Source organism: Arachis hypogaea, chromosome 13 (assembly GCF_003086295.3).
Source record: "Arachis hypogaea cultivar Tifrunner chromosome 13, arahy.Tifrunner.gnm2.J5K5, whole genome shotgun sequence".
Lineage (NCBI taxonomy): Eukaryota > Viridiplantae > Streptophyta > Magnoliopsida > Fabales > Fabaceae > Arachis > Arachis hypogaea.
In genome coordinates, this window is record NC_092048.1 from 1,286,218 (window position 1) to 1,358,306 (window position 72,089).

Sequence of the window (72,089 nt, forward strand, 5' to 3'; positions counted from 1 at the left end):
CTGTTTATGAACGTGAACTTCTCCTCCCCATCACCGACCCTAAATTTTTCCAAGTCCCCTTCTGGCTCGGGTTTGGGCTTGTCATCTATTCTGGCATCCAGGTCGGCAAGGAAAACCCCCGATGCTTCTTTGGACTTTTTTCTGAGAGAGAGGCTGGTGTGGTCGCAAGCGACTGCCGTTTCCAAGTCTCCTCTGATGGATCCTACGGATCCGTTATCAGTAACAAACTTCATTACGAGCATCTTCGTACTAATCGCTGCCCCAAGGTTGTTGATGGTTTTTCTCCCCAGGATGATGTTGTAAGCTATGGAATCTCGCAAGACTACAAAATCGGCCATTACTGTCTTTCGCCTCTGTCCTTGTCCCACGGAGGTCGGGAGGGAGATAATCCCATCCGGCTTAATGAAGTGGTCCCCCAACCCTACCACACCGTGCTGGTGGGTCGCTAGATCGGTATCACGCAGTCCCGAGGCATCAAAAACGTTGTGAAACATGATGTTCGAGTCTGCCCCTGTATCCACAAGGATCCGTTTGACGAGGCCGGTTCCGACTCTGGCCGTGGTGACCATGGGGGGACTTTCCAGTACCTCGTTGAACCATTGGTCCTCGGGGCCGAAGGAGATGGAGGGTAGTCCCCGGGAACTTCTAGCGGACGAGGAGGAGACCGCCAGGACTTTGGCGTCTTTCTTCTGTGCCGATCTCGACCTCGGGGCGGAATTCCTCACTGTTACCACGTTCACCACCGTGAGACCGTGGTCGTCCCCCTCTGGTTCTTGGCGTCGTCTTGTCGCCCGGGACCTGTCCTCGCCCTCGTGATCCCGATTCCGTCTCCTCGGCTCCTTTATAAGGTGGGAGAAATCGGCAAGCTTTCCGTCCCTGATTGCTTGCTCCAGGGCATCCTTTAGGTCGAAGTAGTCTTGGGTCTTGTGCCCGTATCCCTTGTGATATTCGCAGTAAAGGCTTTTTTTTTTCCCCGTCCTGTCCTTCAGAGGTCGGGGTCTCGATAGTATCCCCTTCTCGGCTATCTGTTGGTAAACTTCCGTGATCGGTGCCGTGAGGGGGGTGTAGTTGGTGAATTTTCCGACTCGGGAAAATGGCTTTGGCGCCTTATTCGGACCGCCGTTCCTGGCGTGTTCCTTTTGTCTTTCTCCACCCTCGTAGTGTCGGGTTTGGTTGTAGGGAGGTTGCCGTTTATTGGCAGCCACGACCCGGATGACTTCTTCGTCGTTAATATACTCCTTAGCCACGCATTGGATCTCCTGCATTGTCCATACTGGCTTTGTGGTAAGATGTTTTCTGAAGTCCTCATTCAGGAGCCAATTCGTCAAGCACAAGCTCGCCACCGAGTCCGTCAACCCGTCGATTTCCAAGCATTCGTCGTTGAAGCGATCTAAGTATTTCCTGGTCGGCTCCCCGGCTCTCTGGGTAACTCCCAGCAAATTGATCGGGTGCTTGGCTTTGGCAATCCTGGTCGTGAACTGAGCCAGGAAGGCATGGCTGATGTCGGAGAATCGGGTCACCGAGCCCTGCGGGAGGTTATTGAATTACCGTATTGCAGGTCCCGCCAGGGTGACCGGGAAAGCGCGGCACCTTACCTCGTCCCCTACTCCTTCTAGGTTCATCCTGGCCTCAAAGGCCGTTAGGTGTTCCAGCGGGTCTTGCGTTCCATCGTACCTCATGTCTGTTGGCTTGTCAAAGTGTTTTGGCAGTCGGACCTCGAGTATGGAATGGTGGAATGGGATCGCTCCCATTATTACGGGTCCCCGTGTTCCCGTCGTTCTTCCCTCATCATTCTCCCGACGAGTGTCTTCGTTGCCCCGATTCGTGGTACGCCGCCTCTCATGTCTGGCGTAAATGACAGGGTCATGACGTCTTCTGGTGCGCCCTCTCCCCCCGGTGCTTTCGGACTCAGCCTGGGGTCTAGAGCGAGAGCGGGAGTGACTCTGCTCTGAGGTGTGTTGGTCGCGTTCCCTATCTGCTAGCCGGCGTTCCAAGTCTTGTGTAAAACCCCAAATTTTCGAAAATTAATTTAATAAAATAAAATTTAATTTAGTTATTATTATTATTATTATTATTATTATTATTATTATTATTATTATTATTATTAAAAAAGTTTAAAAGAAAAAAAAAAGTTAAACGTAGATATTTATATGCCTGCATATATATAAGGACACATGCACCTTAGTCATCATATAATTCCACACATGCACCTTAGTCATCATATAATTCCATTTCCTTTTCTTTACTTTACCGAAAACCAAAAGAAAAAAAAAAAAAGAAAAAAAAAAAAAAGGAAACGTGGACTAGGTGCATGAATATATATATGTGTAACTTGACACCTAATGAATCTTTTATATCCACAAGTCACCATTAGCCTTAACTATCTTCATTTTCTTTCGCTCAACACCGAACATAAACCCAAAGAAAAGAAAAAGAAAGGCTGAGAGAGAATGTGATGCTTCCATGGAAACCGTGAGTTTTCGATTTTAATTTCTTGCGATCCGTAACTCCAATTAAAAATCTAATCCGGTAAAAGTGTTCGTATCTTCCTCCTTTACGTGTTGGCGTTATTTTTGTTCGGTGAAAGTCGACGGTGACGTAACTTTCTTACCCCTTGAGCTTGGCCAACTGGAGTTCTACGAGGCACAGAGAATTCCGGACGTTTTTCCTTTCAGCAGCTCGGTCAGAAAATTTCTCCAAAATTTTCGTTGATTTTGATTTCGTATGAAGGTAGGGGATTTATTTTTAAAGATAAACGTTTTTAATTTAGAATGCCCACAAAATTAATTGAATAATTGCAAATATATATATATATATATATATATATATATATATATAATAGTAATGTTATTGAGTATGGATTATTGCTGTGAATGTGACTGTTTTCTGATTATTAAGAATTTTGCTGATTTGAGAATTGTTGAGAAATAGGGAACTCGTAAGGGTGGTTTAGACCGAATTTTAGAGAAAATGCCGCCGAAATTTTATAAAAACTGAGGTTTTATTTGAAAAGTTATTTTAAAAGATTTGGTTTTGGAAAATTAAATTATTTAAAATATATTTAGTTAAGAAAAGATTTACTCTATTTTAAAGTTTGATTTATTAAGAAAAATATAATGTTTTAAATCCAATCTTTTAAGAAGAGATTTTGTTTTAAGTAAAGATTTAAGCTCGGTTTATTAAGAAAAGGAATCTCTACCACAGGAGAGCAGAGAACAAGGATTTAAAGAATATATTAATTAATGAAGTGTCTGCCATAGGAGAGCAGATGTGACATTGTTTGGGCCTTAGTGCCAAATGTAAAGTGGGGACGCCCACACACTAAGAACTATTTTCCAGATGTACGCTTATTGATTTGGAAAGTCACACTGATGCGGCCTAGCCGTACGACTTATAAGCACATTGATGCATCTGGAAAGCCATATCTAGGACTTGTGCCCGGGTAATGTCGGGAGCGGGTAGGCAACCGACACATGAGCTCATGGCCTGCGTTAGGGATAGACATGCATCATGTTGTTTGCACATTTGCATTTGATTGCGCTTGCTTGTCTTATTATTTTGTGATTGTATTGTTTGTCTTGTTGTGACTTGCTTGTACATTGAATTGAATCTCTTGCTTGCACTACTTGTTTGTGAGTGTATTAAAGTAATTACGAGTTGACATTTGACTGAGGATTAATATGTGGCTGAGAGATAGAAAATGTGACTAATTTATATTTAAGTTTTGTTTTGAGTTAAGAGTATTTTCAAAGGGTTTGATAAAAATATATTTTTTATTGAGTAAAGTTAATTATTTGCATTTTATTCCATTACTTTTACGGCATTCCCATTCCCTACTGAGAACGTGTGGTTTGTTCTCACCCCAAAATCTTCCACCCTTTCAGTGACAGGTTTGAAGATTCAGTAAGAAGCTGCAGACGATTAGTAGATTTACTTGTGATTCCTGTTGTTTTTATAGAGTTCCCTCGTTCTTGTTGCTTTAGCTTTTATTTTATCCAGAGGGATAGGTATTGTATTTGAGTTTTACACTGAATTTAATTGCATAGCATCTATTATTACTAATAATTATGTGATTATTATTTGAAGATCTTTTGTTATGTGATTTTAATTACTAAAATCTTTTTCTGAAATTTTCTTAAAAACTGAAACACGACATCGACGTAAAGGCTCAATAGTAAATTTATAATAAAGGAAATCAGGTCCGTAACGCCTTACTTTTGGTACGATCATGACGTGCTAAAAGTTAGGGTGTTACATCTTGCATTCTATGGCGTAGCTCTTGCATTATTCTGGCGTGGTTGTCGCCAGTTCCCCCAAAGGGGCGTCTCTCGTGTGACTGTGTCGCGTCCCTGGGGGGCGACCTCGGGTGTTGGCGGGTTTCCGTCGCGGCGGCGCCCCCTCCGGGCACGGCCTCGCAGCCTGTCTCGGTTTGGACTAGCACGAAGTCCATGGACGAAGTCCCCACAGACGGCGCCAATGTTCGGTAGGTCATGTACCGGACGGGTCGGGTTGAGATCCTGATGAGTGGTGGGGTCACGTCTGATCCTGGACTGCCGGGCAGGTGTACACGAGGCCCCGAGTACTTCGTGTGGAAAAAAGGGGGGTGTCACCTGCAAAGACACTCCGATGCTCTTGTCAGTGAATGTGCAGGCGAAAAAGGGTGGTGTGATATGTGACGTACCTCGAGGGAAGGGTAAAACCTTCCCCTTATATACTGTGTCAGAGTTGGACCCAGCAAGGACAGACCCACTTTCTTTGGAGCGTCCTACTCACAGCGGTGGATGAGCTGTCAGAGACGCGAGTCCGGGTCGGTTGCAGGGCGTCTCACTCGACCGTTCGGGTCGGGTGATACTCGGGCCGGGCCAGCCCGTAAAGGGTTTGGGCCAGGCCGTAAAATTTTAAAAGTGTATGAAGCCGATGAAGTTCACAATGTTCCCCTGTTGAGTGATAAAGAAGTCCGAGAGTTGTTGAGTAGAAAAGCCTTCGAGAGAGAGGGTCCAAGCAACAATTCTACATCAAAATTTATTAATATATCATATTAAGTGACACCACCTTAATTAAGTTAGACCATAACATATACTTAGTGATTTTAGTTGAGGAATAACATGATAAATTTATGGAATTAGATCAAACCAACTCTAAATTAAAAGAATTTTTGAGGTATTGAAATTCTTTAATTTAGAATTAATTTAATGTAATTTTATAAATTTATTATATTAGTAGTCAATTAAAACGATCAAATGTTTGACGCCATAAACAATAAAAGTGACGAAATGACTAATATGACCAAAATCTTTAAAAGATGAATTTAATTAAAAAAATTATAAAAATTAATTTAAAAAATAGATGATTATTCAAGAACAAATTTGATTATTTACTTGTCATACAAACTAATGAAATTTATTCATTTTTTAATATTTTATTAATAAAAATATTTTTATATTAAATTATAAATTTGAATAATATAAAAATAAAATATTGATATAAAATATTAATTAATATTAATAAAAAATATTAATCACTTAATATTTTATTTTAATTTTTTTAAATTATTTAATATAATACATGTTAATATTTTAATAATTATATTTATATAAAATATTTTATGTGAGTAGTCTTATTTTGTTAACTCAAATTTCATATAAGACAATATAAATTAAATTTAAGTAATTTTGCAAATAATATATAACAATTTTGTTGAGATGCAAGTGTCCCATTAGAATAATTGAGAGCATGCACACGTAGAATGAGAAGCTTTATTCATATTCCTATGAGTAAATACCCATAGTAGTCCCTGAGATTCACGCAATTACTCATAGTAATCCCTAAGATCCCGAATTTTCTACTGTAGTCCTCCAGATAGAGCTCCGAGCACTCAAACTAGTCCCTGGCCATATTTCAGGTGATGACTCATCACCGGAGCGCTGACGTGGCCTAGGATTGCCACGTGGTACGTGTCCAAAACGACGTCGTTTTGGGTTTGGCGCCCTTGAAAGCCAAAAACGACGCCGTATAGTTGTTACTTATTATGAAAAACAGTTTTCTCCCCCAACACAAACACTTCGTCTCTTCTTCTTCCACCCTCTGACTTCTTCTTTATCTCTCCATCAATGGCGTAGCCGTAGGGTTGTATTTGCTGGGTTAACAAAAATTTGAGAGAAGAAGTCATCTGATCAGAAGTTGTTATCGCTCTTCCCTTCCCTTCCTTCACCACAAATACGAGGTTCTGACGTTGTGATTGGACTCAAGGTAACCTTCATTTTTTTTTTACTTTGTATTTTGAATACAGTGTTGGTTGATGATAGCATTGGTCAATGTAGTTGAGGTTCTGGAGTTTTGGTGTCATTGTAGTGTCTAGGGTTTGAATCTTGGTTGGGATTTGTGGGGTTGCTGTAATACCCGAATGAAACAGGAAAGAAATAGGGAGATGTATGGAAGTTTGGAAAAATATGTTTTCTTGTGGTGATTATTTTTCCTTTTTAATGCATGAGTAGTCTTTCAAATTCTCCCTATATATTGTAAAAATTTTAAATTTCTTGCAGATGGAGGAGAAGTTGGACATCATGTTTCTTCATGGGGGTGACTTCAAAAAAAATGCAGAAGGGATTATGATATATTCTCCGGACAACAAGGCCTGTTTAGGTGATCTAGACACTAATACTCTAGATGTCTTCTACATACGGAACTACCATAAGGAGCTTGGGTACAATGACATAAAACAGTGCTGGTGGCATGTTCCTGGAAAAGGTTTGGAGAATGGGTTGAGAAATGTAAACAGTGACAAAGAGATAAGAGAGATGGTGAATTGTGCTAGGACAAATGAGGGATTGATTGATATATATTTCGAGCATACAGTGTCAGTGCCGGAGGTGTTAGAGGGAGATAATACAGTTGTGTACTTGGATGATCATGGTGGAGAGGGATGTAATGCAGGTATAGATACTGATGTGAGCCCCCCACTTACACAGACTCATGCACTCGTAGTTGCTCCTCCTATCCCTAAGGTTGTACCCAATACTTCTTGCAAATCCAGTCCCAAAAAAAACAAAACATCTCCACGGCAATCACAACCAAACCATGCCAAAACTGCTAATCCTTCCAAGACAACCAAACCTCTCAAGAAGACTAACTCCCCAAAAGCCACCAAGCCCACAAAGCCCACCAAACTCACCAAGCCCACCAAAATCAGCCAACCCACGAAGCCCAGTCAGAACACCAAATCAGATAAGAGCAACAAGCAGAAACTGTCCAAGAGACCAAGTATTTCCAAGAGACCCTGTACACGGTCTGCTGCTAGAGGATTTAGTAGCAAAGTGTTTAACAATGAAGTTCCCTTTGATGTATCTTCTGACTCCTCTGACAGTGAAGAGGATAGCATGTTTAAGCCAGGTCCGGATGAGGGTAGTTCCTCTGATTCTGAGGCTACAGGGAATGATCCTAAAACTGGGAGTAGGATTAGGAGAAACATGACACATGCAGCGGTGGGTAAGAGAAATATTAGTCCACTAGGTAAAGGGAAGGAGAAGATATTACATGAAGATGATGGTTTGGTGGAGGAGGTGAGCGATGCTGAGGTTGACCTTGGGTTTGTGGGTTGTGTTCATGAAGGGGTAGAGGATGGACTAGACCCAGGTGTTGACTCAGATGGCACCAATTCTTGGCACTCGGAGGAGATGAAGACGCCTCCAAACTCAAAAGATGAGCTGGAGGAAGGAAATGAATCTGAAGAGGCAAGTCCGCTGTTTATGGAGGGTGCAAGGTTTGGAGAGCTGCACCTTGAGGTAGGCATGAAGTTCGGAACTAAATGGGAATTCAGAGAAGCTGTGAGAGAATATACAATCCAAGAGGGTAGAAGCATAAAGATAGTGAAAAATGATAACATAAGGTGCAGGGCGGTGTGTAAGGTCAAAGAGTGCTCATGGGTGGCTTATGCATCAAGAGACCATGAAGACACCTGTTGGCAAATTAAGACATTCAATGATGACCACACTTGCCCAAGAGAGGACAAGAATATGGCTGCCAACAGGAATTGGGTATGCACCAAGCTTGTGAAGAAGGTGAGAAAGTATTCAAATTTTAGACACTGCGAGGCTACAACTTACTTCAAGACACGGTTTGACTTGACACTGAATAAAAACTCAATATCCAGGGCATCAATGGATGCAAGAAGTGTAGTGTATGAGGATGAGAAAGAGCAATATAGGATGGTTAGGGATTATAGTATGACGCTATTGAAGACTAATCCCGGTTCCACTGTACAAATATGCACCACCCCCCCAACCAGATGGTGAAGTTACCTTTGATAGAATGTATATATGCTTAAGTGGCTGCAAAAACGGGTTCAAGACTGGTTGCCGTCCTTTGATAGGTCTGGATGGTGCTTTCCTGAAGACACGATTTAGTGGACAGATTTTGTCAGCCGTGGGGTTAGATGCAAATCATCATATCTATGTCATAGCCTGGGCTATTGTCAGAGTGGAGAATATAGAGACATGGAGATGGTTTCTTGAGCTACTTCATCAGGACTTGGGGCATTATAAAGATCATGACTGGTGCTTCATATCGGATATGCAAAAGGTGTGATTTTATTTGAATGTCTTGCTTTGATTTTATGTGATCTTATATTAAGAATTGTGTTGTTATGCTTACTGTGAAGAATTGTGCTTTCATTGGATTTTGATGGTTGGTTTTTAGGGAAAGACCTTTGATGTTATGCTTGTCTGAATTAATTGTGAGATCATTGGATATTGATGGTTAGTTTTTAATATTAAGAATTCTGCTGTTATGCTTACTTGAAGAATTGTGCTTCCATTCCAGTATGTTGGTTAGTTATTTTGGAAAGATTTTTGCTGTTTTGCTTATCTGCTTTAATTTTTAGATGATTGGATCTTGATGGTTAGTTATTAGGAAAACCATTGTGCTGTTATGCTTACTTGAAGAATTGTGCTTTCGTTATGCTTGTATGCATTATATGGAAAACTTGTAATGACTGGTTGTCTAATTAATCTGGATGTCCTATTAAACGTTAGGGACTTGTATGAGTCACGACCTTCAATTGTAGGGACTATTATGGGATAGTAATCAAATGTAAGGGACTATTATGTATCACGATTATAATGTCAGGGATCATTATGTGTGTACAATGTGTATAATGTTTACTGAATCTGGCAGGGACTGATATCAGCAGTGAAAGTGGTGATGCCTGATGTGCATCACCGTTTCTACGTCTGGCATTTATGGAAAAATTTCAACAAGAATTGGAAGGACTTACAGCTAAGGGGACTTCTGTGGGAATATGCAAGGGCAACAACATACCAAGAATTCAGGGATGGAATGGAGAAGATCAAAAGGTTAAATGAGGATGCTTGGGCATACTTAGAGAAGTGGCCGATGGATGCTTGGACCAGAAGCTTATTCAGCCATAAGCCGAAGTTGGATAGCATCTGTAACAATGCCTGCGAAGTGTTCAATGCTAAGATCAAGGATGCATGAGCCAAACCCATCATAACATTGCTGGAGGAGGTAAGGATGTTTGTTATGCGTACCATAACGAAAAACAAGGTAAAGCTGCAGAATCACACTGGGAAGCTCACACCTGTTATAAAGAGCAGGCTGGAAAAGGTTAGGAAAGAATCCAAGCATTGGAAGCCTATTTGGACTGGGGATAACGGATACGAAAAATTTGAGGTGCACGGACATCCAACTAACCATGTTGTGGACATAGGAAAAAGATTGTGCACATGCCAATTTTAAATGCTAACGGGTAAGTTAATTGTCTTTATGCATTTTACTTTCTTTAACCATAACTATTATTATGGTTCATCTCACTGTTTGGCACCTGCAGGTATTCCGTGTGTGCACGCTTGTGCTACCCTCTCTCGTGTGAATAAGCAGCCAGAAGACTTCTGTCACAGATGGCTGACCATAGACTCATACAAGGAAACTTATAACCACCACATTAATCCAATTCCGGATCAACCAATGTGGGAAACAGCAGAGGACTGTAACAGGCCAAATGCCCCTAAAATCAAGACAAAACCTGGAAAACTAAAGATGAAGAGGAGGATGGATGCGGATGAGAATAGTGGTTTTGGAACTAAGAAGCCTAAAGTTGACCCAAAACTCTCAGGCAACACTGCAGATAGTGTACACCTAAAGAGACAGCTGGGTGCCTTTACATGCAGTTACTGTGGTGATAAGGGGCATACGAAGAGAGGCTGCAAAAAGAAAAGAGATGCTGATGCTGCTACTGCTGCTGCTGCTGCAGCCGCTGCCGCCGAGGCGACTGAGAAGAAGAAAAATGATGAAGTACATCCTCTGCCTGAGCATCCTGTTCAGCAGCCCCAAGACGATTCTGGCCAAGCAGATTTGGTAAGCAATCCCCAGGAGATCGACTTAACTCAGCCTTTTGCTTCTGAGCAAGAGGATTCTGAAAAAGTAACTAAAATATTACATTTGAGTATGTTATTATTTCCATGCATAAATAATACTTAATGCCACTTATTTCTCCTATAGGATCCTGGACCAAAAAGACCATCGAAGCTGTCACCAAGAAGACGATTCTCTATGCTTCCAACCGCACCAACAGTGAATCCCTTGCAGGGTGCATCTTCAGCAACATCTTCAAAGTTTACCAACTTGATGCAGTTCATCCCAACGCCAGGATTTAAGCCACCAAGAAAGAAGAATTGAATACTTTAGATATATGTACTTAGGAGTTTCTGTTTTGTTTTTTGTTATTAGTCTTTTTCCATCGTATAATGACTAGATGGTGAACTGTGATGCAAAGACCTTTTTGGTATGCCTTGGCCTTGCTTTTGAAGAAACTACAGATAGCAGCATAATGGTTTCTAGGCTGCCTTTTACAGTCAGCTTTTGTTGTTTTTTTATAAACAATGGAATTTATGGAATTTATCTTAACAACAATTTCATAGTTAACACCACTTTTCATTCCATCAAGAAGCAGATTTTTACAACTGTTGATAACAAGGAACCCAAAACCACCAATTCATTCATCATTTACAATACAGGATCACCAACAACACTGTCAATACACACACAGCTAACACTAACAACTGGGTAATCATTTTTTGCATATGGACATCCTCCTGCAACCTTCAAAGCCTCCAATCAAAGTTGATCTTCACTTCATCACCAGACGATTCTGACTTTTCAACCTGCTCCTCATTCATAGAATCTGCCCACACAAAAAGCCCGCACCATCTCTTCCCACTTGTTTGTAACCAATAAAGGATCAAAGTTTAGAGAGGAACAGCACAAGAACAGTCAGGGGAGGAGAATAATAACAACACAAGAATAGTCAAGGGAGGAGAATAACAACAACACAAGTGATTATTCTAACCTACATTATAATTGGGGCAGCCATAGAACGGTTTATTCGGATTCGAATATGTGCCAGACCATCTGAGAACTGGCCTACAGCCACAGCCGCACCATTCTGGCGGGGCCGATCTTCTGCTCTTCGTTTGCGTTCTAGTCCGGTTCCAGCTAGATGGGGAATGAACAGAGCTTTCACCTGCAGTGCTACCTCCACCCATCATCGACATGAGTAGCAGCCCTGGATGAGAGTGCATGAACAGGAAGAAGTGCATGGAAGAAGAAGAAGAAGAGGTGAGCAAGACGAAGAGGGGAGGTGTATGAGAATTTGGGGATTTAGGGTTACATATACTAGGAGGGACCAATCTGGGTAAAAATTGGAACTTAGCCAGCTCAGCTAGCCGTTGGCAGCCTTCCAGCGTGGCAATCCTAGGCCACGTCAGCGCTCCGGTGATGAGTCATTACCTGAAATATGGTCAGGGACTAGTTTGAGTGCTCGGAACTCTATTTAGAGGACTACAATAGAAAATTCGAGATCTTAAGGATTACTATGAATAATTGCGTGAATCTCAGGGACTACTATGAGTATTTACTCATATTCCTATTGTTTATTTATGCTTCATGTAACACTTTGGGACAGTGAACAGCACACAACACATTCTAGTTTCTCTGGAAATGACAACAAACTGTTAAATGCTATTTGCTTATTGGAGTTGGCAAAAGACTTCGATAGATTTATTTATTTTAAATGTAAAATGTGGAAAATTTGTCACTCTTCTTTTGAAAAAAAAAAAAAAGAAATAGAATAATTTTAAAGTTCAAGTATACTATGAGAATTATATTGCTCATACTAAGTGCTTGTTCAGCGTCACTAAATCAATAAAAGAAATACTTTTTTAATAAAAAATATTTTTTTTATTTTTTAATATTTTTGATAAATTTCTAATAATAAAAATAAAAATATTAAAAAAATTAAAAATATTTTTGAGAAGTTATATTTTATATTTTTTTAAAGATATTTTTTTAAGAAAACAAGATATTTTTTACATAATAAATGAACAAAAAAATATTTTTATCTTATTTTATTCAAACATAATTTGATAGATAAATTTTTTTTTACATAAGATATCCAAACAAAAAATTACTTTAACTTTTGTAAAAAATCTTTTAAAAAAATATCATTTAAAAAAATATTTTTCGAAAATCACGTCCAAACAAGTCCTAATTATATTCACTAAATTTTAATATATTTTAAATATTACAATTTCTTCTTTATAAAAATCAGAAGTCTTTAACCAAAAATATTGAATATCTTTGACATTAAGGATTTAAAAATTTTCTTTCTAAATTAACTTATAACTTATTTTTCTCTATTAAAATTAACTTTACATAAAATATAATATAATTTTCCATAAGATCTCATTACTTTTGATTTTTACCAAGCAAAAAAAATTCTTAATCTTCTTATCAGGCTAGGCTTGTTTTTAAATTTTCATGGCCCAATTTTCTGAAACCAGACTAAAAAAAATCATCTTCTTCTCCGAAAATTGACCTAAAAATAAAAATAAAATTTTTAGTTTACCAGCTGAAAGAAGCAGGTTGTGAAATTGATATTTGATTGTGTGAATTGAATTGTTTGATAGGGAAGATGAACATAAAAAAGGGTGAGATTGAGAAGGTGAATTGGAAGAATTTGAGTTACAGTGAATTTGTGGAGAGATTCATGCAAAAAAACCAACCTTTGTTGCTCAATGGATTCTCGGAACATCACAATTGGAGAGCTTCAGTTGATTGGGTCACCCCTCTTGGCCACCCCAATTTTCAATTTTTCTCCACAAATTTTGGGGATTCCAAAGTTCAGGTACATTATCCATTGCTTCTCTTGTTCAGTGCAATGTTTTCAAATTCAAACCCTTGAGCTAATATTAGGTGCCCAATTTTATTTATTTTTTACTTTAAAATTGATTCAAGTTTTATCTAAGTTTGTGGAGTTTAGGTGAACTCTTGAATTTGATTACCTTGATTATCAAATGATTAGTTGATTGTAATTGGGTAGCAAGAGGAGTTTGTGTTGGTACTTGGGAATATGTATTGTTGTGCTTTCTTTTTTGTGTTTTTTTGGGAATTTTAGTTTTTGTTGGATGTAATATATTAAGGACTAAGGATGATTGTAATAAAAATGGAATGAATTTGATTCCTAAAAGTAAAAATGGTGAATGGCTATATAATCTTTTGTGCTTTGTTTTGTTGTTTGAGATTTGATTTCTTAGATATGGTTGATTATTGATTAGTTATTATGGATGATTATAATCAAATGGTCTGAATTGGATTCCTTAAAGTGGAAAAAAAAGGGTTGGTGAATAGCAATAATGAGTCAATTTGTTTGTGCTTGTCAAAGGGAAGGTTGCAGATTGTGACACAAGAGAGTTCACCGATCAGAAAAGGGAGGAGATGCTGGTTTCGGAGTTTATAGGACGTTGCCTTCAAGATGTTGAAGGTTCTGCAGTCCAATGTAGCAATAGTCACTCTGTACCGTATTTGAAGGATTGGCATTTTGTAAAGGTATGCCCTATGGAGCTGGAGCCTAGTCTATGTTTCTGATATGCGTGTCATCATTGAAGTTTCACCGTGTGGGTTTTGGTCCCTCCTAAAAAATTTAGAGATAAACTTTGTATAATAACCTGAAATGGAATTCGGAAATACATGCTTGAGTCTTTTTATCTCACCCTATTTTTGAGGGGACACCAAACTCTCCAGAAAAGTTAGTATTTTATGTTGTCTCATTCTCAAACATGGCATCATTCATATATCAATATGAGACTCTGATTAGTGAATGAACTAAGGAAGCCTTTCAGAGGTTCGTCGTGCATTTTGTATTACAAAAATTAAGTGTTTATCATTCTCATTCACTTTGTGTCTTTTCATCAAGGCTCTGGTGCAATTAAATAGGATTTTCACCATTGCTTTCCTTGAATTGTAGTCAATAAAGTTTTTGGCTGTTTGTTTTACTCTTTATTTATAGTGCAACCTTCCTATATATCAAGTTGCGAATCTGTGTTCTGTGACCTAGTAGCTTCTTTATATAATAAACACACACCATTAGAAAGAACAAACAGAAGTTAACAGGTGACTATTTGTCTTATTGGCATGGAGAATCCTCTCCTTACATCAGATTCAGAGGCTCAGAGCTTTTATGTGTTATATATTCTTGCTTTTGCAGATGACATTTTCCTCACTGGTTTCGTCTTTTCTCTCTCTGGCAGGAGTATCCAGAATATGTAGCTTATAAAACTCCAATGTTCTTTTGTGATGATTGGCTTAACCTGTATCTTGACAACTACAGAATGCATACTGATTCTGACACATACCAAGAAAATAACGAAATATGTTGCTCTGACTATCGTTTCGTATACATGGGAGTTAAAGGTTTGATTGGTCTAGTAGCAACTAATGTCAGATGATTATGTACTAATCTTACCACTATTAACCTCTAGCTTTTTATTCTTCTCGCAGGATCTTGGACTCCTCTTCATGCCAATGTTTTCCGGTCATATAGCTGGTCGGCAAATGTTTGCGGAAAAAAGAGATGGCTATTTCTAGATCCTTCCCAACATCATCTTGTATTTGACAGGTATGAATTCATTTCTTTTGCCAAATACAAACTAATGATGTTGTTTCAGAAGACATTGATCCCAATGAGACAACACTTGGTTGTTGTTTCAAAATACTTTATGAATTGTTTTGTACATAGTTGTCAGAGCTAAGTTGCTTTCAACTTTTATTTAGGAATATGAAAAATTGTGTATATAATATCTTTGATGAAGTATCTGACTCAAAATTTCCTGGTTTCAAAAAGGTAAATTTTAGCTCTCCATCTTGTCGTAAATCCTATTTATTCCGAGAAACTTCTGCATTAGCCTTCAGCAATTTGCCCATGTATGCAGGCTATCTGGTTAGAACGCATGCAAGAAGCAGGTGAAATTATATTTGTTCCCAGTGGATGGTACCATCAAGTTCATAATTTGGTATGCCCTAGCTTCTTATGTTTATCGATGTTATACACTTATACCCTCTTGCTTTTGAAATCGTTTCCTACAATCCCTTTAAAGTTGGAATTTTTTATGGACCAAATAAAGTAATGCTTCTGTTGGGATCACTTAGCTCACAATGTTTACTCCCCTGTTTAAAAAAATGTCGATTGCATTAGATGGTAGAGGCAGCGATATAGCTAGCTTCTGAAACATGGAGTTTTGAAGCATATTCAAGGATCAATATGGTTTCTTTTTAGCTTTTCTTTTTTCTTCCAGTTTTTTCAATTTTCAAAGTTTGTGAAGAAAAATGCAAAAAGAATATAATCATGTTTTCTTAACAAAATCCTAATACCAAAATCACTGAACATGAAAGCAGAAACAGAATATGCCTTAGATTTTTTATTCTAAACAAGAATCATTAGATGAACCTATCAAGGATATTTTAGATGATGTGATCATTAAATGGTATTTCTTAACATTTCAGGAGGATACAATATCTATAAACCACAACTGGTTCAATGCGAATAACCTTTCATGGGTGGTAAGTTGAGCAATGTGATCAACTACATGTGTGGGAGTCAAATTTAAAGAGAAATATATAATTAACTAAATTTGCATCATAATTTTCTGTACTATTATAGTGGAATTTACTTTTGAGGGACTACAATGAGGCCAACGAATACATAGAAGACATCAAGGATGTATGTGAGGATTTCGAAGGTCTTTGCCAGCGCAATCTTGCTGCTAACACGGGTATTAATGGCATAATCAGTTATCATTCAAAGATTGATTTATTTCATTGAAAAAGAAATTTCTGATAATTCAATTACGGATAAAGGGACATATATTTTATGATTAATAGTAGTGGTGTTGTTATTATTATTTGAAACAGGGATGAACTTTTATGACTTCTTTACTTTCATATCACGCTTCACCTTGGCCAACATTGTCTTGCTTTGTTATATAAATGGAAGACATGGAAATATCACTCAAATCTCATCAACAATAGCTCAGCATTTATTGATGAATCTTGGATCCATAAGGAAGGTTGCATCGGAGATGAAAGACAGGCATGCTCTAAAAGGAAATCAGGATCGCGCTGTGGACATTATAGAAACACTTGAAGATCCTAGCTTTTGCAAATTGTGCATGGATATAGGAAGAACATATGCAATGATACATGAAGAGTCTCATTTGTCCTTTGATTTCGAGAGAGCTTCAGCTGGTGAAATAGTGGATCTCACTGTTTTGAAAGCATACACTTCATCTCAGTTCTACACACCTGAAGATCTTGTTGAATTTATAGACAATGCTGTTGCAGAACATGGTGACTGTTACATCAACTCATCTGCAATATGACCATGCTCAATGCGTTCCAAAGTTCATATTTGATAAGTAATACCATGTTCGATTTTCCGTTTAGAAAGCTGCAAACCATGGTTGGGCAAAAGCTACTCTTCTCAGAGTCCTCACTACTGTTGCGAGGACTCCTTTGATCAACGATCTATAAGAACTTCTGTAAGCACTCGATGAGCCTATCGGCATCACTAGCCTCTTTCTACATGCCATGGTTTTGAAGTTCTAAACGAAAAACGATGTTACGGTTGCACATGAAGTAGGATCCAGCAACTGCATTCTTACATTTTTTAACTGACCCTTTTGGAACTTGTCCATGTTTGAGTAATCTATACTCATTACTGTGTTTAACTGATCCATCTTGCTTATTCCGCATTTCATGCTACATTTAAATTCTTAAATAGTTTTTGTTTGTCTTTCATGAGTTACCCTGCTTTCTTATGTGGTCCATGTTTCAGAAACCAATGCTTCCTTGATGTCAAGCTCTCAATGTTTCTGTAATGAGAGAGAGAAAAAGAGTTGTTTGGTGAAGTCCTAGAAAACTAGGGAGTTGAAGCCTATTATGTGTTTCCTGAAGTAGTGTGATTTTGAAGGAAGGTTAGTAAGATTCTCACCCCAAGATCTCATAGGGATACCTACACATTTGGTGTTTTGTTATTAATTATTAAAATATTTGCACTGTAGCATCAAAGATACTAATTTAATTTTGATCCACTGTCAGTGTAAAGTAATTTTACACATGCATCCAATTACGTAATGTCACATCAATAAAAATAACTACCTTTCACATTGATCGCGTGAATGGTCATACAAAAGAACGGATGTGATTGCACAACTGTGTAAAACGCTTTATACTATTAGTGCATTAAAATTAAACTCTAAAGATATACACATAAAATTTGCTTGAATTAGTAATTTTCTGTTATTGAGAGGAACAACTTTTAGGATTAAAAGCTGAAACATTTGAATTGAACTAGCACTTTTTATTTTATATATGCACTTGTCTTTTTGAAAATGAGGGCATGGTAGGGACCTTCATGTGTCACTCACACATGAAACATAGAAGTGTCAATTCTTAGCTCTTGGGTAAATAAACCCTAGTCAATTTCTGGTGTGAATCATCTAAGAATAGTAAATAAAATGATGCATTGCTGACATTGACTCTCACCTTTTGTTGTGTGTTACTACTAGTCTACTACTGCTGGTTTAGATTTTTTTTTTTGGTGACACTGCTGGTTTAGATTGAGAATGATGCTTCTTTAGTTAATATTTAAAAAATATTGTTAAAATTAAAGTTAAATTTTTCAAAATTTTAGTAACACTTGGTTATTTTTATTTTTTAAATTAAAAAATAATATTAAATAATAAAAAATGTTCTTTTGTTTTAGCAACACTTTAAAAAATGTTGCTAAAACTTTATAGTTAGGATAGTCACTGTACCTATAGGCACTATATAGGTGTCTTTAAATGGACTTGACATTGTTATAATTTGTTAAACACGTCCTTAAAATTATCATCAAGCCAAAGTTCAGAACAAGACAAAATAATAATAATAATAATAATAATAATATTATTATTATTATTATTATTATTATTATTATTATTATTATGAAATGTTTTTTCCAATATCCTAATACATAGCATGATGCCTTCATATTTGTTCATTGGAAAGCACAATATGGGATTGAAAACAATTGTTGCAATTAATTGGTCTTGGTTCACTGATCTAAAAAAAATATTTTAAATTTTCTTTCCCATTGCAACATTCGTAGTAGTAGTTTCTATGACACATTAAAATATTCTTTTCAGTTTTTCAACTCTTATAGAGGGATGCAATTTGAAAAATAATAATAGAATATAGCACAGAAGGTTCAATAGCGAAGTCTTTGATATTTTCATAATACTTGTTTGTTGATCCTCCACATGATTTTCAGCTGTTAGATACATAAAAAATTTGCATTGGTTTTTTTATATGGAAAATTCATAATGTTAGTCAAATTCAATTTCATCATTCACTATGTTTAAGATAAGATCTCTTTAAACAAAGAAATAGTAACAGCTAGGAAGAATTGGAAAAATCAAACTTGAACTGTCACTAATTAAATTGTTAGTCAAAAGAATACAAACAAAACAAATTACTCTATAGATTATCACTAAAGCATGTGAAGCATGCCATGAAAAAAGTAAAACCCTAGAAAGTGAGACAAAAAGAAAAAAAAAACAGACACACACACATAGAGAAACCATCAAAAATAATTTTACACTATCAATTAATCTACAGAATTTGCAACAAACCATTATAATTTGATAGTGTAAAGCTATTTTATCATATAAACCTACGTTTAGCGACAGTCTCAAAGCAATAATACAGAAGCGTTGTGAAATACACATATTTAAGAAAAGAACAAATTTTCTCTAGGAAGAAAAACTCATAAACAGTTGTCTTCATGTGAGATTGATACTAAATTTTCATTTGACGATTTTCAATTATCGACTTTATATGAAGACAACTGCATATGAGTCTCCATCTTTTTCTCTATCTCTACTGTTTCAACGTCTACGTATTATATCACAGGACAGTTACCAAACGCGATGTAAATGCATATAAATTCGACATTTGTATATGTTTCAAGGACATCGGACATTTCGTCCGGGACCTCCATAGTAAAAGTAATGTCCCCAAACATTGTTGCTTCCTTGCCTAATGTCATAGCAATTAGAATGATCTGCTAATTGGTGAATGTTTGAGAGAGGTAGCAAGTTGTTATCCCAATCAACAATTTGCAAGTTCCTAAAATATGCTGCTTTTCTAAAACCTTCACCAGCAAAGTGGCCACTCCCCATCTGAGTTCCAGTGTGGTAACCCCTTGAACGAGAGTTCACAATTTCTCCACCAAATTGAACCATGCTTGCATGGCTTCTTAAGTGGCTAAACATGGTTGCTGGCCAGTAACCAACTAATAATCCTGAACCAAATTCCAGCCACCAGTGTCCATGTCTTGGGTCCTACACACACACATAGAGGGTTATTTAATTTAAACATGTTAACTGTACACCAAAAGTCGGTCACTAATCGGTTACATCATATAGAAATACATCTTTGGAATCTCATAAATTTTAGAGAAAACGACAAATAAGTCTCTGACTTTTTATTTCAAAGACAAATAAGTCATCAAATAATTGAAAATACAAAAACATCTCTTACTTTTTAAAATGGGAGACATCTAATCTCTCTGGAAGATCTATTTGTCTTTATATATTTTAGACAGAAAAACTTAAATGTCTCACATTTAGAAAATAAAAAATGTTTTTGTATTTTTAATTAGTAAAAAAATTATGTGTCTTCAAATTATAAAATTAGTGACTTTTTTATTATATTATTATATACAAGTTTGATTATTTTTCTTTTGCAAAATTGATTTTAATAATTGATTATTTAGTTGGAGAAATGTGTGAATTAATACATAAATATAGTTGCTGATTTAGTGATTGATTTTTAGTATATTTTAAAAATTTGTATACTTCATTTAGTACTAATAGAAACAAAAATAGGATAATGCAAAATTATTAATTACTTGTTCTCTTCCCTTTTGCCTATTGTGATATTTTATTTAGATAGATTAATTTAATGATTTGTATTGCTTGCATTGTTTCTATACTTCATGAGTTGCCATGAATTCTATTAACAATGTTCAATTTGTTTTTCCTTTCTTGGTAAAATGTCATACTTTAAGATGGTTGTTTGTCATTATTGATAAAACAATACTTAATTTTGTTAAGTTATATTTATAATAATTTTCATAATTACTAAGTAAAGAAAATGCTAAATACTTATTATTAATTTATTTATTTATTGTGTCTAGTAAAAAGAATTTTTTTTTTTCTAAAATTAAGAATGAGACTAAAATCTGCAACCTCTAGATGAATATGGAAAAATTATATCATTTGAACTATAGTTCTTTGACAATAAAAAGAGTATAGTTGATTCAAAATATATTAATTAAAATAATATTAATGAAACATAAGGATAGTAAAAAGTAGAAATGATGAGAAAAAGAAGAATCATTGGTCAAGTTTCATAGCCTTTTTTGGGAAGCCAGTTACAGCAAAGACCATAAGAAAAGCATGAACTATTGCTTTAATAAAGAAAACTAAAAAAGCAAAAGACATGGATGGTCGACCCCATTAAGGTTACAAAAGGAATCTTCCATTTCAATAACATATAGAAATATGCAAAAAGTTAGGGAAAATAAAAGTAGTAAATAGATTATCAAAAATATTTAATAAAAAATTAATCAAAAACAGTCTAAATTTATCTTATTTAATATTTATTAATTATTGTTAAAATTAATTAATATTAAATAAAATAAATATATATATTTTTTTATTATGTATTTACAAGTTAGGGAAAATAAAAGTAGTAAATAGAATATCGAAAATATTTAATAAAAAAAATTAGTCAAAAACAAAAACAGTCTAAATTTATTTTATTTAATATTCATTAATTATTGATAGAATTAATAAATATTAAATAAAATAAATTTATATTTTTTTATTATGTATTAACAATTTTTTTCTTAGTTTCTAATATATATCACTGGATAATGGTGATGGTCATTGTTTAAGGTTTAAACATTTTGTCAGAACATGGTATGTGTATATTATTTAAAAAATACTAACATTTTTAAAAGGGTCAATAACTCTTTTCTCCTTAATTGCTGTTGGATTGAATCAAAATTTTGAATTCAAGCATATATAAAATCAATCTTCGACATGCATTAAAGTTTTGTGGGTCAAACTAAAATTAAAGTTTGTTTACTTTTATTATTTTACTAGTATAACATCTAGATATTAAAAATTAATTAAGTAATGTTATTACTTGAACATTTAAAAAACACAAGATCTAATGATAGAAAATAGGGTTAATTATTTTGTTAGTTTTTATTGATTGATCAAATTTGTAATTAAATTTTTATATATATTTTTTTTAATTAAATTTATATACCAATTTTTTAAATTTTAATTTAGTCTTTAGTCACAGTAAACATTAAAAAAATTCTGAATTCAACACATGTAAACATTTTTTAACGTCTACTGTGACTAGGGACTAAATTAAAATAAAAAAAAGTTGGTATAGAGATTTAATTAAAAATTTGATAAAATTATAAAGATTAACAAAATAATTAAACTTAGAAAAATAATAGTCTAATATTGAAATGTTCAAAATATAATTTTCAAATTAATTATTGACATATCTAAAGTAATTAAGAATTTAACGAAGAAATTATGCTCACCTTCCAAACCATTAGGCCAATATCAAATTGTTTGCTATTCCAAACCATCTGTCTACATTTTTATTATAATTATTATGTGAGATAATAAAGAGAAGAAAATTATTGGGGGTTTGAAAAAATTAATAATAAATAAATTGGAAGATAAAAATAAAAAAATTGGCTTAGCAATAATACTTACTGTCCAGTAAGTGAAGAACCTAGGATTGCTGTCTCCATATAATTCTGGACTTACCTGAAAGTGTTATTATGGTTGTTTCAGCCACAATAATCAATAATAAATAATAATTCTAAATTTATCGTTAAATTACTCATATCAAAAGTTTAAGCTAGTAGAAGAAAGCATTATGAATGACTATATCTCTATTAAGTCCTCTCAAGCAAGAACCTCTTTTGAATTTGTTTAATTTTTGTATATGTTTTTTTTTTCTTTTTTTTATGCTATTTTTTTAATTTTGGAATTCTCCAATGATCAAACTCTAGATCTTTCGGACATAGAGCTTTGATACTGTATTATTAAATCATTCATCTCAAAAGTTTAAACCGATAAAAGAAAGCAATATGAATAATTATATCTCTATTACACTTATTATTAGATTATGACGAAGATTAATATACATTTTTATAAATAAAAAGATATCATGTATAAAAATATATTCAAATAAAATTTAATTTTTATCCATTAATACTATAAAATATTTTACATAGTCGTCTAATAAATTACATTCGTTCTTTTAGATGATTATTTAGGTAATCAATATAAAATTTTACTGATATGATATTAAGTAATTTGATATATGTGTAAAATTATTTTATATTAATAATGTATTAAAATTAAATTTATTGAAATAAATGTGTACCTGCCAACCAGCTTCTATAGTATTAAGATCAAAACCAAAGGAGCCAGCAATAACCCAAATCTGTGACAAACTGAATTCATATTGATCTGTAACTCTTGGTGTCCATACATTTATGTTTGCTTTTGCTCCATAATATTGATCTCCATTCACAAAAACAACTGCATGCTGCATTCAAATTAACATATGCATAAATAACAATTACTCTATCTTACCCTTTTTTTATATATAAAAAAGATTGAATTGTATTTATAAAAATATATAATATTTAGTATTTATGTATTTTATAAAATATGACACTGATCACATTTATAAATATTATATTAATCTAGTCAGTTTAGACATGATAAATAAATCATAAAGAAGATTAGTTTAATTTATTTTTTTCTTGAGTTCTTGCTAAAAAAATTTAATTTTAATATACTAACAGTATAAAATATTTAATCACATTTATTTTTTTGAATAACTATTTATGCTGTTAATAAAAAATATAATTATTTTTACTGATACGACGATATACAATTAAACGCATTATATCATAATTAAATTCATCTAATAAATATGTAACCAATATAGATGCAAAGAGAGGATCTTCATTTTGGTGATGATTTTGATATGGCTTTAAGGTGCATATAAGAGGACAACCTTTTAATAGTGGTGTCCCTTCATTGTCTCTCATATTGATGATAAATACGGAAAAAGTAGTGCTATTCTTTTCTTGCTGGCAATGAAAATAAAATAAGCTAAAATAAATTTAAAAAATAATAATAATGAAAGAAGAATGCATAGGGTTTAAATTTGATTGACAACACTTATTCAACTTACAAAATGATAAATAAATTAATCTCTTTCATAAAGTTTAATTACTCTGTTAGTCTCTATAGTTTCGCAAAATTTTTAATTAGGTCCCTATACTTTTTTTGTTTTTAATTAAGTTCCTACACAAAAATTTTTTTCAATTGAGACCCTACATTTTTTTTTCTTTTATTTGAGTCTCTACACTAATTTAGGGACCTAATTAAAAAAAAAAAATTGGTACAGAAATCCAATTAAAAAGAAAAAAAATATACGGACCTAATTAAAAATTTTGTAAAACTATAAAGACCAACAGAATAAATTTTTTTTTTTGGTGACCCAACAAAATAATTAAACTCTTTCATAATAGTCTCTAATTTGAGTTTCTAAAATAAAATTAATCTTATTGTAGTTTTTCGAGATAAATTAGTCTAATTTCTGATAATAAAATTCGAATAACTAACCTCATGGCCGTTATGGGTTGAGTCTCTCCTTACATGACTTGGTTTTCTTCCAAATCTTCTAATGGAACTTGCTCTTAGAACATCTTCCTCTTTTGTTCTTCTAATTGGAATAGTTCCATTAGGACATTCTTCACCAGAATCACTCCATACTTGAAAGCTTTTCATTTCTATTTTCTCATTGTTCTTGTTCTTGTATCTCTTTGGCCTCTCCGGCGGATCCTAAAAAAAAAAAGCCGAAGTCAAATCTCAAGTCGAGTTTGACGTTGACTACATGAATTAAACAACGACATAATATATTACTAGAAGAATTTCAAATACTTTTAGAATATCAGTATTTTAATAATTTTACCTGTTGATTTTAATTATAAAAAATATATATTAATTAAAATCAACAGGTAAAATTACTAGAATACCAACACTGATGTTTCAAGAATATTTAAAAATTTTCTTATATTATTGTTGAACCTTAAATCATGAAGGGAACAGGAATAGAATTTTCCATAATCATGAGAATATGAGAATGTAAGAACTATAAAATCAAATCAAATCAAAGCATGGAAATCAAGATGATGACATTACCAATGGTCTCTGACCTCTAAGGTTAGGATGGTCAAAAGCTGGTTGTTGATGAGACAAAACACAATCAATCAAATCACCATCTGGACTCTACAACACAAAAAACAAAACCAACTTTGGTCAAAACCAAACCAAAAACATGTTATAAGAAAAAGAAAAAAAAAAAAGACAAGTACCTGAATTGTTTTGAGAGCAGGTTTATTGATCTTGGCCAAGTGTGCTCTAATCCTTCTCAGCTTGAGTAACTCAAGATTTGATCTTAGAGTTTGGTTATTAGACTTCAAGTTCAACAATGGTTGGTGAACATTGCACAATGCTGGAGTAACAATGATAAGAAGCAAAGAATGTAGAAGTAGTAGATTTTGTAGTCTAATGTTTTGGTATTGAGAATGAGAATGAGAATGATGATTGTGTTGTCTTGTTCTTGTTCTTGTGTTGAATTGTTTATGATGATGATGATTATTGCAATGTGAATATACCTTCTTCATGTCTCTATTATTATTCACAAAAACAGAACAGAACAGAGAAGTGAAGTGAAGTACTAAACAGAACAGAACAGAGACAAAGGTGTTTGATATTTTTTTATGAGTTTCTTCTTCTCTTCTCTTCTCACACCCTTTTTTTTTATAAATATAATTATGAAAATGAATAAAGAATAAACAAGTTCTTCTTCAACTGGTCCTCATTGCTTCCCTTCTTCAGAGAGAGAGAGAGAGAGAGAGAAGGGTTGTATTGATTTTGTGCTCCCCACACACACCATGGAAGATTTAGGAACCATACATATAATACTTATTATAGGTGGAGTTGCATTACACCTTCCAAACTTCAATTTTTTTTTATTTTTTATTTTAATTATTTTGTTGAAGAATATTTTTTTTTCACTAATTAATCTTAGCTTAATTGATATTAACTCTTTATCAAGGTCAACCGGTCAACCCTTGTCGGATATAGGTTGATTGGATCACTTAGTAAACAAAATTATCTAATATACATGTATTCTTTCTTTATATAAAAAATCATATAGAATGATAATTTATTTATTTTTTTATTTATTTTAATTTTTGTGTTTTAATGCAATCAGTAAGATTATTTATACATCAGACACTCTTGATAATTATATAAAAATATAGTTATTATTAGTTAATTATGTATTTAAATTATTTTAATCAACAAAAAATACATATTAGTTGTTAATAAAAAATTGGATTAAGTTAATAATATTTTATCAGCAAAACTTAAATAGTACAATCACTTTCTCCATTATATTAGTTTAGATAGATGATTAAACTTCAAAAGTATAATAATTGAGAAAAATAAACCCTTCTACTTATTCAAGTAAAAAGCTCAATTAATTCAGTATTTTTTTTTTTATAAATCATAGTGTACTAAACAAATAAATATAATCGTTGTGATTAAGCTTACAATTTAATTAGCATTTACCTCTTATATATTTTTATTTGAGTTTAATTTATTTATTGTATATATTCAACTCCTTTATATAATATATTTTCCTTTACAATTTAGTTCCAAAGAGGCACGAAAATAACGGCAGCAACATTAGGCTGAACGTCAGAGGGCAGGCGCATCGGGCTGACCGGCGGAGGTGAGGACGGTGTCGGTAGAAGGATGCGGCGGCCTCGGTATGGCCGGCGAGAAATTCAGTGACGCGAGGTGAGAACCGGAGAAGATGACGGTGAGTTTTGGACGTGTATTGAAGGTTACGCTAAGATTAGAAATAACCGTATATAGTGTGAATAGATTTAAATAGTAATCTTAATTTTTAAATTAAATTTTGAAATTAAATAATTAATTAATGATCTAATTTTTAATTTTAATTTTTTTAATTCATTATACACATTGTACACAATTAATATTGGTTTCTAATACTTTCTCTATATATATTCCAAAAGTAATTTTGTCCAAAATAGTAAAGTAGACATTTATTATGAGGAAGACTTAACCAAAGATATGAGTAGTTATTTTCACTTTCATTCCACCTTCAAAATCAAATATATGAATATGACACATTTTGTGTTGTTGGGTACATAACATAACGATGTAGCACTCTCATCTGCATAAATCAGCTTTAACTCAAATTATTAATTGCTAGGATTTGGCCCAAGAAAAAAATGACACCAAAGGAAGATAGCACGAAATCGTTTATGGGCCATGCCTAATCATTTTTGTTCAATTATGTCATTATGATTTTATGACAGTGGAGGGAGCCTATAATATAGTTTATTAATTTTCTATCAATTTTTACATATTCATTAAAGTTTTTTTTCGAAAATATTTGATAACAACAAATTACTAAAAAATAGTCAGAATTTTTCTTATTTAATATTCATTAATTATAATAATTAATGAATATTAAATAAGACAAGTTTAAACTTTTTTATCTCCCTAACATTGTTTTTTTCATTTTCAATCGATTTATCCTATTTTTTTATATATTTTTTAAAAAAATAATAATAAAAATATGAAAATAATTATAATTAAGTTATTTTAAAAAGAATATGAATATTTATAATAAAGTGAGACTTAAATAAATTTTTGGTCGTAATAAAATATTTATTTTTTTTAATTATTAGTTTGTTCCGTTAAATATTGACTAACACTCGATAAAATAAGGTTTCATTAAGTAATTTCTTTTTTTTTCCGTCTTCTCGAGCAATTTCTCGTTAATAATGTTGGTTTTGTTTACATTTTTTATGATGTTAGAGAAACAAAAAAAAATTATTTTATTTAATATTTATTAATTTTAGTAATAATTAATAAATATTAAATAAGATAAATTCTGATTGTTTTTAACTAATTTTTTTTATCAAATATTTTTGTTTTTTTTTATTATTATTATTATTATTATTATTATTATTATTATTATTATTATTATTATGTGAAGAATAAGATTTATTATAAGGTAGTTGGGACCAACAACTTAGGATATAAGATATGAATATTCACTATAAATACTATGTCCAAATTTACCTAAGTGATGAGCTTTGATTAACCAATGTGAATGTGTCAAAAGTCCTCTTAATATTATGCCGACAATTTGTAGATGGTGTTGTTAATGGCAACCATAACTTATCTCCCATGCTATGAAAAATGGAAGCAAAACAAGATAGAGAAATCTAGAATATCATTAGTATTGTTTTGAGTAGCATGAGTTTTTTTTTTTTTTTTTAGCCACACCACATTTTTTCCTTTTTCTTGGGTGGTGATATTGCATTTTTTTAAGTATATTTTTTCATGAGTAAACTACCATTTGTACCTATAAAAGTTGAAAATGCTGACATATCTACCCATAGAAAAAAGAAATTACCATTTGTACCCATGAAATATGATTTTTACAAGCAAAATTATCCAAACCCTAAAAAATTAAATAAAATCCCTAAACTACCCCTCTCTCCACCACTACCACTATCATCTCCTCCCCCATCCTCTCTCTCTCTTTCAATCTCGATGGAGGCGGTGTGGGTGCCATGGCCATCGGAGTCCCCTCAAACTTGAACTCAACCAACATCATTCAATAAACTGGTGAAAGTCTGCGGGCTAGGATCAAGGGTTGCTGCAGCTTTCACAGTCCCATTCCTCTCGTTTCATTTCATTCCTCTTGTTCAGATTCTTTCTTCCTTCCTTCGCAGGCGCCCCTCTTTCTAATTTAGATTTTCGCTTTGACTCAGCTTCCGGAACTCCTCAACAAGAGCCTAAGCCCCGGCTTGGTCCTTTGCCTGGCACTTGAAATGAAATTCTTTTCTTTGTTTGAGTTAGGAGTTTGACTTTATCGGGAGTGGATTCGATCAGAGTCATAGCGGAGCAGCTACTGTTGGAAGATGGAATTGTTTACTTCGCCAACTCTTCTTTCAGAACCTCGACCTAAGTAGCTCTAAGAAGAAGTCGGGGGGAAGACTTTGACTCTTCGACTCTCCGGGTGCGGCGGGGAAGTCCCTTCCAGCGATGCAGCTGTCCTTCCAGTTGGGAGGAACATGGCCGAGGTCGCGGTCGTTGAAACTCTCTGTCAGGACAGATACCGGTGTCAATGACTCCAATGATGAGATCTGAACCGAAATCCATCTCCTTGAGGAGGCCGGTCCTGTCGGCAGTTTTGAGGCCCAAGAACTGCAGCGAGCGGATAGTGTGGAGTTGGCGGACCTGTTCCGGGATCACTGCGACGACGTGGGACAGGGATTCCAGCTTCTGGGCCAATAAAGGTGAGAGCTTTGTTGAGAAGCCGTGAAAGACAGTGTCGTAAGTGTGAAGGATGGCGGCGGAGGCGGCGGTGGTGGTGTTTTCAGCTGCAGTGGCATGGTTGATAATAGAAGTGAAAGATGATTCGTACCAGTGCTTGTGGGTTGGGAAGATGGAGGGCTTGGCTTCATGGTAGACTTGCACTATGAAGGTGCTCTTCTTCTTCGGAGAAGCGGCAACAAGTGTTGCTATGACTGTGAGGATGAAAGAGAGGAGGGTGTGACAAGGAGCCATTGGAGCAGCAGTGGGGATTGAGTGGAAAGTAATGGTGAGAGAGTGTTAGAAAGGGAAAGAGGGGTGGTGGTTGGGTGAAGAGGGTGGTGGTGGGATTTGAGATTAAAAAGGGAATGAGAGGTGGTGGTTGGGTGAAGAGGGTTAGGGTTAGATGATTGGGTGAAAGAGGTGGTGTAGTGGTGAAGATAAAGGGTAATTTAGGAATTTTATTTAATTTTTTAGGGTTTGGATAATTTTGCTTGTAAAAATCATATTTCATGGGTACAAATAGTAATTTCCTTTTTCTATGGGTAGATATGTCAGCGTTTTCAACTTTTATGAGTATAAATGGTAGTTTACTCTATCATCGTTAACATTTATGTTTAGTTTCAATCTTTTTAACAGTAATATTTTTATATAATTATTATTCTAATTTTTCTTTCAGTAGTTTAATTATATTTAAAAGTTTTTATTTTTAATCTGGTTTCTAATATTTTAAATATATTTTAATTTTAATCTTAATATTATTTATTAGGAGATCTATTCATATCCTAATCCAAAATAAAGTCAGGCTTATTAAAGATAAAGGCCTATTACTAATGACTTCCTCTACTTATTAGACCTCTGACACAACAAGAAGGTCAAATTTTACTTATCTAAATAAGTAACTACCTCTCCGAATCTCTCCTATCTTTATCTCTCCTAAAAAATAGACCTCAACAAACTTTTAAGATAAAGGGAACGACTATCCATTAATAAAAGTGGAACTACTCAAAGAATATAGTTATCTATTCCACTATAAATACACTGCCACTTCTCAGGTATATTCACATCCCAATCTACTAAAAACCTGCCTAAAACCCCTTGTTAACTTAAGTATTGAAGTCTCGTGCAGGTACCACCCCATCTCCTCACGAGGAACTCGGACGACAACATCTCAACACCTGCACAAGTCAGATGCTGCTTCAAAAGGAGTCTGAATTTCACATTTAGACCTAAATCACCGTTTTAAATAACCTTCAAACAAAATTCATAATAGATTAAAAAAGGAATGGAAGACTAATAGAATAATAAAGCGTATGTAATATTACCATTTTTCCAGAATATATATATATATATATATATATATATATTAGCAAGGTTTTGAGAACCAGACCGGTTATTGAACCGTTTTACTCAGTAGTTCACTAATTTATTGGTTCAACCAATTTAACCGTAGTTCAACCGAAAAAATCGTTTTACAATAAAATAATAAATAAATTATAAAATAACTCTCATCAACACAATAAAAAACAATCAATAAATCATCAACACAATAAAAATTATAAAACATGTTTATTGTTATAATATAAAATATTAAATGTTTTCCAAGCTTCCAGTCAAATGTGTTTTCATATGATGGTGAAAATTCATAAATTGAGTCTGAGTAAACAATCTTTAAAAAGATACTTAAAATAGGATCAATCATTTGTCTTCTAAAACATAAATTCCAAGAAACATATTTTAGATTGCATACTCAAGCACTTACTATCTATCCAGAGCAAGTCAACAACACTACAATATACAAAAATATTCCAGTGCATTCATTCACTAAATAGATATTCCAAACAATTAGTTGCAGCAACCTAAGCACCAAAAGAAACCCTGCAATACGATACCATATTGTGGTTCACTAGTCAATGACAATCGGCTTCTGTTCACTTGCACCAATTCTATCCCTTTTAAAAAACACTTCGGGGAGATCACCTCTGAGAATTTGAACTTCAAAGACAATTTTCTCATCACTGTTTGCCATGAGCTCGAAAACACAAGCATCTCCCTCCACCAAGCAATTAGCTTTGACAAATTTTCTCCAGCCTCCATCGAAGAACTTGCGACCCGGAGCATGTCCACGATACACCATGTCCCAGCTCTCGCCTCCACACTTAAGAACAGTAGGGACCTCAGCAGATGGAAGTATATCTATTAAGTCCTTTGATGGCCCCTATTTACCAATATAAGATTTTAACATGATTAATTTATTATTGGAAGTGTAAAAGAAGGGAATAAATATTTTATAGCTAACACAAACATTAAATTGTCTTGTGTTTTATGTGCTCAACAGGCACAGTAGAGTTTAAAAAAAAATCCCTATACATGAAATGGACCTTTGAAAGAACAAGTGCATTCAGCTCCAATGACTATTGCAAATTCAAAGCAATAATCGAAATGTAAAAAAAAAAAAAATGTTATCCTGATTTTGTGTATTCTTATCCTTTCCATTGAAGACATCAAGTGCAAACATGCATCCGTTTTAATCTAATTGATAACCTTAAATTAAACGAAATGGTCTTCTGAAATGTGGAAGATTGATATTCATCAGAAATTTAGACGTTCATATGACTTCTTAATCTTCTCTGACTATATCAGAGGCGAATGAAATTATAACATAATGTGAAATTACCATGAGACAACTACGACGAACATGTGATTTTGAAAGAACTACATGAAAGAATGGATTTCTTGAAAGTGGTGCAATCTCATTGCTCGATAAGTTTGCTGCAGGATCAGCTGGCTTTGGCAATGGGGCTTGCCCTTCTACTGAAACTGCAAAATTTGAGTTGGTTGAAGTTAGATTTAAATGTTGCATACAGAGTTTCATCGGATCACAACCCTTCCAAATAGTTTCATCGGATCACAGACTTTCCAACTATGAGTCTATATTCCATAAATAATTTTACTAATTCCCTTAGTCCTATTTCCTTGGAGACTAGTTTCCAACTTTGCCACGCTAAAGTTCTTTATTCTTTAGATGCATTATCTAAACACTTCCAAAACATTTAACTCTATACAACTTATTTTTACCGATTTCAATCACATCATGGTTAACCTAAATGTCTCTATTACCTATGATTTATGTACCCTAAAGAGATGATAGATTAAACAGAACAAAAAAAGAAAGAAAGATAAAATACAAACAGTATACCAGTCACTAAAATCATGAGATTCAGGAAAGAAAAAGATAAAGCGCGTGAACCGGGTTGGGGGGGGGGGGTTTGCCGGCGGAGCACAAGCATCCCGCATTAACACAGGATGCAGGGAAGGGGTCACACCCAAAGGATGTAATGTACATAGCTTAGCCTGATAATTCCATTAGTGGCTGTTTCCACGACTTGAACCCAAAAGGTCACACGGAATAATTCAGCCGTTGCTCAAAAGCTCCCCTTAGAAAAAATGATAAAGTCAACAATTTTTGCAAGTTGTGATACATGGACTATCTAGCCACTCCCCTCTTATCAATTTTTGAGGAGTACACTTTCTACTAAATCAAGTGGTATTGTAGAATGCTTTTGTTCACCAAGTTGTTGATTTACCACTCTTTCAACCTTTAGATATGCCATATTATGTGGTTATAAGGCATTAAACTCCGATTTACATTAGGAACTCCCACATCACGTCTAATATCAAACATATTTTGCATACTTATTATCTCTGTATTTGTGTCCCAAAGACAGCTTCTAAACACTACGTCAAGTAGAGAGGTAATCAGGGGAAGGGACAATGTTTTGTCCTGTTTTGGAACCCACATCAAGAAACCAAAAGCCCTTTTGGGAACATCTTTACACTTAACATTTTGTTAAATTGAATACTAAGCTATTCACAGGTACAACAAAAACGCAATTTGTTCTCAATATCCAAATTTGTTTAACATTAATCATTTAAATAAATAAATAAATTCCATGGGCAAAGCTGTTTAACACTAACCAAATAAATGATTTCAGCCTTCTTTCTCACACACTAATTATTGGCAACAACTCAGGAAAAGGTTCTGTTTAAGTGTTAAACTACTAACAGTGCGCTTGCTTTTTGAGCATGCATGTAGTTTTATCTAAGTCATAAAAAAGATTATAGAAAAAAAAAAAACCAAGGGAGAGCATCACGGCATGCAGTCTATTTAAAAATGAAAGAAAATTTTCATTAACTTGATTAGCAGGTTATTTTATTAAATCTCAACAATTTGTATAAAATATAAAGAAAATGGAGATTTAAAATCTCAATATCACCGCTCAATTCAAATTTTAAAAAGTACTTTAAAAGAATTAAAAATAAGAATTACCTCTTGAGGTTGAGGATGATCCTGGAGAACTCATGCTTGAGGCGGTGGGCAATGGTGTAACTATGGAGATTTAAAAAATTATTCAGTATAAAAACAAAACTTTGATTAAAGAATTTGATTTTCTAAAAGACAAATTAGGTTACAAGAATGTGATACGCCAATACCGTTATCAACAGGTAGAACGCGCCAAAACTTTCTGAAGGCGCCTCCTACAACTTCGCGGTGCTTCCTGTGCTGCTGAAGACTATAAAAAGTTTGTGGTGTTTCAGGCAGTCACATGTAGCACAGCGAATTTCCCTTCCCGCGAATCCAGCTGTTGCGTGCTCAGATGCATATTTTCAAGATATTTTCAGGTACATTTTCAACGGTGAATTGAGTGAGATTTGAAAATAGAAAGATTAAAGATGTATATGAAGAGATGAATGCATCAAGTAAAGAGATGAGCGTAACTGAGAAAACCGATGGAGAATATTTGAGAGTTCATACTTGTATATATATATAGTGGAATGTGTGTATTTGATAATTCTACAATGATCAAAATTGTACGGGACCGAGTACTAAAGAATCTAGAGAGTATATAGTTGATTGGTTGAAGAGTTAATACTTAATACTCAAACTTTGATCCTCAAATTTACCTCGATCCTAAAGTTGACTCTCAATTTGGATTCAAAATTTTTGCTTTGTATTTCATGTTACTCGAGTCAATGTCATGTGCCAATATAATATTTGACCATATACTGAAATAAATAATAACATCAATACATCATATGTCCTAATACGATTTATTTATGTATTAATTAAGTAATTTAAAAAATATATCTCTAAATTTTTACTCATAACTTATTTTTTTCTGTGTGACACCACCTTTCTAACCGAACAATGTTTCAGACCAAATCCAGCAATTACAAAACAGTAAAACACTAAATTCTCAACATGACCATATCTAAATTCTGCCTACAACATTCAATAATATTGTAACACAGAGTCATCAGAGTAATTAGAAAATAGTAAAATACTAAAACAGAGTAACAGTTACTGTATTAGGTGTTCTGGACTCTAGTTGGTACAAATGACATAACAGAGTAAGTTTCCAGCATTAGCAACTAATCCATACATATAAATTTCCACAGCAATCAGAACCATACATACAAAGAAGACCGAAGAACAAAGACCGAAGACCCAAGAAGAAGAACTGAAGAACCAAATTTCAGAACTAAACTTCAAGCCAAGACCCAAGAAGAATTGAAGAAACATGGAACAAAAATTGAAGAAGAAGTTCAGAGAAGATGAAGACGAGGAGCCACTAATCTAGGTTCGAGAAGCCAGCAAAGACGAAGAGGACCTGCCGAGTTACTGGGTTCCGGACACGGGGAAGAGGAAGTAGCGGCGGTGCTGAGAACCTAGGGACAGCGGCGATGGAGTGAGATGAATGAATGATTGGGGGAAGAGGGGGGTTGGTTCACGGGTCTTTTTTTTTAACAAATTTAAAAACGGCGTTGTTTTATCCGAACTAGCCGGTTACCGATCCGGTCCAACCGGTCGATTCTCGGCCGATTCGATGATTTTTTAACGGTTTTTTTCGAACGGTTATAGATAGAAGACCAGACTGTTTGCATCGTCGGTTTCCAATTAAATCGGTTCGACCGGCCGGTTCGATCCGATTTTCGGAACCATGTATATTAGTTCATCATAGTTTTTTTAAAAAAACTTATTAGTTGATACTTTTATTTATTTTTAAAGACTTATAATGCATTACAAAATTTTTTAGAAATCTAGCTTCTCTTACTTAAAAAATATTCTATAAAAAAGTACGAAAATAAAATAGAATATGTTTTTTAGTTATTGACTTTTCTTAGTCAATTATAGGTTGACTATTAGACACTTCCTTTTTAATACTAGCTGTTCATATCCTGACCCAACGCTTAGGCCCAAGTCTAAAAGAAAGGCTCAATCCAAGGAATTGGCCCTCATTTTACACCGACTTTTTCCCTAGAAGTCGGTTCCTACCACGACTTGTTCTAAGGAAGTCGAAAACGAGGTTTAGCTGGCAGATAATACTAAAATAACTGCCCCTAAAATCTCTCAACCCACTTTCAGGAGCCATATCTCAACCTCCCTAAGATAAAGGGACGGTTATTCACCTTAGAAGGTGAAACTACTCCAACGGTGGTTATTGGCTCCCCACTATAAATACACTGACATCCCTCAGGTATCTCTAAGCCCCAATACTCTCTAGACCTGCTTACACCCTTACTGACTTAGGCATCGGAGTGTCTTTGCAGGTACCACCCCCATTCATTCACATACACAAGTCGGAAGGAGCCTCCAGCGTGCGAACCTGCTCGGAGACTACCATCCTTTGATGATTGGGCCAACCACCAAGTCCAGCCCATTAATCTCCGGTTACCCATCGTAACATTGGCGTCGTTGCTGGGGACCCGAGAGATCAACCCATAATGGCGGACAATTCACCAGAAGACGGTCATACGGCGTCCGACTCAGAGCAGAAAAATCTAGACGCCGGAAATAATGACGCGGACCTGACCCTTCACCAGGAGACAAACGACCAACACAGAGAAGGCACCTCGGGGCTAAAAAATCCAAAGACGAACTCCTCGGAGGGACGCGAGTCAGGAAGGGAAGGACCGCCCCATGCGACGGAAATAATGGGGCTGGTCCACGGTCATCAAGGCCACTTAGAACAACAGGAACAAGAGTTTGAACGACAACGAGAGGTGGAGAGAAAACTAAGGAAAGAAATAGAACGGCGAAAAGAGTTAGAAGAAAAACTCTTGAAGCTAGAATCCTCCCTTAAAAGTTGGAACTCCCGCGGCGACCGAGAAGAGTCGCCCTTGGGAGGAGAAGATCCGTTTAGCAAGGACATAATGAGGGCAAAAGTTCCAAGAACTTCAAAAGCCTTGATATGAACCTCTATGATGGGACCACCGACCCAAAGCATCATTTAAGCAACTTCAAAAGTCGGATGTATCTGGCTGATGCTTCTAACGCTACTCGTTGCAAAGCTTTTCCGACCACTCTGTCAAAAGCAGCAATGAAGTGGTTCGACAGCCTCCCTCCGAGGTCGGTCACTAGTTTCGAGGACCTCTCACGAAAGTTTTTAATGAGATTCTCCATCCAGAAGGATAAAATAAAGCACGCACCAAGCCTCCTAGGAGTAAAGCAGGAGGTCAGAGAACCTTTACGAGACTACATGGAAAGGTTCAACAAAGCGTGCTTGGAGATTCAAGACCTGCCCATAGAGGCAGTCATCATAGGGCTGGTAAATGGATTTAGAGAAGGTCTCTTCTCTCAGTCCATATCAAAAAGGCACCCCACCTCCTTGAGTGATGCACAAGAGAGAGCGGAAAAGTACATCAACATGGATGAGAATGCCAGATTACAGGAGCCGAGTTGGCGACAGGGGCACCCTCACTCAGAAAAAGAGAAAGAGAGGGAGCCCAAGAAAAAAGAGGAGGTCGGTTCCGACTGGCCGAGGAGATATCACTCCTATACTCCTCTAAAATTTTCAATAGTAGACGTATACAGAGAAATCTGTAATACGGAAAGATTGCCGCCCCCTAGACCCATCAAAAACAAAAAGGGAGGAAGCTGCGGCGACTACTGCGAGTACCATAAGATGTATGGTCACTCAACAAATGATTTCTATGACCTTAAAAATGTGATAGAAAGGTTGGCCAGGGAAGGCCGACTTGATAGATATCTCATGGAAAGGTCGGACAACCATGGAAAGAGAAAACGAGATGATGAAGACAGAAGAGACCCACCACCACAAACCCCCGAGAGACACATACATATGATCTCGGGGGAATTTGCGGGAGGGGGACTCACTAAGTTATCTCGCAAAAGACACCTAAAGCGAGTTTACCAGGTCGGAAGCGAAGCACCCGACCTCCCAACCATCTCTTTTACAAAAGAGGACGGGCAAGGAGTGATCCCTGGGCATGACGATCCAGTGGTGATAACCATGATCCTAGCGAATGCCCATCTCCACAGAACTTTAGTAGACCAAGGAAGTTCAGCGGACATTCTTTTCAAGCCCGCGTTTGACAAACTAGGATTGGATGAAAAAGAATTAAGGGCTTACCCTGACACCCTGTACGGTTTGGGCAACACGCCAATAAAACCACTAGGATTCCTACCCCTCCACACGACCGTTGGAAGGGGGAGAAATCCAAAACTCTAAGCATAGACTTTATAGTCATTGATGTCGGGTCAGGGTTCAATGCCCTGATTGGCAGAGCTACCCTGAATCGGCTCAGAGCGGTGGTATCCACCCTCACCTTTGCATGAAATTCCCAACATATGCGGGGATAGCAACAATACGGGGAGACCAGAAATTGGCAAGGAAATGCTACAATGAAAGCCTTAACCTGAGAGGAAAGGGCATGGAAGTTCACACCATAAAGCTCGGTAGAGCTCGAGCCAAAGAAGAGCTGCGGCCGAAACCAGGGAGAAAAACTGAAGAAATACAGGTCGGCGAGGAGGAAGGAAAAAATACCAACATAGGAGCTAGCCTAGAGGAAAACCTAAAGCAGAAATTGACAAAGCTCCTACGAGATAATTCTGACCTCTTTGCCTGGAAGGCCTCCGACATGCCAGGGATAGATCCCGAGCTCATGTCCCACAGGCTCTCAGTATACCCTGGGTCACGACCTGTACAGCAGCGAAGGCGTAAGCTCGGTCCAGAACGAGCTCAAGCAGTGGAGGAGCAGGTACAAGCACTCCTGGAAGCCGGCTTCATCAGAGAGGTTAAATATCCAACATGGCTAGCCAACGTAGTGCTAGTCAAAAAACAAAACGGCAAGTGGAGGATGTGTGTTGGCTATACCGACCTGAATAAGGCGTGTCCTAAAGACCCATATCCACTTCCAAGCATCGACACTCTAGTAGACTCCAGCTCGAAGTATCAATACTTGTCGTTTATAGATGCCTACTCGGGATACAACCAAATCCCGATGCACAAGCCGGACCAAGAAAAGACATCATTCATCATGCCTAGGGCGAATTATTGCTACGTGGTCATGCCTTTTGGATTAAAAAATGCAGGGGCTACATACCAAAGGCTAATGAACAAGGTGTTCGCTCCCCACCTCGGGAACTTAATGGAAGTCTACGTAGACGACATGCTGGTGAAAACCAGGGAAGAAACTGACCTCTTGACAGAACTCTCGCAAGTTTTTAACACCATAAGGTCACATGGGATGAGGCTAAATCCCGCAAAATGCACCTTCGCGGTGGAGGCTGAAAATTTTCTAGGGTTTATGCTAACCCAAAGAGGGATCGAAGCCAATCCCGACAAGTGCAAAGCCATCCTAGAAATGAAAAGTCCAACTTGCTTAAGAGAGGTCCAACAATTGAATGGCCGACTTGCAGCCCTCTCCAGGTTCTTGGCAGGATCAGCATTAAGATCCCTTCTACTATTCTCCCTACTACGAAAAGGATGCCAGTTCAAATGGACTCCAGAGTGCGAAGAAGCATTCCTGGAGTTCAAAAGGTTCTTAAGCCAACCTCCAATCCTGACCCGACCTCTAATTGGGGAAGAGCTTGTCCTATATTTGTCCGTAGCAGACAAAGCTGTAGCATCAGCCCTGATATGAGAAGATGAGGTCGAGCAGCATCCTGTATACTTCACCAGTAAAGTTCTACAAGGCCCAAAACTAAGGTACCACAAACTAGAAAAGTTTGCTTACTCCCTAGTAATAGCCTCACGAAGGTTACGACCTTACTTCTAGGCTCACACGATAAGAGTTCGAACGAACCAACCCATGAAGCAAATCCTCCAAAAGACGAATGTTGCGGGGAGAATGGTTCAGTGGGCAATAGAGCTCTCCGAGTTCGACTTAAAGTAAGAAACTCGGACGGCAATTAAAGCCCAATGCCTCACCGACTTTATAGCAGAGTATGCGGGAGATCAAGAGGAAAAACCAACTACATGGGAACTATACGTAGATGGATCCTCAAACAAGACAGGAAGCGGGGCAGGCATAATATTAGTTAATAAAGGGGAAACACAAATAGAGGTTTCTCTCAAATTTGAATTCCCAGCCTCCAATAATCAGGCAGAATACGAAGCCCTGATCGCGGGGTTGAAGTTGGCAGAAGAAGTCGGTGCAACAAAAGTGATGATATTTAGCGACTCTCAAGTAATAACCTCCCAAATAAATGGAGAGTATCAAGCCAAAGACCCGAATATGAGGAGATACTTGGACAAAACCTTGGAACATCTCGGGCGCTTTGCAGAAACCGAGGTCAGGCATATAACTCGGGATCTCAACAACAGAGCAGACGCCCTCTCCAAGTTAGCAAGTACCAAACCAGGAGGAAACAATAGAAGCTTGATCCAGAAATCTCTACAAGAACCCTCTGTAGTTAAAACAGAGGCCAAACAATATGTCCTTGAAGTCACCGGGTTGAACCTCGAGTGGATGAATCCCCTAGTTGAATACTTAAAATTCGACATCCTCCCCAAAGAGGAAAAAGAGGCCAAGAAAATTCAGAGGGAAGCACAATACTACACTCTGGTGAAAAATATCCTCTATAAAAGAGGAATATCAACACCATTGCTGAAGTGCGTTCCGACCTCAAGGACCACTGAAGTGCTAGAGGAGGTTCATAATGGGATCTGCGGAAACCATCTCGGAGCCAGGTCGCTAGCCAGAAAGGTAATCCGAGCTGGGTTCTACTGGCCGACCTTGCAGAAGGATGCCACATAATTTGTGAAGAAGTGCCAGCCATGCCAAATGCATGCAAATTTTCACGTGGCTCCTCCCGAGGAGCTCATCAGTATAACTTCTCCATGGCCTTTTGGAAAATGGGGGATGGACCTTTTAGGACCTTTTCCCCAAGCCCCAGGACAAGTAAAATACTTAATAGTGGGAATAGACTACTTCACAAAGTGGATAAAAGCAGAACCATTAGCCACCATCACCGCACAAAGAAGTTGGAGGTTCCTCTACAAAAATATCATCACCAGGTATGGAGTACCTCACTCCATCACCACAGATAATGAAACTCAGTTCACTGACTCAACCTTCAAAAGCCAGGTAGCCAGTATAAAGATTAAACACCAATTCACTTCGGTAGAACACCCACAAGCAAATGACAAGCCGAGGCAGCGAATAAAGTTATACTGGCAGGATTGAAGAAAAGATTACAAGAGGCAAACAGAGCTTGGGCTGAAGAGCTCCCCCAAGTATTATGGGCCTATCGGACAACACCCCAGTCTGCTACAGGGGAAACACCCTTCCGACTTGCCTATGGCGTGGAAGCCATGATACCAGTAGAAATCAACGAGCAAAGTCCAAGGGTGATCCTCTACGATGAGGTCGGGAGCATACGAGGGCACAGAGAAGAACTTGAACTGCTCCCTGAAATCCGAGAAAGGGCCCAGATAAGAGAAGCAGCATTAAAGCAAAGGATGACTACCAGGTACAACAAAAAAGTCATTCGAAGGAGCTTTGTCCCAAATGACTTAATCTTAATCAGGAACGACATTGGAGTCAATAAATATGGGGAGGGAAAGCTCGCTGCTAATTGGAGGGGACCATACAAAATTAGTGAAGTCCAAGGAAAAGGTTATTATAAAGTAACCGACTTGAACGGCACCGAGCTACCTAGGTCGTGGCATGCTTGTAATATGAAAAGGTACTACAGTTAAAAGCGAACTCTACTCCCTGATGTACTCTTTTCCCAACTTCATGGTTTTTTCCCAAAAAGGATTTTTTCTGAAGGGGGGTTTTTAACGAGGCATCACAATAGAGGCTAAGGGGCCATAAAATAGTCAAAAACCCTTAGTAGCAGTAAAGTACCTTTGCAAATAAATAAAGATCTTTTTACAATATCTCTTATAAATTCCTTCTCGACTTAAGCTCGACAAAGCGTGAAAATCCCATGAACCGACCTAGATGGTCATCAGGATAAAACGACGAGGTACAAGTCGGTGTAAAGAGGTTATAAAAGTAGATCGTGACAAACTCGGAAATCATCTGACTTATAAGTCGGAAAAACCGAGAAACAAAAAAATGCATCGCAAAAATAACCTAAGTCGTAAGAACTCAATAAATCAAAAATTTGAGTATAAGAAATACCAAAAAGAGATAAGAAAACCTATTGAAAACACCAAGGCAAAGGCTATCCCAAGTCCTCGCGAAAAGGACAGTCAGCCAAGGAAAAGGTTGTTTTCAAAGAAATGATCAAAAAGCCCTTTTCAAAACCTAAACAGAAAGGCATGCGCACAACCAACAAAAAAGATAACCTAAACCCTTATCAAAAAAAGGTATTTTTAAATATTTTGTTTACGGCCATAAAAGGCCAGCAAAATGTCAACAAAATGTCATCACAAACATAAAAAGAAAGAAAATTGTCTAAAAACAGGGGCCCACAGGCCGGACCCCCATATAGCCGTAATAAATTTTTAGTTAGGAAGGACATCACCACCAGAGCCGGGAAAAGTAGTCGGAACACCACCAGAGTCAGGAAGAGTAGTTGGAGCGCCATCAGAACCAGGAAGAGAAGTCGGAGCCATATCCATGGGAGACGGAGTGGGAGTTCCGGGAGCCTTCGAAGAACTCGGGGCATCTTGTGGTCGGGAAGGGGACTCCATTACTCTCTGCCTCCGAGTCTTCAGCTCGGACTCGGAAACAGGTCGGGGAGGAGAAACGATAGCCCCGTCGACCACAATCTTATCCGGGTCTAAAGGAGAGAGATCCAGGTCGGGAGCAAGAACCCCGACCTGTTCTTTGAAGATCCTCCACGCTTCTTTAGCCCCATCAGCAATGGAGTCCTCCAACTCCGCATAAGCATCCCGAGATCTCAACAAATCCTTCTTCACCTCCATGAGGTCTTCGAACAAACTTGTATAACTTTGCTGCGCCTTCTCCCTCAGGCCTTCCGCCATGGAACACTGGGCCTGCAACTTCCTTTCCCTCTCCCGGAGGCCATCCCTCTCCTCCTTCAATTTGGCGACCTCCTCCCTCAGCCTCTTCTCCCCCTCTTGATAAAAGAGAATCCTCCCCTCCAGCTCTTCAACCCTCAGGGATGAACCCAAAGAGCTAAGGGGAGTCTTCTAAAAAATATCCAGAAACTTCGTGCACACCCCTGCCGCCCTGATACTCTCCTGAGCCAGAATATTAAGGTGATTTCGAACAGAAGCATCATCCATACTTATACGAGTATGAGGATAGATATGCTTCCGAACAAACTGAGGCGCATCCACCTTGGCCTCACCTTCAAAAGAAGAGCTAGACTCTAAAGTCTTGCGCTTCTTCTTTTCTGGCTCAGGGGAAGATTGGGGAGGAAGGGACGACAGAGAAGAGGCTGAGGAAGAGATGACAATAGGTTGGGTGGGGGTCCCCAAGTTGTGAGAAGGGGGAGGGGAAGAAAGAGAAGAACCAGCTGCCCTGACGCCGCCGACTCTGGCGTGAGACCTCGCCTTGGCCTCCTGAACTCTCTGGTAAGATTCCCTGGAATTCTTCTTCGCCATCTCTATAAAAGCAATTAGGAAGCCAAAGTCAGTAAAACAAGTCCGAGAAAACAACCCTGATGACCATCAGGTCGGAAAATATGACAAATAAAAAGCTACCTAGTTGAGCCTGGACAAAGGTCGGAGACCCCTGGAGGAACCTTTTTGTATCCAGGTAAGGGGCTCTCCCCCATACTTCTCGGAGGAACTCCATAATGGCCGCCTCCACCTCATCCAAATTATCCAAACTATATTTTTCACAAGGAGATGCCTCTAGCCAGTATAGGGGAAAGCGAGGAGAAAAATCTTGGTCCAAGAAAAAAGGGTGGTGACCCTCCACAGATTGCACTTTAAAAAAGAAGTTTTTAAAATCATGGAAGGATTCGTCAAAAAGGGTAAAAACTCTCCGGCCTTGTATAGCCCGAAAAGACACCAACTGCTGTTTGTTATTTTGCCCACTAAAGGGCTTAGTCATATGGAAGAGGAAAAAGAAAATCTTCAAGGAAGTTGAAAAGTCTAATGCATGGCTGATAAATTGATAAATTTTCAGAAAACCCCAAGAATTAGGGTGAAGTTGGGTAGGAGCAACACGACAATGACATAAAATGGCTATCTCAAAGTCGAAAAAAGGAAGAAAAACGCCCAAATGGGTAATCAGGCTCTCATACATATAGAAAAAATGAGGGACTGCCTCAGAAGCCCTCCCAAAACAAACCTGGTCTTCCGGACCCGGGGCAACCAGTTCATATTTCGGCTCATCCTCATCAGAAGTACAAAGCCTATGACGTATGCAGAGATCGATAATATAGTCAGTATCCACCCAAGATTCTTCCCTAAGAACCGTACCGTCAACCCATGATGAAAGACTCTAAGGTAGACATCTTTTTTAAGGAAAGGGGGCAACAAATCCTACAAAGAAAAAAGGAAAGAAATCAAAATAAAGTCTCTGAGGGTCTGAGGCAGAAGTTTCCAAAACCAGCAGAATTGCTAAAACTACGGTCAACACTCCTCCGAAATAAAAACATACAAATGAAAACATTTGTAAAAGAGGAGAAAAGAAGAACTGACCTTTACTTCTGAAGCGACAGGAACAGCAGCAGTCGACCAAAGACAAGAACGAAGCTTTCTCCAGAACAAGAGTATGCAAATATGAAGTTTTCATAAACGAAACAACGAAAGAGAGGGAAAGTATTTATAAACACGCTAGGGGCATAATGGTAAAAACGGAGACAGTCATTAATAGGTGCACCATTACCAATGCAACTGATCCCCACGTGTGAATACGCGAACTCCTAACGGACACGACGCTTGATTAGACGCGACTGTGGAAAAATTCAAAAATCACATCAGTTCTGAAAAATCACGTCGGTTCCTCTGCAGGTCGGTTACAATCCCGAGTTAGAATACTCGAACCCAACTCCTGAAAGAGATTGGGCTCGAGTAGGGGCACTGTTCACACCCTGACCCAACGCTTAGGTCCAGGTCTAAAAGAAAGGCCCAATCCAAGGAATTGGCCCTCATTTTACATCGACTTTCCCCTAGAAGTCGGTTCCTACCACGACTTACTCTAAGGAAGTCGGGAACGAGGTTTAGCTGGCAGATAATACTAAAATAACTGCCCCTAAAATCTCTCAACTCACTTTCAGGAGCCATATCTCAACCTCCCTAAGATAAAGGGACGGTTATTCACCTTAGAAGGTGGAACTACTCCAACGGTGGTTATTGGCTCCCCACTATAAATACATTAACACTCCTCAGGTATCTCTAAGCCCCAATACTCTCTAAACCTGCTTACACCCTTGCTGACTTAGACATTGGAGTGTCTTTGCAGGTACCACCCCCATTCATTCACATACACAAGTCGGAAGGAGCCTCCAGCGTGCGAACCTGCTCGGAGACTACCGTCCTCTAACGATTGGGCCAACCACCAAATCCAGCCCATTAATCTCCGGTTACCTATCGTAACACTAGCGATAGTTTGACATTTTTCGCAAGTGATGAACTGTACTCTTAGGGTGTGTGTGGTTCAGGGATTAATTTTTATGTCTAGGAATATCATTACTAGGAATATGATTCTTTGGAATAATATTACCAAGTATATAGTATTCCTATGTTTGGTTTGTAAAAATAAAATCTATGGAATATTAATAATATGTCTAGGAATGTTTTAGTTTTTGTTTGGTTCATATTTAATATATTTGGGAATTGTGAATACTTTGTCCAAAATGCCCTTATAATTTTTAATTAGAATATTAATGATTAAATTTAGTAAATATATATAATAAAATATAAATATAATAAAATAAAATATTTTTAATTAAATTTTTTAGACTCTAATTTTTTAAATAAATATAAATATAATAAAATATTATTTTTATTTTATTTTTAAATTTACTAAAATACTCCTAATATCAAATATCTTTAATTAAAATTATTATTGATTCTATTTTTTTTTAATTTACTAAAATATCCCTAATAACAAATATCTTTAGTTAAATTATTATTGACTCCAAATTTTTTTAAATTTACTAAAATACTCCTAATATCAAATATCTTGGAGTGAAATTAACAAGGGTATTTTGATCTTTTTACTGTATTATACACATTCCATTATATTAGAATTAAAGATAACCAGGGAGGAGATGGGAATGAAATAGGTTGGATTTTGATTCTAGAGAATAAAACATACCTAGAAATAATTTTTTAAATCTTGAACCAAACATGGGAATAAGATATTCCCATCTCAAAATTTCTGAAAATATACTTGTATTCCCTCCAACCACACATAGAAAAAAGTTGATAACCAATGCTCAAAATTTTGTTCTAAAAAATATAGATTGGAAATTTGGAGTAAAATTCTAACCTAAGGATTTAATAAAAGTCATGTCTTTAAAAAGATATTTAATGAAAAAAAAAGGTGACATCTTTGTTTTTTCAATAGAAAAAGTCTATGGGGCTAGTAATTTTATTGCATTTTAGCCAGTATGTAACCAACAGAAAAAGGTGAGTCATTGGATAAAATCTCATACCAATTTCACACCATCAAATCATCATTGATGGCTAGTTAATGGCTACCAATCACAAATGTTGCTGGCCCTAGCATTATTTTTTTCAAAAAATGATCGAACCATAAAAGAAGTGTTAAAAGGATAAGGTTGCATAATAAGAGGAAAGCACGTTGCCACATTAACCTTTGTACTTTACTATAATTAAACAATTTAATCACCATACTTTTAGCTCATAATCAATTCCACAAATGGATTAAGAAAGATATTCTTCCATATCTAACATGAACATAATTATATATTAAAATTCTCTTGTATATAATTAAATTAGGTTGATTAAGTAGTTAGTTCATTAGTTTGTTTAAGTAAGTGTCGAGAATTCGAATCTCATCTTATACATGCAGTGATTTATTAATTAATTAACGACAGCTCTAATCATATTGCGACAAAATACCGTGAGAAATAAAAAAAAAATCTCTTGTATGTGAAGCAGTACAAAATTCAAAATATGGTCCCTTGCACTAGTTATCTTTTTTAGGGTTGTACCTATCAAATAATTAATATTGATTATGATGCTATACCTATTGAGTAATTAGTTTACTTTAATGCAATATTAGTATTCGTTACCATTTCTCTCTTCTTTTCACAAATACCCACTAACTATGTCACCAATTATATAAATTAATTCGCAAGATCAAACCTATATGAATAGATATTATTCAATAAAGAAATTAAATTAGTTTCCTCTTCAAATCATTCCATGACTTTTAATATTACCACTCATGAACCCTAAAAATTTATATTACTACTATCAATTGATGAGTTTGTCATTTAATTTCATCTCTTTTCTTATTCAGTTCAGTATTTTCATTAATAGAAACAAGATTATTCGACAGTTGATTATTTTTGTCGAATTTAATAATTTTTTAAGAATTAAATTATTATTCGTTTCTTTTGAAATTATTTTTTTATCAGTAATAAATCTTGCAACTAACCTTTATTATATCAATAAGGCTTTTTTATTTAAATAAATTAAGAGAAGAATCAAATTACTCGATTCTCCTAAATGGATTTTAAAAATGTGATTTTCTTAAATCATATAATATATAAAACGTCCTAGGCTTTTGTGTTTTAAATAATATATGAATCATGTTATCCTGGGACGATTTATGCATGAAATGCAATGCTCAAAAATACATAAATCGTTCCAAGCTTTTGTGTTTTACAAAATGTATATAAATCGTCCTAGGCCACCATGAGTTACATTTTTTTATCCTAAAACTCATTACCCTAGCACGATTTATGTGTAACTAGTCACCCCTCAAAACTCATGTTATATTTATGTTGTGTATAAAATTTTTTATTTTTATTTAATTTTATTCCTATGAATTTTATTTACTTTTTATTGTAATTTTATTTACTTCTATAATATACTATTTCGTAAATCCTCTAAATTCGTTGAAGGATTTACGAACACTCTGACCTACTTTTTACTACTGAACGTTACACCCTTACTTTTTCATCAATTTTCTCTGATAATGAACTACAAAAATACATTCTCAGCCATCTTCCTAAAACTCTCAACTTAACTATGGATCGATATTCATGGTTCTCCTTTATTTATGACCTCTTTTAGCACATAAATTATTCCATAGTCATGAGCTTTGTGTTTTTTAATGTAAATCGTCCCAACCTAATGTGTCTTACCATAGTAATACATAAATCGTGCTAGGGTCTTGAGGGGTGACTAGTTACACATAAATCATGCTAGGACAATGAGCTTTAGGATAAAAAAAAATGTAACTCATGGTGGTTTAGGACGATTTATATACATTTTGTAAAACACAAAAGCCTGGGACGATTTATGTGTTTTTGAGCATTGCATTTCATGCATAAATCGTCCCAGGGTAACATGATTCATATATTATTTAGAGAAAAAGGACAAATTAGTCCCTAACTTTTTACCCCGCGGACATTTTAGTCCCTGACCATTGGAAAATACTTTTAAGTCCTGGCGTCCTTAAAAGTTGGACGGATCAGTCCCTCCGTCCATAAGCCACTGTCAGATCCAACGGAAAATGCTGACGTGGCTCCTCCCTCTGCTTACCTGGCATCACAGCTTCCCACGTGGCACATTAGTGGGATGGAGCTTTTGAAAAATGGAGACATAAGTCTCTGTCGCTCAAAACGACGTCGATTTATGTGTTACCCTCATCCTCAAATTCATATGAGACCTTCTTCAATGACACTGAACCTTGTTCTTCTGATGTCAATGGTGGTCACCAACATCCTCTCACTCTAGCACCTCTCTTCAACTCTCCAATCGCCAAAATCACCCCCTCTCCAGCTGCCGCTACTTCTCCCGAACCGTGCCGCACAAACCCTCATCCCTTCTCCCTCAAGCCCTTTCCCTTCTTCACTCCCCGTTTTTTCTGTAATTTGGGACCATTACCTCACAAATCCTTCGATTGCTTCCACCGTCAAAACCCTAACATAGGCTTCAACCCTTCCTTCGATTCGTCCAAGTTCACAACCTACAAGACCGACCTCGATCTCCCAATCTCGCAGCTCTTCCAGATTGCCAAGTCCGCAAAGTCAGTCATTTGGCTGGGCCTCGACGTCGGTGGCGGCACCGGGTCATTCACCGCCACGATGAAACTCTGCAACGTGACAGTTGTGACGACGACTATGCGCATCAGTGCGCCATACAGCGAGGCGATGGCGTTAAGGGGGCTTGTGCCACTTCACGTGCCGCTGCAGCAGCGGCTACCGATGTTCGACGGAGTGGTGGACCTTGTGCGGTGCGGGCGTGCCGTGAATCGGTGGATTCCGGTGACGATGATGGAGTTCTTGCAGTTTGATGTGGATAGGGTTTTGAGAGGTGGAGGGTACTTGTGGATTGACAGATTCTTCAGCAAAGGGGTGGACCTTGAAAAGCTGTATGCGCCATTGATTGGAAAATTAGGTTACAAGAAGGTGAAGTGGGCCACTGGGAATAAGACTGATGCTAGTAGTTTTTTTCTGTGCCTATAAGCTACATTGTGAATTTTGGCTGTGTACCTGAATTAAAAAAAAATTATGATCCACAAGTTATTCGAGTGAGTTGCAGCTGAGGCATATTTTTTATTCTCAGGGAAAAGAATTGATTTTTGTTGTTGATCACAAGGAACTAAATCTTGTATCTTTAGTGCATTTGAATACCATAGAATGAGCATATACTAGGGTGAAAAAATGCAGGCTGAGGCACAAATCTCAGTTATTCCGGATACTAACCTTAACCCGGAGAATGCTGTTTCAATCCGAAATGGGGATCTTGTTGTTTCCTCATCTATTTCAAATGCAACCACAACTCAAAAGTTCAGGTTGCTTGTTTACTTTCGTCCCTAATTTGTTTCATTATGACTTATGAGTGATGACAGGCTTTGATGATTAATATGTTTCATGGTTGAGAAGTATAGACAAAGGAAGATCGACGAACCTGCACACTATGTTCTTCAATGTTCTAAATCTAAATGTTTCGTTTCCAGTCTTTGAATTTTTTTTAGGTACAGGGACTTATTTGTCCAATTTTTTAAAGTACTCTTCTAGTCAGCAGTCCACATGTTAATCCGTCATGCCACGTCATCAGAACGGAGCCACGTCAGACTTTTCTGTTGGGTCTGACGGAGGCAATCGGATGGAGGGACTCATCTGTCCAAGATTTGTGAAGGTCTGGGATTTAAAAGTATTTTCAAATACTCAAGGACGAAAATATCTGCAGGGCAAAAGGTGAGGGACCTATTTATTTTTTTCTCTATTATTTAAAACACAAAAGTCTAGTACGATTTATATATTATATGATTTAGAAAAATCACGTTTTTAAAATCTATTTAGAGGAATCGAGTAATTTGGTTCTTCTATTAATTTATTTAAATAAAAAAGCCTATCAATAATTTAAATTTAAGTCTAATTTAAATAAATTAAAATTTAAAAGACCTAAATTAAAACACGATCCAAATCTCATGGACCATTTTGAATTTTAGTGCCAAAACACACTAGTGTCTTTGGTTGGATAATAAGGAGGAGAAAAAACACAGCCCTACTAGTATCTCTATATTGAATAGTATGTTTATCTAGGTTCCAAAATGACCAAAAAAATGAGAAGAATAATTAGGAAAGAGTAGGGTGAAATGTGGGGTTGAAAAATTGATGACAACGGACACTCAACTCTTTTAAAAGTAGTGACTTTAGCTTTGATTGTTCCCATTACATTTCTTCTTGTTTTTCTCAAAACTGGCCCAAACATATTTATTTACATTACAATATTTATGCCTTTCATTAATAAATCATCAACCCAACCCAATTTACATAGCTTAAAATACGCGTTTCCATGTCCCAATTTAGCACTCTAATAAATACTCATCTTTCACAGTTTCAACTTCTACTTACCAGCACTTTTCTCTATTGTATCTGTACCTATGCTATGTAATAAAAAAAAACAAGTGTAATTACTCGCGCATGGCACGGTGATAAGATTGAAATTATAATTTTAAATTATTTTTTAAAATTAATTTAAATTATAATAATTTGATTAATATAAAAAAATATAATATGTATTGTTTGTTTGTTTTAATCTAGTGTTAATTGGATTAACTATAAAATAGTTATTAATCGATTTTAATAATTTACTTTTTTTAATAAATCAGACATATATACTGAATGTGATAATAAATAATATAGTAATAGTTAAATCCACTAACAAATATATTGGCTATTATCACACTATAAAACAAATTAAATATAAAGGCTATTAGCACTTATAAATCTATAAAATCGCAGTGTCTTTGATTCGTGCAAAGGTTTACTTATCAAATAAACTTAAAATATGAACAAAAAATATTTATAAAATGGACCTAGCATCACTTGAAAGAATCATGGAAAATAATCAACTTACCTTATTATTTATGAGAACCATTTCTATGTAAATCGTCGTGTTCTTGGTATATATATATATATATATATATATATATATATATATATAATAATGGTTGTTTTTCTTAATATATACATATACATAAATAAAAAAATATATAAATTATATTTTGTTAAACTCTATGTTACCGGTTATTAAAAACATCTAAATTACATATATTAATTATTTTTTGTTATAATTATTTCGTTTTATATATATGATTATTTTTTATTCTACAATCGTGCAATAATTTTTTATTTTATATATATATATATATATATATATATATATATATTCCTCAATTCCAGCTCCATTCATACGCATATTAACAGTTTTTTTTAATAGTGATGTTTTAATTTTTTGTTTTCCTTTTTTACATGTATCTTTCTTTTTTTAAAAATAGTGATATTTTAATATTTTTTTAAATATATTTTTCTTAATAATTACATTACTAATCTGAAATATAAAATGAGAAAAAAAGGTGATATATATATCCAAGAAAAAAATAAACTTAAAAATAAAAAAAGAAATTTTATATTAAAAAATATAAAAATAATATATTCAAAAAGAATAGTCGTAATATATAAATTGAGTCAACCATTTAAATTTCTCTAAAACTAATTTAATCAAATACCAATATTAGAAATAAATTACTTAAATAATATTTAATCTATTCTAGTCCTTATTAAACACGTATAGATTAGAGTCATTCTCGTAACGACAACGAACTGAAACAACGTCGTAAGTTCGAACATTTAGAATTCGTGTAAATTCAGACCATTCCTTTGTTCTTTGAAAACCTTCTGTATCCCTGATAGAGTTGAATCGTAATTCCTTTTATGGAAAAAGAGTTACGGAGATGGCTTTGATGTGTTGGATACCAAAATCCAAAAAGTCACTATTTATATTTGAGTGTGACACTCATTAAATCCGAAAGGCCAAATAAAATAGTATCTCTGGTTTTATTCTCATTTAATTCTAAATCAAAAGTAATAATGACTTATTTAATTCAGCATTTATGATAATAAATAAGATGATCATTATATAAGTCATTTAATGTAAAATAGCTTAATTTATGATTATAATTAATATATGTATTGCCCATAAATAGATTAGAAAATAATAATTTCGTAATAAAATAATCATTCAATTTAAATTACAATTAATTGATTGATAGATAGAAATTATAATAAATGATATGATATTTAAATAATTAACCAAATCAATTAGTTGATATAATTAATTTATTATAATAAATTGAATTTAATGAGTTAGAAGAAATAAATCGAAAAATATCATCAGAAACATGTTACGATAGTTTAATCATTAAGTGCAGAAATTTAATTTTTGCAGAAATAATTTTATTTACAAATTATTATATTAAACACAGACTAAAAAAACACACTAAAAAATTTAAAAGCATCAATGGTAAAATATAACCTAAAAAAACACTTAAATTTAAAAAGAACATGTGATGAATTATAATAAATTTATATATAAGAAGTAAAAGTAAAATAAATAATTAAAAATAAAATAAAAAGAACAATTAAAAAAGTAAAAGAAGATAGAAAAGATAATATGTGGAGTAGATAAAAAATGTATTATTGTTAATAAAAAAATTTAGAGTAATTTAATATTATGAAATAACCTAAAATCATAATGTAATTTATTTTTAAAGAAATAATCAAGTATTATTGTTAATTATGAAATAACCTAAAATTATAATGTATTTTATTTTTAAAGAAACAATCATCCATTAATATCTATAAATAAAAACTATCGTCAAAATGCTTTGATTAAAAATATGAGGGGTTAATTATTAATAATATATCAATTATATCAAAAAGTAAAAATATAATTATCCATATTTACACCATTAGAAGAATTACCATCATAAATAAAATTTTGTTAAAAAAAAAAAGAATAAAATTGCATACATAGTAAATTTAAAAAATAAATATGGTTAAATAATTATGCTTTATTTAATAAATAGTAAAAAATTAAATATTATAAACTATATTCTTTCAAAAGTAATCCTTTTAAATTATTATGTTTGGTATGGTTTATATGTATATCATTTAAATTGATATTATTTTTAATTATAATAATTATTTATCCTTAATAATTATTGTTAGAATTTAATAATTTTTCATGCCTTACAGTAATTATCTATAAAAAACATATATATCTTGAAAAAATTATTAAATAAATTTATTCTTTTTGCCTTATTTTTACATTAAAAAAATTTTTGTTTTGTCTTTTTTAATTGTTATTATGTTATTAGATTTGTTAAATAATATTAAAAAAATCTTTAAAAATAGAAATAGCGATGACACCTTGAATAATTAATCAATAGAATTAAATTTAAACGAATAAGATGATTCAATCAATTATACGAATAATAGCATATTTATAATTATTAATAATAAAAAATAGTCTCACTAATGTAAATGATCAATACAATAATTATATAAAAAATAACTAATTACATAATTGCATAATTTTCAAGATCCTATATAGTTAAATCTAATAAACAAATAAAAAAATATCTATATGATAATGTCCTAACATTTTAGCATACTATAAATCATATTATAAATTTATATATCATATGATAATTTCAAGTTAACTCTTTAAACACATTATAACATAAATCATCTAATAAAAAGATACACAAAATTAACAAATATCACATGGGTCACAATATACACTCTAAATTGTCACGATATTTCAAATAAAAAGAGCATCAATATAGAAAAATCAATGAATATAACTAAAATAAAAAGCAACAAAGAGAAACACACAAAAAATAATAATAAAGAGAATCAATAAAAACATTAACATATAAACCACATACACGAACAATGTATATATTAATTGTGAATCACAAAAAAATATATATATTTAAGAAGTACAAAATTATAGTAAGATTATTAAAACAAAATTATCGTAAGATTATTTATAGTAAGATTATTAAAACAAAATAGAATATTATAAAATAAAATTATAGTAAAATTATTTAAAAATAACGTAAAAATGGCACTTTTTTTTTGTTAATCAAAAACTAAAAGAAAAAAAAGTATGCACCTAATAATAAGCAATTAAAATAAACAAAAATTTTAAAAAAATATAAAAAATAAAATGTATAAATAAAGATAAAAGAAACAAAAAATAAATAAATTACAAAAATTGTACCTTAAACACGAGAGAGGGAGAGGGGGGAGGAAGAGAGGAAGAGAGAGAGAAAAAAGAGCGAAAGAGTAAAAAATATTTAGATTCATGTACCACAGAAAAATACTATATATAGACTTTAGTAAAATAAAAATAAATATGTAAATTATTTATTATTAAGATAATTTTTTATTATATACAGTAATTATGCATTATATATTAATTTTGTTAAAATTATATAACTTTATTATATCATAATTTGAATCATTATCTTCTATCATGATCAGAGAAATTTCGGACAATAAATAAGAATATTATACCTAATATACACAGATTGAAATAGAAAGGGAGTAGAGATATATTATCATGGACGAGTATAATAACTTAAAACGTTTGAAATAAATATCATAAGAAAATAGAATTATAACGGGTTAAAGTAATAAAAAAATAACTTGTACAATTATTATATGCTAATGCTAAAAATAATTTTACGTAACCCTATTATAATTTTTACGATTACCCGTGATAAATTATTATAATTTTAAGTTGTTACTTTATCCACGTGATAATTTCAATTTTATTATTATAATTTATTATTATTATTATTTTATTATTATTATTATTATTATTATTATTATTATTATTGAATAATGAATAAGAATTAAAATTATATCAATATTTTTATAATTAATATAATTAAAATAACTAAAAATATTCAAAATGGAGGTGCGTTATTAATATTATAAGATTTGATCATTTTATGATTAGAATCAAATATTCTTATCATGATTACCACGACCGGTGACATTATTATCATCATCATCATTATTATTATTATTATTATTATTATTATTATTATTATTATTGATTTGATATAATTATAATGAAGATATATTCTTAAATTGGTATAATTATATATTATACATTAAATATTAATTATAATATAATTATAATAAAGATATTTTTTATAAAATACTTTAGAAATTAGAATAGATGGAAAATTTCATGCATTTTGGAGGAAAAACAAACTCACGAGAGATCGACATATCACCTTTATTAGTTGGGAAAAAACCCAGTTTTAGTATATTAAGTAGAAGTAGATAAATAGATTTGGTAACCAAAAAATTTCGGCCATAATTAGCCAAAATTTTTTATAATATATTTTATTTACATTATTTAATAACAATTTTATTTTTTAGTCCATTCTTTTATTATTCCACTTATCATATTCTTATAAATTTTATTTATTAATGATATTAATTATAATATTATATTTTTTACTATTAGGCATTCTTGTAATCAATACTTAATATTTCTTTTTATAATTTGATTTTTATATTTAAAAATATAATAAAGATTAATAATAATAATAATAATTAATAACGGTTATAATTTATCATTGTAATTGATTCTTACTCTGCTCCTTTGCCTAATGGAGATACGATAATATCACATAAATTCAATAATTGTAATTGATTATTATCATAAACGCTTTTTTGTTTTATTATTATTATCATTATCGTTTTTTATTGTAATTAATTTTCTATTTTTGTTAAGTCATTTATCATCATTCAATGGAGAGATACAAAATCTGAAAGCTACCATAATATGATTTTGTTTCTGTTAATTCAATTATTTTCATTCAAAATTCACAACTCTAATACCATTGCAAGCACAATTAGAATATGTTAAGGAATTTTACAAGAAATCATCTTTATCATTACAAATAGTATGTCATTTGAATTCTACCTTAATACAGTATCTATGGTAAAAAGTGCTGAAGAATTTGAATAACAGATGGACTTACTCGACGAGGTTGTTGTCAATCAATCAATTTTCGAGAATATGAAAAACTACACTAGCTTTGATGAGGTATGGTAATAAACTGATTATTTTTTTTTTGTGTGTGTTTTATGTGCATTTATATTTATATTGTATTAACTAAGTTCATACACATAACATTCATACATTTATATACATAACATCCATAATTACATACAACTAACATCTAAAAATTAAATTCATGTTTATTAGATATTACATCCATACACATATCATTTTTTAGTTATTGCTTAAGTAACTATAAAATTAACACAGATGTTTTTAAATTTTATCATAATTGAATTTAAAAAACGTCAAATTCTTAAATTAATTTATTCAATTGATAAATTTACTCATAACATCCATAAATTCATACACATAACATACATAATTTCATATTAATAACATCTATAATTTTGTACTCATAATATTCATAATTTCATACATATGATGTCTATAATTAATAATTTTTTATAATCAATATTATAAAATTTTAAACTATACCTCTTATTGTATTCTTCAAATTATCTCATATGTGTACTAATAGGTCATGATTTTAATTATTTTAATATTTTTATTTAATATTTGTATGTATGCTTTTTTATTGATTTTAATATGACGAGTTCATAATTATTTTTAAAATTTATTTTTTAATTTTTTAATTTTTAATTTTTAATTTTTTATCTTTTAATTGTCTATATGTAAAATATAAATTATATAGTAAAAGTTGTTAAAAATTTTTAATTTAACTTCCATAATTTTTGCAGAGAATTATTGCATTTTAATGAATAATAATGTAATTGAGAGATGTTAGGAATTTGATTTGGAAAAAACTGAAATTGATTTTAGAAAGAACATTAATTAATCCAAACATGTAGTAAAATGATAGATGATAAGAAAAATAAATAATAAAAAATTATATATCACTTGTTTATCAAGAGAATAAAATTTTTTACGTAATTTTTTTATATTATAATTATTCTTTGGTTATCTAGCACTCTTCTATAATAATATATCTCCTATTTTGGTGATAAAAAGTAAAAACAACTACCAAACATAAAAGGTAAATTAAATCACCATATGACTTCATTGTACCATCCATTTGACTATGCTTTATTTTTTAAATTATTTAGCATTGATACATACACAATAGCTACATGGCCTACAAATACAAAGAGTGCTCACCTACATATTTACTATATTACATATAATCTAAAATACTTCATATATATTAAAAATAAAAAATCAAATTAATCAATATATATATATATATATTTACATTTTTTTAACTAAATAATTAGATACCAAAATGTCAAATATGTCATGATAAAATAATTAAATGTTGTGTAATAAATAAATAACCAAACTTATTTTTAGTAATATAATAAAAAAATATAAAAGATCGAATACGTATTTGTATACATAATAGTTAATCGGTGACAATTTTTTTGTATGCATGTAATAGAAAAATACTATTTATATATCAAATATTTGTTACGCCCATATATATAAAAATACAGTTATTATTAATTAGTTGTGTATTTAAATTATTTTTTAATTAATAAAATAAAAAAAATATATTTTATTATTAAAAAATACTAATGTGAAAATGATATTTATTAAAAAAGAGTAACATATAGCAGAATTGCACGGAATATAATTATTATATTAATATATAAATAGGAGACCACGCCACAAATGGCATATCAATGACGTGGTTTTGGAAAAGAAAATTTCCAAAACAAACTTAAAATTACGGAAAAAGAGATATTAGATATACAAGGAGGTTCAAGAATTTTGTTATGGAATAAAGGGTAGTATTTAGGTTAGAAATGGGTAAAAAAAGTGTATTTACATTTTAGTAGACGTGTCAGATGAGAGGTGTATTACACAGGGCGTGTTACATTCATCACGCAGGGGGCATGGAGCACACGTGGCGAGGGCTGGTTGGCTGAAACTGGTAGTACGTGGGAGACGTGCTGAATCACTACGCAGGGGACGTGTTGACACGTGACGACGTTTGGTTGGTTGAAGCTGGTAGCATGTGGGGCGTGTTGAATGCTCACCTCTATATAAGGCAAAGTTCGGTACCATTTTCATTCCGAAGAAGAGTATGTTTTGAGTGGTCTTTGAGTGTCGGTAGTGTAATGGAGGGTACCGTAAATTTGGTAGTGTATCGCAACGGTGAGATAATACGGAATACTCATGAGGGAGTGATGTTTGTGTGCCAGAATTCATTTTCGTTTGTGGTTCCATGCACCATGGCGTTAATGGAGCTTCAGAATGGTCTCTGTCAAAGCATGGAGAACTGTATGTTAACGAGAGTGAGCAGAATTCTGTATCGGAATCCTGTTGTAGTTTTGGTGGTCTAATACAGTTTGATATCATACCGATCACTGATGAAGCAAGTATGCAGAATCTGACATCTAACGTATCTCCTAATGGACTCTTTAGTGTCCAACGGCTCCGCGTCTCTAATACGTCGAACCCAACCCAGCTTTATATAGGATTTCGAAGAATGATTGACTACTGGTTCACGATCGAATATTGCGATGCTCTGGCTCTGCAGGAAGTCGCTACTACTATCAGTCCATCCACTCACAGGCTCTCCATTAATGGGTAAGCCAAATATATGAACGACATTTTTCAATGTCACTGTAACCTCACCCACCGGCAATACAAAAGTGTGAGTTTCTGGCCTTCACCTTTCAACCAGAACAGCTAATAAGGGGTGAAATCCTCTTTTCACCCCAATTCTAGATACGTAGTAGAATTTCGTGACGTGTAAGTAGTTTTCGACCATCAAGTTCTACGTCTGTGGACGGACCAACAAATTCCTGTTACTCTGCATCAACAAAAATATATTTGTTAGATTAAATAAACAATAAATATTTATTTATTAATATACAAATATTAGCATTTTTATTTAAAAAGTATATGTATTCATTTATTAAAATAATTAACGAATATTAGCATATTTATTTAAAAAATGTATGTCTACAAACTGTTTATTAATTAAATTCACAGAAAAATAATTTTATTCTAAAAAAAATAATAAAAAATTATATATTAACATTTTTTTTAAATATTATATACAGTTTTTTTAAATAAATATAAATGACTGATTTTTTTTTCAGAACGCCAAAATATTTATTTTTTTGATATTTAATAACAATATATTTTTTAAATATTTATATATTTATTTTAATATTTATATATTAAAATTTTGAACATACATGCTCGAGATACATATTTATTTTCAAAAACTCCGAATATTTATTTATTCATTAGTATATTCATAATAAAAATGATAAAATATATATTTTATTATAGTATTTTTATAGTAGAAAATTAATTCAAAAATAACAAAAAATTTATATTCTAACATATTAAATAATAAAATATAAAAAAATTAAATACATAAAAAAATATAATTTGTCAATTTACATAAATTAGATGATTCAAATAATTTATAATATGTTCTTCTAGAGCGGTATAATTACGTACCATTTTTAAAATTAAATATAAACTAATATTTTTTTATCCTTATTTTTTATCCACCTTTTTCTTTGTTTCCTCGAAGCCCCCTTTTTCTCTCTAACAAAAACGAACAGCAACCCTTCTCTCACTAACACACTCTAACTAATGCATATACTAGAGGTGGAGGAGGCTCTCTTTTTATAGAATCATGAACAACGTTTGCTGTTTATCGAGGTAGAAGAGTTGTTTCCTGCATGCAGACAGCCTCCAACACGCCCACCCAGTGTTGCTGAACACATTAGGAAATCTGCAAAGCCTACTCCACCACGCTTCCGGCATGTTGTTGAGGTGCTAACACGCTTCTGACGAGCAGCGATACCACGCCTCCTGCGTGTTGACCGTGACCTCTATAGATCGGCAAAATATTTCACTCCCCAATATTCAGCCAAAACACCAACAAACTCTCAATATAAAAAATAATTTCTAATACTAGAATCCATCATGCAATAAAGTGAATACTATTAATTATCCATTAAATTAAATCACTTATATTTGTGTATAATATACACTAAAATATAAAATATTTATTAAAATGAGTTAAATATATAATAGTTAACTTTTAGTATGTTTATAGTATTTTTGATACTCAAATAAATAAAATAAAATGGTTGAGATAGTAAAAAATTCAATAATATAAAAATTGTAAGGCCCACATCGGTTGGAGAGGGGAACGAAGCATGCCTTATAAGGGTGTGGATACCTCTCTCTAGCATGACGCGTTTTGACGAGTGAGTGTGGGGGGCTTCGGCTAGCATCCCTATCGTCAAAGGAAAAACCGTGAGGCCTTGTGTGCCAAAGCGGACAATATCGTGCTAGCGGGTGGTCTGGGCTGTTACAGATGGTATCAGAGCCAGAACCCGGATCGATGTGCCAGCGAGGGCGCTGGACTCCCTTAGGGGGGTGGATTGTAAGGCCCACATCGGTTGGAGAGGGGAACGAAGCATGCCTTATAAGGGTGTGGATACCTCTCTCTAGCATGACGCGTTTTGACGAGTGAGTGTGGGGGGCTTCGGCTAGCATCCCTATCGTCAAAGGCAAAACCGTGAGGCCTTGTGTGCCAAAGCGGACAATATCGTGCTAGCGGGTGGTCTGGGCTGTTACAAAAATATTATTTTACGAATATTTAAAACTAGTCATCACATATATATAATTGTTTATTTATATGTGTTAATAATATATTCTTTTAGCTAAGTAATTATTTACTAAAATAATTAATTTTTTAAATGTTTCAACCTTAATTTTAGCTAAACTATGAAAACCGCTTTTTGGACCATTTTGTGTTTGGCATTGTCTCAGCTACGCATTTTAAGTCACTCTTTTATAGGGCAATTTACATAAATAAAATGAATGAGAAAAACTGTTATGCAAATACAATATTCTGAAAAATCAGACGCAAATACAACAAATTTAATTGTATGTAATTCGCGACACCCTAACGCGAAACCTAAATACACGTAATCCGCTATATCCTGTTGTGGATTACGTTGCGAACTTAAATACTCAAAAACCGCTACACTGATCATATGGGCCCGAAGCCTATTCTGCTACACCCTCTAGCGGATTATGAAGAAAGTGAAAACTTAGAAACATATTCATGAATACCAGTCTAATAGTAACAACTCGTGATGCAAAATGTACGAAGTTATACAAATATACTCGTCATAAGCAATAAGTCGTAGAAATATAATAGCCACCAGACATTAACACTAATATAGAATAAATTACTACATAGGTCATACAAATGTAATAGTCCAAACGATTAACAGTTAAAGGAAATAAAAATGTCATAAGTAATACAAATAGGTCGGAACTAACACTAATAGCAACACACCAAAGGCACTAACACTAACACCCAAAAACATAAATCGCTACATGAGAAAATAAAATTCAAAAACTAGAAGCACAAAGACTATGAGCCCTACGAACTACCAGCAACGGTAGAGCCTCTCTGTGGGCAAGATCTACGCGTATGCCTAGGCTGTCTGCAGAGCCCGCATCGCTTCGGTCGGTTAGGGTCGGTCTCATCCATGTTGTTCCGGATTCTGGTAGATCTCGGTCGCCCATCACGACAACACCTCAAGCTAGGATCCGGAATAACGGTCGGACCATCATAAGGTGGTCAAAGTCCCTCTGGTATTGGCGGCACAAAACCCATATAGTACACCCTGAACACCTTCTGTATGGTGTAGACTTTGTCGACATAGATAGACCAGTCAAGCCGTGACTGGGCACAACATGCAATCGCATGGCAACATAGATAATGGAGATCCTGAAAGTATCCACAGTCGCATGTACGATCCTGAAGGGAAACTCGGTACGTCCCAAGTGAAAAGCTACCGGTCGATGTTGTCTCGACAACGGTGTACTCAGACTAGTGTCTATCGAATAGGGTGACAGTGAAGCACCCGGAGTCTCTCAAGTTGCGCTCCGTCGCCTTCATAAAAGACTGGCAAAACTTGGCACCGCTGGCCAACTGAGCCTCTACTGTCTAACCACGAATCACGAACAACTCTGCTAGCCGACCATATGTGGACTTCACAAGGGCAGTAACCGAAAGATTTCGTGTACCCTTCAGAATAGAATTAACACACTCAGATATATTGGTCGTCATGTGACCGAATCGTCTGCCACCATCCTGGTGCTGAGTCCCCTTATCGTATTCTATTATGTTCGTCCAATCACACATTGCCAGATTCTCAGTCCGCATTATATCAAACCAATATTGAAACTTTGCATCAGCAGCGTTCACAAGCAAACGCTTTGCATCCGTGCCCTTGAAACTGAGTGCGAAGTTAGCTGCAACATGCTAAATACAAAACGCTCGGTACGCATGAGGGGGTAACCACCCACTGTTAGGGTTCTCTAGTGCAGCCTTGATGCCGTTGTGCCTATCTATTTTGCCAACCACGTCTTCCTGTAAGTTGGCATGAACCCGTACGTTCCTTCGGTAGCTTCTTGCAACACCTTTATCGATACCGCTGCATTGGCTCGAACCAGAGGAAAGATTTTCGCACAGATCACGTGATAATCAAGTTGTCGGTAGTTGCTTGATATCGATGTAGCCAAGCACGTGTGTGGTCCGTTGTACCGTCGAACCTCCCAGGTTCCCTTCCACGCGCGAAGGCTGATGCGAATCATCCACGTGCAACCCTTCCCGAACTCCTTGCATCTCCCATGGTACTTAAGATGATCCGACTCCATCACTCTGTACTTAACACCGCACCGAATGCTGTAATCCTTTACAGTAAGAACAGCTTCCTCCTTACTGTGAAAAGATTGGCCAACTTGAAATTCAACTACAGAATTTTTCTCGTGCAACCCTTGACCCCCAAAGGTTGGAACTGACTCCGGTGGTTGGCCGATGGCTTCCAGGTCTAGGGTAGAATAATGTGCAGGTTGCTCATGTGTGCCGACACTTGATGGTGGTTGACATGTTGTTGGGTTTGTCGAAATTTCATCATCGCTGCCCCCTCCAATGTCAGCAGGCTCTTCGTCGGAATCATCCTCTAGCATCGCATTTTCAACCTGATATGGTTCCCCCTCACGTCCTACATCTGGAGATGGATGAGCTGAGGTGAATACCTCAACTGGACGAGCTGGCCGATACTCCAACAAACACTCAGGTGCAACGACGGGCATCGAGGTAGAGGCACCCCCCATCGTGGTGGACTGAGGGTTTGACGCGGATGCGCTAGAACTATCGATGCCATGTTCCAACTTCGTAAACAACTCGTGTATCCTCACTTATGGAAAACTCCGACAACAATGAAACAACACCTACATATCTTCATCTGATCGTAACACGAATGTTTTATATTGCACGCCGGTTGACACAATCGCAATAGGAATCTTGTAGAACAGCTTCTTCACCCACTTTGTGCCACCCGTGCCCAACTTCTCCAATATACTGGTCTTCAGATCTAACGGTGTACTAGATGACCTGATAAAAACACTCCATGGTTCTCTATCTGTAAACTTCATACCGTACCTCTTACTCTTTTTTATTTTTCCAGAAGAGTGCACTAACACCAAAAAGCTCTCTTCACTATCCATTCCTCAAGTTATGAATGAATGAAAATGACACTCTACACAACTTGCTGAGTATATATAGGCATCTTCTTTGTTTCCACTGTCTTCATAATCCGCTAGAGGGTGTAGCGGAATAGGCTTCGAGCCCATATGATCATAAACCGCTACAAAGTGTAGCTATTTATGAGTATTTAAGTTATCAACGTAATCTGCGATAAGGTGTAGTAAATTGGTTTTTGGATGCCAATAATATTCAATGATTTAATTTGAATTTTAAAACAAAATTACAATTTAAAATAATTTTTTATTAATATATATTTAATAACTAAAAAATACCTTAATAATTACTTACCATTTAGTGAATTTACAACGCAAATTGTATGCGAATTGTGGTCAGTTCATCCCTTCTATACTCTTTCGAAATTCTCCAAATGGTTTTTAGTGGGAATAAGGACTCCCTTTATATTCTAGGGTGAATGGTAAAATTTATTTTCGGTTTAATTATTTGGTTGATTTTTATAATTTTATTAAATTTATAATTAGATATATATATATATTTTTAATTATATTTTTATATTATTTTTAATTTTATAATTAATTTTTTTTAGTATAAATAAATATTATAGTTAATTGAATATTTTTTTATAAATTAAAAATATTTATAATTAAAAATATAATTATATTTTTAAAGGTATGTATTTTAAAAAAATATTTTATTAATTTTAATATTTTTGACATAAAAAAAAATCAATTATAAAATTAAAAAAATATAAAAGTCTAATTAAAAATAATTATAATAATTTAATTAAAAATTTAGTAAAAATCGAAAGATGCATATTTAAAGAGATTTTAGTGCTTTATCATTCAAGGGAGTTGTCAATTTCCAACTTCTCAGTCGTATTAGCGGTTTTCTCCTCTCGAATTCGGAGTTGAGTTTATGATTTGATTTCTTTCTTTTTCTTCTGGTTTTTTAATCTGCGGATCTCATCTCTATTTTTGTTTTCTTGTTTGTGATTTGTTTTTTTTTTTTTTTCGATTTTTCTCTCGATCTCTCGTCTCCTATTTGTGTTTATGTTATGATTTCAGTTTATTTTGGTTTTCTAATCTGCGGATCTCATCTCTATTTTTGTTTTCTTGTTTGTGATTTGTTTTTTTTTTCGATTTTTCTCTCGATCTCTCGTCTCCTATTTGTGTTTATGTTATGATTTCAGTCTATTTTGGTTTTCTAATCTGCGGATCTCATCTCTATTTTTGTTTTCTTGTTTGTGATTTGTTTTTTTTTTTCGATTTTTCTCTCGATCTCTCGTCTCCTATTTGTGTTTATGTTATGATTTCTGTTTATCTTGATTTTCTAATCTGCGAATCTCATCCCTATTTTTTATGATCTAATTTTGTGTTTTTTCTCCTAGATGACAAGTGAAAGTGAATACGTCTTGGTAGACGTGCTCGGATTAGGTGCTGCCGAGAAGTCACCTACTGGGAGCTCCCCTCCCAGTGGTAACAGCACATCATCTTCCGAGAATGAAAAAAAACAGAGAGCGTGGATTCCATCTTGAATCTCCCAAAAAAGAAGAACATGACAAAGAAAGTTGGAAGGATACATTTGATCTGTCGGGCATTGAGGAGCCCCACATGGCTGAGCTGCTGAAGGATCCATCATTGGGGGAATTACTGACCTCAAGCAATTTGTATCTGCTGCTAATTAAGTATGTATTGTTATAGTTTATTCATGTATTATCTCGTCCATCAATATTTATGTATTTTTAGTAATAATTTTATTTTGTTTTTTTCAGAGGTGATATTGATGATGTTGATAAGGCATTCATTACTCAGACTAAGGAGCTGCTGCACTACGTAATTCCATTCCTTGCGGTTAACCAGCAGGATTGCCCTCCAATTTTGGAGGAAATTTTCGATGTTTGCAAGATTGCTCGTCCGTGCATCCTACTCCTCAGAGGATCTCGATTTGTCAGCCATTATTTCTGTTTGATTACTCCAACTCAACTTTCGTTAGCTGTGTCCCCTCATATCGAGGCTGACACTCGGGATTTAAGTCCTTGAGCATTGTTAGGAAAGTTGGATCTCTGCTTGACACTCAGGATTTAATGCCTTGAGCATTGTTGTTTTTTTTAGTGTCTTGTTAGGAAAATTGGATCTCTGCTTGACACTCAGGATTTAATGCCTTGAGCATTGTTGTTTTTTTTAGTCTTGTTAGGAAAGTTGGATCTCTGCTTGACACTCAGGATTTAATCCTAATTCTCAATCAAACTCTTGGGTAGCCTTTTTGCTTATATCTACTTTTTAGTGTTAGCCCACATCTTTATTCCAAATCAATTCATTCTTTATAGTGAAATAGTGATGGGCCAAAAGTTTTGAATCCTTTTATACTGAAGAGAATATATCATATTTCTTTTGTGGGTCATTTTTAGTTGTCAAAACTTTCAACTTTTACTTGGTAAGGAGAGCTACCTTTCCACCAATCACTTTTTTATTTTTTGGATGTACTTAAACTAAACCTCTTAAGTAAAACTTTTTTTTGTTAGTTAGATAACCTTCACAATATGAAAATTGAGAAATCAGGCGTTCTTTAAAAGTGTAGATATGAATCCGATTTTAGGTATACTATAAGCAAAGCAAAGTGTCTGGGATAGGACTTTTAAAACAGCCAAACAGAGCAGACAACATCACTCAAGCAGCAACAGCATCACTAAGCAGCAACAGCATCAAATTGATAAGACTTAGAGATATTGATTGAAATTCAAGCGAATAAACCAGTTTAATCCAGCGTACTTGAGATTACAATATCCTTTATTGTTTTCGTATGATGAAGATCGCGAAAAAGAAGATATATCCCTAAACAAACAGAATGTTAACTTCGAAAGAGGTCATGAAGAAGGATCAATAAAAAAATTCTTTGCATATACGATACAAGAGAGATGTGCAGATGGTCCTCCTTTAGTTTATTCAAGGAGATTATTCCAATATTTTTTTGTTGATGGTTACTCAACAAAAACGTAACGAGAGTATTATTATTATTCACCAATTTTTTAAAATGATTAATAAATCAAATCTTAAGGTAAACGTCTGTTTTATGATTAAAATAAAATAAAATTTAAAAATAAATAATAAATAATAAATATTTTTATTAAATATGAAGATAATTTTTTAGATGAATAAAAGGAAAAAATGTTTTTCTAAAAGAAAAAATCTAAAGAACATAATTAAAAAACTGTGTCACCTATTACAATGACTTCCACAGAACTTTCGTCAAAGGTTTAGTAGGTAGAAGCCTCATTTTATATGCACTAATCATATAGAATATTAAAATACTTTTACATGTTACATGGCAAGAGCTTTTTTCGTTTTGTATGAAGGTGACGTCTAATTAAATTAACACAAATTCATAAGATTATTAATGACACATGAAGTAAACAAAATTATAAATAAAAAATATATAATTTAAATTTCAATCACTCACCACCTAAAAGAAAATAAATCTCCTTTTTTTAACATAACTACAGAACATCAGACATACAAAAATAGAGAATATAACAAAATTGCAATTCGAAAAAGAAATAAGAAATTAAATCAGAATCAAATCTTGATTATATCACATTCATGCTTTTTTGATAAATTTGTTACGACCAAAATTAAATTATAATTCGTTGACTAATTCATATAAAAAAAACAAGTTTAAACATTCATGCTTTTATCCCTGCTTGTAGTGTCATATGCGCATGGAAAATAATCTCAATTCTATTTTCTATATTTTTGTTCGGTTTTGTAAAATTTTTATTTCTCAAAAAGAGCTTATAAAAATTAGTTTTTAAAATTAAAGTTGTATTATTTATGTTTAATAAATTAAATTAAAAATAAATTTTAATCAATACAAACAATAATAAGTGTATTTGATAAAATAATTTTTAAAAAATATTATAATTAATATTAATATAAAAATTAAATTTGGATATTAATTAATTATGAGATTATATTAAATTTTTTTAATTTTGATCAACACAAATCATCTTTAAAAATTCTATTTTAGATGCTTTAAAAAACATTTGTATCTTTAAAAAATATAAATACCTCTTCAAAAAAATTATCAAACTAAATCTTTCTGTTAAAATAAGTGCAAATATTATTTATTTGTAAAAGAAATATCTTTCTTAAAAATTTTATAAACATGATACAAATATATATAATTTGATCGATATTTATATATAATAGATAATTCATTTTTAAAATTAGCCACTTATATGTATTTATTTTGGGATATCTTGTGATTCGATCTATTCATATTATATAGTCATAATATATAAATATGAATTTTTGTTATTAAGAATAAAATATAACTCAAAATAATTATTAAAAAATATCCATCCTGTATGTTGAACTTGAAATTAAAGTTGACACATCATCATTACAAATAAATAATATTTTTTCAGAAATTTATAACCAAATAATTTTCATATGCATTAATTAATAGGAAAGTTTTCAGATGTACCAAACCACTTTATTGGAAATCTGCTATTCCATTATTTATAGGCGTTCAGATCTATATTAAAATATTGTAATGGACATGATTGATTACCAGAAATCTGCAATATACTCCATAAAAAGGGAGTGCAAAGAAAACCTTCAACCTGTGATACCCTTATCCAAAAGCACCATGTTGTAAATTACCTTTGTGTTTTCCTAAACGCATCAAGCCATTGTCGATAGTGGGAAGTCGGTTGCCTAATTGTTTGGGAGCCGATTGGAAAATATTGGGTTAAGGATTTTTTTTTAATGGTTTGATGGACCTTAGATATGGAAACAAAATACTGTGTAGATTATTGTAATTTGCAACAGTGATGAATGTATTGTAATAAAATATTAATATTTTGTTAGATTTATTTTAAATATTCAAATTTTAGTCTAACTTAATATAAAAACAACAAGTGTTTTTTGGTGACAATTTAAAGACAACTATTTATATTAGGTCAATTCAATATATATAATTTTTGTAAATTTTATATAATAAATTTATAAAATCTTATTTTTAAAGATTATATTTAATAATTATATAATATTTATATAAAAATTATTTTAAAATAAAAATAACATTATATATTATAAAAATATCAATTATAATATAAAAATATAATATTTTTTATTAATTTCACTTTAAAATGAGTATTTTATTTATAAATTATGTTTTCAACTTTTCATGCCCAGTTAAATCTAGTACTAAGCATGACTCAAATTCAATTCAAAAAGTATATTAGTCTCATGGGTGTCGCGCCGCCACCGACAACAGCCACAGTCGTCCATAGCTCTGCCTGACGCCGCCGTGCGCACCGCGATCGCCTGAGTAGCACCGTGGCGCAGTCTGCGTCAATTGTTGCTGTTGTATCGCACCTCATCAGCGCTGCCCTTACTCCCACCGATTCGACTCCTCCTCCTCTTCCATCTCTGGTCGATATTGTTGTTGTTACGTTAGTTATTGTTCACATGCCGCAATGGCTAACAACTTTCTGGCATTAGCTTGCGTATGCAATGATGGAGGCTTGAGTTCCGGCCACCTTTTGCAATGTAGATGTTCTTAACAACTGTGCTCAGGTCCTCTTCTACCCAACTTTCGTTAACGATGAGACCATTCGGGAGGCCGTTGAAGATGCTGGTTTTGAAGCCATCTTATACAGAGACGAATCCAATGAGAAAAATGCTCAGGTATGCCAGATACACATCAAAGGAATGATTTGCACCTCTTGTTCCTTCACCGTTGAATCTCCTCCCCTGCTTCCATGCGTCATTGTCGACTCTTTTTACCCTGTAAATGTGCTGGATGTTCAATTTACGAAGTACGTAGATGGTTATTTTAATTTTTAATTGGACGGTTATTTTATTCGATTCAATTTAAGCATATACAATTAACAAATGTTGGATGGTCATTTCACTAGATAGCCAGATGATTATTTTAATAATTACATAGATGATTGTTTAATGGCCAATGAAGGAGCTTCTAACGCCGGAGAGGTGAGATGATTGATGAGAATGGGGTAATAGATGATTTGGGGAGAAGAGGATGTTTGAATAAATTTCTTTGGTAAATTGGGGTTGAGATAATTAAATTTTTGAAATAACTGTTTGGGTTTGTTTTTTTTTTCTTTGTATTGTGCCAAATTCAAAATTCATTGTACATATTGTCAAGATTTTTCATTATCTTTCTAGCGGAGATCAGTAAGTAATGATAAAATGATGTCTTTGTAGTCATTGCAGATAGAAATCAGTACGAAAACGAAGGGAAATTAAATTTGATAGTTTTGCATAATCATATTCTAACCTTTCATATTCATTAGCACACTTATTTTTTACATTGATTTAGTTGGCACATTCATAACGAGATAGATTTGGTAAATTTATTTTATCTATTTAGTTCTTAGTAATTTTATGAGAATGTGTAAAATGTAGTGAATTAACTAACAAATGTCTTAATTAACCATAAAATCTATAACACAATTGTAGTTATTTAAGGATAAATTTAAATATAGTTATGTCCTAGGTTTGATATTTAGAAGACAATATGCACTATTAGACTGTATTTAAAAAGGAGACTTAGATTGAGAGACTGAGATTGGAAGATAGGAATTAAAGGTAGCGTTTGGTGGAGAGACAGAGACGGAAAGACTGAGACTGAGAGACAGAGACTAAGAGACAGAAATTGAAGTAAATCTCAGTATTCTGTTTGGTGCAAAATGGGAGACAGGAATTGAAACAAAAATGAAACTCTAATTTAATTTGCACAAAGGGTAAAATTGGAATTAATTAATTGAAATGAGGGTATTTTAGGTATAAAATGTTATTAAAGTTTCAGTCTTCATCTCTAAAAATTTTAGTCTCCTGTGTCCCTACTTTTTGGAGGTACTGAAATACTGAAATTTTGGAAACAGAGACAGAAATTTTAGTACCAGTCTCTGAACTAACAAACATGATACTGAATCTCAGTCTCTCAGTCTCTGTCTCAGTACCTCAAAACAAACGTTACCAAGACTGAAACTTAATTGTATTATGTTTAGTGTAAAATGAACTAGATTGAGTTGCTTTAATTTAAGATAAATATGGAGATTGAGAGATAGAATTAAAATTTCAATTTTAATTCCAAAAAATTTCAATTTCCTGTCTCAACTTTCTAAAGGTACTAAAGAGACTGAAACTTTTTGTTCTGGGACTGAAATTTTAATTTTAGTCTCTGAAAATAAACACAACCTTAGAAAATTCTCCATTACCAATAGTTTTATTGACAACCAATGTATTGATAGTCTATTTTATCCTATTTTACTAACGACTCGTAATTTTATCGATAACAAATTGTAGCGTATAATAGTGATGTGTGTAATAAATTTCATAGTTAGGAATTTATTGTTGATTCTCTGCTGATGGATATCCAAAGGTTTATGCTTGTTAACCTAAACAAATTAACGAGTATCTTATACAGGAGATACTTGTATCATGTTGGTTACTCAGTACAGTCCTGAGCTGGAATAACTTGAATAGCAGCCGATTTCAACTGTCGGAAGAACCCTGTTTTGAAATAGGGAAGTCAAGTCCAGTTGACAAGATATGTTTTGGAATGTTATCAAAATGTTGTAAGACAAGCTAACTTATAGATCACACTTTACTCCCTCAATTGTTAAAAAAAAAATTGAGAGAAACCATTCCCGCAAACTAGCTGCATTGTCATTCTCATGTGTATAACTTATTGAAGTGGGAAAAAGTAGAGGGGGTGTTTGGGGTGTCTCTTGAAATTGTTGTGCAAATGCAAATATCACTAGTCGATCACAGATATGTGGAGTTTATCTTGTTTCAACTCTAGATGCCTACTTTTGTTTCCCATCTCCGGTGAAAAATTATTTTATAAACATAACAATACAAAGAATTACAGATTCATATATGATGGTGAGTGTTAATTTCAACATATAAATACCAAGCAATACAAGTTATTATCACAAAGGGTGCTGTTGCAACATCACATTTCAATGTCTTCAAGATCAGGCAGAGGAAACCGAAGAATTGCGGCAATGCCACTTATCTGTGCTAGCTCTGTCCATCAACAGCAAAGGACAATTTGAGTTCTAAACAAATACATACAATAGCCAAACATAAATTGAGTTCTAGGAAAGTAATAAAGTAAAAACACTCACGTTCTCCAGAGACATGCAAGGATGAAAATACATGGACAGAGCCTCCTGAATCCTTAACTGAGTTGACCAACTCGACAAACTTCTGTCTTGTTGCTATATCTGAATTCCTGTAGCGAAAAGCATTCAGATTAAGGCACAAAGTTCCAATGTGAACTTGAAAGGGCATGGAGAAAGACACTGCTGAAAACATTAAGTTCAGTTAGAATGATACATTGGCACCTGAAAAGATCATCTGTAATAAGAAGCGTTTGCACAGCTAATCGTTCATTGGCGACCTCAACATGTTTAACTCCGTAGCAAGCTCGGGCTGGATCCTGAACAAACCCAAACAGTATTCAATCAAAATTTCCTTGATTTCTCAAAATAAGGGGCAGTTGAGATTAAAACAGAATCAATGTTTGTAATTTTAGTTATCACTTGATACCAAAATAAGAATGAAAAATGAAAAGGAAATTTCATGGAATATGACAAGATGTTTTTCTCTTGAGGAACTAACTTTAATAAATCTAGCATCCGATAATCATTACAGCAATTTATGATGCAAGTGCCTAGAAGGTCAACAGTTTTTTAGTCAATAATTTTCTACTATTGCTATGAGCAAAAAAGAGTTATATGCAGATACTATTGATTTACCTAAATCT

The 72,089-nt window shown here is 34.0% G+C and overlaps 5 protein-coding genes, 1 long non-coding RNA gene and 1 pseudogene across 19 annotated transcripts in view; 4 read left to right on the top strand and 3 right to left on the bottom strand.

Moving 5' to 3' along the window:
* The first annotated feature begins 2,407 nt into the window (after positions 1–2,407).
* On the top strand, positions 2,408–11,013 carry LOC112736282 (uncharacterized). The gene is made up of 5 exons (XM_025785665.3): positions 2,408–2,730; positions 6,543–8,577; positions 9,172–9,763; positions 9,845–10,371; positions 10,516–11,013. Exons 1-2 carry the CDS (start codon positions 2,725–2,727, stop codon positions 8,289–8,291), a joined length of 1,755 nt encoding a protein of 584 aa, XP_025641450.2. The 5' UTR covers positions 2,408–2,724; the 3' UTR covers positions 8,292–8,577; positions 9,172–9,763; positions 9,845–10,371; positions 10,516–11,013.
* Positions 11,014–12,653: 1,640 nt separating this feature from the next.
* On the top strand, positions 12,654–17,152 carry LOC112736281 (arginine-specific demethylase JMJ20). Of its 2 annotated transcripts, none has more exons than XM_025785662.3 (9): positions 12,654–13,198; positions 13,741–13,899; positions 14,601–14,763; positions 14,851–14,968; positions 15,124–15,193; positions 15,282–15,362; positions 15,853–15,909; positions 16,010–16,121; positions 16,261–17,152. In XM_025785662.3, exons 1-9 carry the CDS (start codon positions 12,986–12,988, stop codon positions 16,725–16,727), a joined length of 1,440 nt encoding a protein of 479 aa, XP_025641447.1. In that variant the 5' UTR covers positions 12,654–12,985; the 3' UTR covers positions 16,728–17,152. The 2 variants fall into 2 exon arrangements, with proteins under 2 accessions (XP_025641447.1, XP_025641448.1); XM_025785663.2 differs by having other exon boundaries at positions 12,778–13,198; positions 13,736–13,899.
* Positions 17,153–18,783: 1,631 nt separating this feature from the next.
* LOC112736283 (protein neprosin) lies at positions 18,784–25,498 on the bottom strand. Of its 2 annotated transcripts, XM_025785667.2 has the most exons (7): positions 24,884–25,498; positions 24,711–24,797; positions 24,132–24,350; positions 22,876–23,040; positions 22,197–22,250; positions 22,019–22,070; positions 18,784–19,730 (listed from the first exon to the last, which is right to left on the bottom strand). In XM_025785667.2, exons 1-6 carry the CDS (start codon positions 25,193–25,195, stop codon positions 22,053–22,055), a joined length of 855 nt encoding a protein of 284 aa, XP_025641452.1. In that variant the 5' UTR covers positions 25,196–25,498; the 3' UTR covers positions 18,784–19,730; positions 22,019–22,052. The 2 variants fall into 2 exon arrangements, with proteins under 2 accessions (XP_025641452.1, XP_072067079.1); XM_072210978.1 differs by lacking the exon at positions 22,019–22,070 and having other exon boundaries at positions 24,884–25,468.
* Positions 25,499–30,587: 5,089 nt separating this feature from the next.
* LOC112735691 (B3 domain-containing protein Os04g0386900-like) lies at positions 30,588–33,737 on the bottom strand. Its single transcript, XM_025785213.2, has 4 exons — positions 33,432–33,737; positions 33,268–33,327; positions 31,615–31,757; positions 30,588–31,155 (listed from the first exon to the last, which is right to left on the bottom strand). Exons 2-4 carry the CDS (start codon positions 33,299–33,301, stop codon positions 30,844–30,846), a joined length of 489 nt encoding a protein of 162 aa, XP_025640998.1. The 5' UTR covers positions 33,302–33,327; positions 33,432–33,737; the 3' UTR covers positions 30,588–30,843.
* Positions 33,738–47,344: 13,607 nt separating this feature from the next.
* On the top strand, positions 47,345–58,319 carry LOC140178091 (probable methyltransferase At1g29790; annotated as a pseudogene).
* A 5,693-nt stretch (positions 58,320–64,012) lies between these two features.
* On the top strand, positions 64,013–65,556 carry LOC112736284 (uncharacterized). The gene is made up of 3 exons (XR_011870144.1): positions 64,013–64,193; positions 64,675–64,971; positions 65,059–65,556. It is a non-coding gene; the product is annotated as an uncharacterized lncRNA (long non-coding RNA).
* A 5,572-nt stretch (positions 65,557–71,128) lies between these two features.
* Positions 71,129–72,089, bottom strand: part of LOC112736285 (protein PELOTA 1) — a 7,110-nt gene continuing 6,149 nt past the window's right edge. For all 12 annotated transcript variants that reach the window (XR_011870147.1, XR_011870146.1, XR_003168742.3 and 9 more), the window contains 3 exons: positions 71,668–71,762; positions 71,449–71,555; positions 71,129–71,347 (listed from right to left, as the gene is read on the bottom strand). Coding sequence is in view for 8 of the 12 variants with exons in the window: in XM_025785672.2 (XP_025641457.1) it covers positions 71,274–71,347; positions 71,449–71,555; positions 71,668–71,762 (276 nt within the window). In the remaining 4 variants the exon portion in view is untranslated. The remainder of the gene's footprint in view (positions 71,348–71,448; positions 71,556–71,667; positions 71,763–72,089) is intronic.

What these genes read in the sequence shown, in the direction of transcription:
- LOC112736281 (XM_025785662.3), top strand. Translation starts at nt 12,986, where the DNA reads ATGAACATAAAAAAGGGTGAGATTGAGAAGGTGAATTGGAAGAATTTG. An exon ending in AGGATTGGCATTTTGTAAAG is followed by an intron (nt 13,900 to 14,600) that starts GTATGCCCTATG and finishes TCTCTCTGGCAG; the next exon opens with GAGTATCCAGAATATGTAGC. An exon ending in ACCATCAAGTTCATAATTTG is followed by an intron (nt 15,363 to 15,852) that starts GTATGCCCTAGC and finishes TTAACATTTCAG; the next exon opens with GAGGATACAATATCTATAAA.
- LOC112735691 (XM_025785213.2), bottom strand. Translation starts at nt 33,301, where the DNA reads ATGAGTTCTCCAGGATCATCCTCAACCTCAAGAG. An exon ending in ATCATCCTCAACCTCAAGAG is followed by an intron (nt 31,758 to 33,267) that starts GTAATTCTTATT and finishes CAAATTTTGCAG; the next exon opens with TTTCAGTAGAAGGGCAAGCC. An exon ending in TTCGTCGTAGTTGTCTCATG is followed by an intron (nt 31,156 to 31,614) that starts GTAATTTCACAT and finishes ATTGGTAAATAG; the next exon opens with GGGCCATCAAAGGACTTAAT.
- LOC112736283 (XM_072210978.1), bottom strand. Translation starts at nt 25,195, where the DNA reads ATGAAGAAGGTATATTCACATTGCAATAATCATCATCATCATAAACAA. An exon ending in TTAGAGGTCAGAGACCATTG is followed by an intron (nt 24,351 to 24,710) that starts GTAATGTCATCA and finishes TTTTTTTTTTAG; the next exon opens with GATCCGCCGGAGAGGCCAAA. An exon ending in GGTTCTTCACTTACTGGACA is followed by an intron (nt 19,731 to 22,196) that starts GTAAGTATTATT and finishes GTGTGTGTGTAG; the next exon opens with GACCCAAGACATGGACACTG.